Source organism: Castanea sativa, chromosome 10, assembly GCF_040712315.1.
Source record: "Castanea sativa cultivar Marrone di Chiusa Pesio chromosome 10, ASM4071231v1".
NCBI lineage: Eukaryota > Viridiplantae > Streptophyta > Magnoliopsida > Fagales > Fagaceae > Castanea > Castanea sativa.
The window spans coordinates 29,281,237-29,353,325 of record NC_134022.1 but is presented as its reverse complement, the minus strand read 5'-3'; the positions used below and the strand labels follow the sequence as shown (position 1 = coordinate 29,353,325).

Here is a 72,089-nt window from a genome sequence, read left to right as displayed (position 1 = left end):
TTCCAAATTATTTTTTTAATAGTTTTATCAGCCAAAGGCTATTTATTACACAAGAAAAGAATGTGGAATTACCGTAGTGTAGGACAAAGCGCTGATGATAATCATTGTGAAACATTTTAAATAGGAATCTGCAATATACGCAACAATAACTGCTGATACGGATGATATGCCCTTCTGAAGATTTACGATTGTTGCAGCTGTTTGCAAATTGATCCTGAAATTCTTCTTATCCCCGAGGATATTGAGGCAATCAATAAACATCTCCACCACTGCCAAGTTGATCATGCTAACGCTCACAATCAGTCCTGAAGTTCATTGAAGAAAACAGTATTTTTTTTATTTAAAAAAAAAAAGAAAAAAAAAAGAAGAATACAAATCTATTCTCTGTCAACTCCAACATTAATGAAACTTTTACTTTATTTTCGGAAATTATTACCAAAGATGAATAGCACAGCCTTTGAGAAGAAGATATAATCGTGATACCATTTCCCGACTTTGCCGTAGATCCTTGATAACCATTCACCACACATTACCATTATGGGTGGGAATCAGACACTACAAACAACTGGACCTATAGCACAAAAACCAACCAAAAAAAATCTAATTACCGAAAATTAATTTTTGGTAATCAAAAGTTTTTTTTAATAGAAAAAAGTTTTTTTTATTGAATTAAAATTGTAATTAAAACAAAAGATAAAAAAAAAACATAAAAAAAACAAAATACAAACAACAATATAGCCCAGCAAATTCAAAATAAAACACAAACCCACCTAAAAAAAAATTCAAAATCAAACATATACAACATGCTCACATCTAAAATTTAAAAAAAAAAAAAAAAAAAAAAAATAGCAACTCCACCCCAACACATTCAGCCGCCATAGACCAACCTGCAAAAAAAAAAAATCATCAAATAGATTTTGAATTGTTCACTACTTTCTTGGTTCTATTAACATAGATATTATCACACTTGAGATTTCTAAACCTATCAATAATAAAAAGCCAAAGAATTCACAAAAATTAATCAAAAATCTCAGAGATCACCCACGAAGCAAAGTTGACGGCAGACAAGGAATATACCAAAACTATTATCAAAAAAGGAATAGACCAAAACAATCATTAAATTTTTTTTTTTTTAAATTACTTGCAACTATACAACCAATGGCATCAAACACAATATGACTCTTTCTTCAATCACAAATCCCATAACAGTAGCACCATTTACAAATTTGAACAAAATTAACTAGTTACAACACCATCTTCAAATCCAAAACCCACTAATATTAACACCACCACAAATAAAATAGGGGAAATAAAATCAAATAAGAGAGAAAGAGAAATGAATAAATCCATGCGTGTAGTGAAAGAGGAGTGAAAGATGGAAAAAAAAGAAACAGAAAAGAAGAAATATGGAGGAGTAGAGATAAGGAAAAAAAAAAAAAAAAGTCTGAAGATAGAAGCTACGTGGAGACAAGGGATTGATAAAGGCGAGTGGGGGTCGGTGGGTTAGGTGGGTTTTGAATTTCAAATTTTGAATTTATATATATTCGAAGTCACTTTTCCAACCAAATAACGTACACTAAAAGGCTCTTGCATCTCAAAATGGCCACTGAAGGTGCATAATTCTCTTGCTTGATGACTTTATGTTAACAACAAGGTGATAAATTAAACATTATTGGGGTTAGCTTTTTGTTTGGCTCTCGAAAAAGTTAAGGCAAAACATAAATTGTTTCCAACATGAAATATAATACTTTATTTTTCTCCTGGCAATTACTACAAGTAGTAGAATATGGTGAAATACACTTTTTCTTATAAAATTTGTAGCAAATGGTGTTTGCTTGGTCTTCGAAGTATTTGTATGATGTTCTGTATCAATTTTGTTGACATAACTTTCTATCGATGAATTAATAGAGAAATTAAAAAATGAATTGAAGCTTAAGCAAGGGTTTGACCCAAAAGTAATTTTTTGATCAACTTTTTTGTTTTCTTATATTTAATAATATTAAGGATTAGTAGCCTCGTAATCATTAGAGTATCTGTAGCAGATGTTGCAAAAAAAAATGTCATTTTGCCACACCAAATGCCTACTTTATTATTTTACCACATTATTTTACAACATTCCATTTATCAGATGTTTTATCATTCAATTCTACACATTAAAATAATATATTATCTCCACCCTATTATCATCAACAACAGAAACAGCAACAACATCAACGTTGATCAACAACCGCAACAACATCAACAGCAACAACAACAACAACAAACCAACAGCATCAACAACAACAACTCCAACAAATTCCAAATCCAAAAACCTCAAAAAAAAAGAGGGGGAAAAAAATTCAACCAACCCGCCAACCCAAACTTAACCAACAAACCAAAATGCTGATCCAAAACACCGACCTAAACTCAACCAACAATCGGCCTAAAACCCCAGCCCAATCGACCCACAACCCACACAACGCCGATTCAAAACGCCGACCCAAAACCCACATTGAAACCCATCCCAAATCTCACACCGACAACCCGATTAGATAGATCTGAAGGTCGGCGATGAGGGCTGTGGATGTCAGTGGCGAGGGCTGGAGCATGAGGTGGCGAGCTGTGGAGAATGAGGCGGTGAGATTAGCGGTGAGGACTAGTGAGATTGGCGGCGAGGACTAGAAAGTGAGGCGACGAGATCGGCGGCAACTTTCTTAAGAGTGATATTGAGCAACTTTCTTGAGCAGGGAGGAGAGAGAAGAGATAGAGAGTGACAGAGAGAAGAAATGAGATAGAGAGTCGACAGAGAGAGAGATATCAGCAGAAGAGGAGAGAGAAAAACGTAATAAAATAATAATATCCAATTTTACCATTGTTGTCCGTACTGTGGCATTTTTGCAACGGTACTGTAGCAAGGTGGTATAATGATTGAGATTTAGAACAATTGATAAAGCTCCGTTTTTGTGTTTTGTGTGCCAAATGTGCCAAATATTTGGCATTTGGCACATCTGCTATAGATGCTCTTATTAGCCTTTAAGCACACGCTCACGCGCGTGCTCAGAGGCTCTTCTATTTTTTTAGAAAAAAAAATTAATAATTTTCATCTATTATAATTTGATATTACTACATTTTCCAATCACAAAATACCTAGAGGTGTGATGAAAAAATTATTTCACCCACAAACTCATAATACTCATCACACCTCTAAGTATTTTATGATGAGAAAATATAGTAATATCAAATTATAATAGATACAAATTATTAATTTTTTTTCCAAAAAAATAGAAGAGCCTCTGAGTACGTGCGTGAACGCATGCTTAGAGGCTAGTACTATTATTTAAGGGGTTTCCCCTGTTTGAATTCCTCATTTTTTTCAGTTCAAAAATGCCCTTATACCCCTATGTTTAAGTAGAGATAAAACTATAAGACAATCTGGTAAAAATGCAACTCTAACTCCCACTACAATATTACCTAAAAAATAGGACCACTTTCCTGTTAATTTTCAAATTAATTTATCCACTTATAAATTAGATTTTTAAAATTAAAAAAAATGTAAAATTAAAAAAAAAACACACAGTTTTTTTTTCTACAAAATAGGACCACTAAAAAAAAATGTTCATCTTCTGTTAATTTTCAAATTACTTTATTCATTTATAAATTAGATTTTCAAAATAAAAATTATATATATAATAAGAACACTTTTTTTTTTTTGCTACAAAATAGGACTACTAAAAAAAAGTCTCATTTACAAATTAAAATTTCAAAATAAAAATTATATATATAAAATAAAAACTTTTTTTTTTTTTGCTACAAAATAAGACCACTAAAAAAAAAGTCTCATTGCACAAGCGAAGCACGTGTGATGAGGCTAGTAAATATAAATGATATATTCATAACATTTTTACAATATTTTTACAACAAATCTTAAATGGTAGGTTGTTACTTGCAGTTATTGTTATTGTTATGGCAAAAATGTTGTAAAAATATTGTGGATGTAGCATCTCTCACCACTTATGATTTGTTGTGAAAATGTTGTAAAAATATTGTGGACGTAGCACCTCTCATATATATATATATATTTAAATATAGAAATGATATGCTCACAATATTTTTACAACATTTTTACAACAAATCTTATATGGTAGGTTTTTACTGGTTGTTATTGTTGAGGCAAAAAAGTAATCTTAGTGTTAAGTCCAAATTTGAACCAATAACAATTAACCACTTATGATTTGTTGTAAAAATGTTGTGGACGTAGCATCTTTCATTTGGATATAAATATATAATAATATACTAGCCTCAGAGCATGCGCTCATGCGCGTGCTCAAAGACTCTTCTATTGTTTGGGTAAGGGTTAAATTAAAGCATTTATTATAATTTGGGAGTACTACATTTTCCAATCACAAAAAAAAACCTAGAGGTGTGATAAATATTGTGCGTTAGCAGGTACTACTGGATATCAATTGACTCTTATATATATATATATATATATATATATATATTCAATCTAACATGGGAAGCCACGTACAAGCCTTAATGTATCCATCTAGTTGCCTATTGCCCCTTTAAAGCAGCTGGACTAGTTTTAGAAAATAATAAAAGGGTGATGGTTGATTCGGTCAACAATGGAGGCTAAGTGTGAATGCATATTAAACATAAGCACTCTTTTCCCTTTAACATGGTGAAAAAGTCCAAGCCTATCGCTCTCTTTGGTTCAATTTCGAAGTCTGTAGCTCTTCCTGACATATTGACCATCCTTATCTAATATAATACAATTATAGGAGCTCTTTTCTATTAGTATAATGATAGTCTAAGTTCATGACAATTGCTAGCTATTGATTATTCAAACTTCTTAGATTTAGAGCAAGACAACCATATCTGAAATTCTGATGCACAACCGTAGAGAATAAAAAAGACAGCTCAAACGTGTGTTGCGGTTGAAAACAAAAAGGAACCTTCTGATGTACATACACGTGTAGCTTAAAAAGTGAAAGGCTAGGATTATTGAGGCCCATATTTTACTTATGCCACCTTACTTGGGCCTTATATCCCATAGCATTTATCTTAGTTTTAATGTCTTAGGCCCAATCAATTTAATCCATTTAATTGTAGGCCTCCTTTTTAATTTACGTATAATAATTAAATAAGTAATAAAGTTAAGGGGTGTTACATCCTTCCCCACTTAAAAAAAATTTCGTCCTCAAAATTGTACATACCTTCGTTAACAAACAACTCTGGATAATTTGATTTCATCTCATCTTCTCGCTCCCAAGATGCCTCCTCCATTGTGTGATTCTTCCAAAGGACCTTAACTAATGAATTGGTTTTGGTGCGTACCACTTGATCCTTACGGTCAAGAATTTGGATTGGAACTTCCTCATAAGTCAAGTCGTCTTTGATCTTGAGTGGCTCATAGTTCAAAACATGTGAAGGATCCGAGATGTACTTCCTCAACATGGAAAGATGAAACACATTATGCACTCCTGCAAGTGTAGGTAGTAAGGCCAACTCATAGGCAACTTTACCAATGCATTTTAAGATCTCAAATGGACCAACAAATCCGGGACTCAACTTCCCTTTCTTCCCAAATCTCATCACACCCTTCATTGGGTCGACTTTCAAAAATACCATATCTCCAACTTCAAATTCCACTCCCCTTCTCGAGTTGTCATAATAACTTTTCTGTTGACTTTGTGTTGTTTGCAATTTTTTACAAATCAGATTAATCTTCTCAAATGTCATCTGAATGATTTCTGGTCCCAACAATTTTCTCTCACCAACCTCTTCCCAACACAATGAGGACCTGCATTTTCTACCATACAAAGCCTCATAAGGAGCCATCTCAATACTAGAGTGGTAGCTATTATTATTGGAAAACTCCACTAAAAACAAGTACTTTTCCCAACTTCCTTTGAAATCCAATACACAAGCCCTTAACATATCCTCCAAAGTACGAATAGTCCTTTCTAATAGTCCATCTGTTTGTGGGTGGAAGGCTGTACTAAAGCTAAGATTAGTACCCAAAGCTTTATGTAGGCTTTCCCAAAACTTTGAGGTGAATCTTGGGTCTCGATCAGACACAATTGATGCTGGAACTTCATGAAGACTCACAATCTCATCAATATATATATATATATATATGCTAGTTGATCAAGTGAGTAGGTCATCTTAATCGGAATAAAATGTGTTGTTTTTGTCATCCTATCCACAATTACCCAAATGGCCTCATGTACCTTAGGAGATCTTGGCAAACCAGTCACAAAATCCATGCATATATGCTCCCACTTCCATTCGGGAATGGGAAGTGGCTGCAACAATCCTGAAGGTTTCTGGTGTAGTGCCTTAATTTGTTGACAAGTTAAGCATTGCTCCACAGATTGAGCTATCTCTCTCTTCATGTTATTCCACCAATAAGTTTCTCGAATGTCACGATACATTTTAGTGCTACCAGGGTGCATTGAGGATGGGGTACGATAGGCTTATTCCATAATCTCCTTCTTTAATGCAAAATCATTTGGCACACAAAGTCTATTTCCAAACCTCAAAACACCATCATTAGACACATTAAATTCTAGTCTCTTCCCTTCTTGTACTTCTCCTATGATCTTTACAATTTGCGCATCATCAACCTGTGACCTCTTAATCTTCTCAATCAAAGTGGGTTGTATTGTCAAACTGGCCATAAAGACTTGGGAGTCACCCATGACAATTTCAATTCCCATCCTCTCCAAGTCATTAATAATCTCCTTTTGAGTAGTTAACAAGGCAGCTGAGAAACCAGAAGACTTCCGACTAAGTGCATCAGCTGCTACATTAGCCTTGCCTGGATGGTAATTGATCGAGCAATCATAATCTTTAATCAACTCAAGCCACCTTCGTTGTCTCATATTCAATTCTTTCTGAGCAAAGAAGTACTTCAAACTCTTATGATCTGTATAAATTTCACACCTTTCACCATACAAATAGTGTCTCCAAATCTTCAATGCAAACACCACTGCAGCCAACTCCAAATCATGAGTGGGATAATTTTGTTCATAACTCTTTAATTGGCGGGAAGCATAAGCTATGACTTTACCATGCTGCATCAACACACAACCAAAACCTTTTCTTGAAGCATCACTATAAATGCAAAGCCTCCCAAGTTGCTAGGGATGGTTAGTACTGGTGCAGTGACCAACCTTTGCTTAAGTTCATGAAAACTCTTTTCACATTCTTCTGTCCACAAAAACTTGGCATTCTTACGAGTTAGTTGAGTCAATGGGGCTGCAATATGAGAAAATCCCTCTACATAAATCCCTACCTCAGATATCACATGCCCTAGGAACACCACTTGATCAAGCCAAAATTCACACTTCTTAAACTTTGCATATAGCTTCTTCTCCCTCAAAATTTGAAAAACAATTCTCAAGTGCTCTTCATGTTCTTCCATGCTTTTGGAGAAGATTAGAATGTCATCAATAAAGACAATAACAAAGCAGTCTAAGTACTCATGAAACACCCTATTCATCAAGTCCATAAATGCAGCAGGAGCATTGGTCAAACCAAAAGGCATTACCAAGAATTCATAGTGCCCATACCTTGTCCTGAAAGCTGTCTTGGGTATGTCTTCAATCTTGATTTTCAACTGGTGATACCCAGAACGAAGGTCAATCTTAGAGAAGACTTGTGCCCCTTGCAATTAATCAAATAGGTCATCAATACGAGGGAGAGGGTATTTGTTTCTCACAGTAACCCGGTTTAACTCACGATAGTCAATACACAACCTCATAGTCCCATCCTTCTTTTTCACAAATAAAACTGGTTCACCCTAAGGAGATGCACTTGGTCTGATGAACCCCTTATCTAGAAGTTCTTGTAACTGTTCCTTGAGTTCCTTAAGTTCAGTGGGTGCCATCCAATATAGTGCTTTCGATATAGGAGAAGTTCCAGGGAGCAAATCAATGGAGAATTCAATCTCTCTATCTATAGGTATCCCTGGTAGGTCTTTAGGAAAGATATCAGGAAACTCCCTTACAACAGGGATGTCATCCAACTTCAATACCTCTTTCCTAGTGTCCACCACATGAGCTAGGTACCCTTGGTATCCTTTCCATAATAGACACTGAGCTCGAAGGGCTGATATCACCCTGGGTAAAGCATGCATCCTAGAGCCCTTAAACCGAAATTCGGGTTCTCCTAGAGGTCGAAACACCACCTCTTTTCTAAAACAATCTACACTAACATGATAAGCTGCCAACCAAACCATTCCCAAAATTACATCATAGTCATACATGTCCATCAAAATCAAGTCTGCTAACATTTCCCTATCCTCAATTTGAATGACATAAGACTTAAGCATAGAATTACACACTAAAGAATCACCCATAGGTGTGGCCACAGACAAGTCATAATCCATAAGTTCAGGTTCCTTATCACATAACTTAGCATATCGAGTGGAGATAAAAGAGTGTGTAGATCCAGAATCAAATAAAGTTTTAGCAAAGTTTGAGAATAATGGGAGGATAGCTGTAACCATAGTATCTGAAGCTTGAACATCCTGTGGTGTGAGTGAAAACACTATCCCTTGTGCCTTCCTCCTCTAATCATCCTTTCTAGGTCGTGCCATTGAGTTTTGTTGAGGAGATGTACAACTTCTAGCTAAGTGTCCTGTCTTCCCACAATTATAGCGAGCCTTTCCTTCAAAGAAACATGGCTTATCTCCATGAAACCTTCCACACGTAGGGCAAGCATTCGAACTTCTACCTTGAGCATTCTGAAGTAGATTCTTATTTTCTGGCTTATTTGATGATGAATTATTCCCAGACCTCCCAACAGATCCTTTCTTGTTCCAATGACCTTGAGCATTGCCTTGTCGAAAGCTTGTTTGTCTAGTGTTTCTAGGTGGGTTCTCATTCCTAACATTGTTCTTGAAATCTTCCTCCAGTCTCATAGCTCTCTTAACTGACTCTCCATAATTATCAACCCCTGATGCAATCAAATGGTGTCGAAGTCTCTCATTCAACCCCTTTTGAAATCTGCTTACTTTCTTTGCCTCAGTAAGGATTAAGTGGGGTCCAAAGTGAGATAACTCAATGAATTTAGCTACATATTGCTTAAAAGTCATACTTCCTTGCACCAAATCAGCAAATTCCCTCTCTTTTCGTTCCCGAACCACCTCAGGGAAGTAGTTATCATAGAAAACCCCTTTAAATTTCTCCCAAGTGATGGGGTTTCTCTCAATGTCCATTCCCTCCAAAATGGCTTTAGTGGATCTCCACCAATGCTCAGCTTCTCCAATCAATTTGAAAGTTGCAAACCGCACCTTCTGAGAGTCAGTGCAATCTAAAGCTTCTAACAATTTCGCCATTTGCAAGAACCAGCTTTCAGCTTCTGTAAGATTTGGCTTCCCATCAAAGGAAGGGGGATTCTGCTTCATAAAAGTTTCAAAACTGCAACCAGCCCTTTCCTCTACTCTACCTGCACCTCTACTAGCAACATAGGTCAACCTGTCCAACATCGTGCGGCAGCTTCATCCAAAGGATCAATGTGTGCCACCCTAGGACATTCATTATCTCTCACGTTTTGAGTGACTTCAGCCTCAGTACCAACCCTTGCTTTGGTTGACCTTCACAAATTAACAATAGGTTCCTCACTATTGGAATTAGCTACTCTCTTCTTTTTGGGTGGCATGATACCTAGTTAACAAAGAAATCAAGAAATATAGATGGTGCAACAATTATTACTACTAAACATAAGAAGTAACATTGCCAAAATTATTTTAAAAAATCTCATCAACATAACCTAGATACCAAATGCTCTGACAAAAAATCAAGATCATAACCTAGTTTTCAAGTGTCTACAGAATCATATCCTAATTTTCAAGTCTACAGAATCAGAACCTAGTTTTCAAGTGTCTACAGAATCAAATCCTAAGCTTTGATACCACAATTGTAACGCCCCAAAAATCATAAGCAATAAAATTCTATTTAATCTGAAAAATCCATAAAAACATTAAATAAAAGAATCCAGCAACCTAAAAATTTCATCACAAATGTCAGAGCTCTAATCCACCAAAAATTAAAACATCCTCAAAAAAAATTCTCCAGTACAATGTTTAATACCATAAAAATAAAAATAAAATCTTCAGTTCCACAAAATAATTTGTAATTGTTGACTTCCAAGAATCTCTACTCCAATAATTCCTCTAATGTATCTGTAAGGGGAAATAAAGGGGGGGGGGGGGGTGAGATAACTCAATAAGTGGAATTCACTAACATTGGGGTGTGGGAACAACCTTTCAAGAAAATAATTCTTTATATTGTGAGCCATCATAGTATATATATATATATATATATATCAATACCATCACAAACACAATTTTCTAGGCTTTGCTCGTAGTCAATGTTTACGCCCCGTTGACAGGGTTGTGTTGTCCCCTTTTATGGGACTAGAACCTCATTTTCATCTTTCTTAAGGATGGCTCCTTTAGAACCTAAAGGTGCACTCCCTTGCTAAGGAGCTTCCTTTTTGGATCCTCAATAGCATACTCCCTTGCTAAGGAGCTATCAAATGTGCACTATCCCTTTTCTGGGACCGTCCCTTGCTAAGGACTAGCTGCAATATGATTGTCCCTTGCTAAGGACCAATACAATACTGAGCTATTTAATCATGACTTGCCATAGGTTTTCAAAACATATTCAAGATGCTCTCATAAATAATCCATTAAGATGCTCACATAAAAATATCTCATTCATAATTCTCAAAAATATAAGAATATATTCACATATACAATTTAAATAAATTTAGGTTGTCCTACAAGTTTTTCATAAAACGAATCACAAATGAGCACATCAAGCAATTGTAAAATATCCATTTATATATATAGAATAACAACATATTTCTTTGATATAAAATAGTTTAATTAATCAACGTTGTTTGGGAAAACCCCCAAAATTAGCAAACACCACTTATCTCTTAGTTGCAAATATAAATGAAATCAACCTCCCTTGAATCACAACAATTCAGTAGAATTAGAACCTAGCAACACCAAAAATAGGTTCATCAATACACAATTTCCCACTTAAAAATCTATTTTTTCGCTTAAACGGTTTTATCCTAGACAATACTGATATATCCAAAATCCTCCATTTTTTCACTTAACTATCCATTTCACTTTCAGCTTTGATCAGATTTTTGGACTTAAAAAAAATTATTACTGCCTAATCAGATTTTTCCATTAATGTAATCATAGGTATTCATGAAACTTCAATAGGGCTGAATAATAAATATCTGACCAACCTGAACGTAACAGCCATATTATTTATTCATATCCATTCACTCTAACATTACATCTATCCAATTTAATATTGGAAGCCACGTATAGCCTCAATTTATCCATCTAGTTGCTTAGCATTCCCACTTGATGCTGCTAGATATCAATTGACTCTAATATTATATTATCTTATATTATATTTATATATATATATATATATATATATATATTTATATATATATATATATATATATATATATTCAATCTAACATGGGAAGCCACATACAAGCCTTAATGTATCCATCTAGTTGCCTATTGCCCCTTTAAAGCTGCTGTACTAGTTTTAGAAAATAATAAAAGGGTGATAATTGATTCGGTCAACAATGGAGGCTAAGTGTGAATGCATATTAAACATAAGCACCCTTTTCCCTTTAACATGGTGACAAAGTTCAAGCCTATCACTCTCTTTGGTTCAATTTCAAAGTCTGCTACTCTTCCTGACATATTGACCATCCTTATCTAATATAATACAATTATAGGAGCTCTTTTCTATAAGTATAATGATAGTCTAAGTTCATGACAATTGCTAGCTATTGATTATTCAAACTTCTTAGATTTAGAGCAAGACAACCATACCTGAAATTCTGATGCACACCCGTAGAGAAGAAAAGAGACAGCTCAAACGTGTGTTGTGGCTGAAAACAAAAAGGAACCTTCTAATGTACATACACATGTAGCTTAAAAAGTGAAAGGCTAGGGTTATTGAGACCCATATTTTACTTATGCCACCTCACTTGGGTCTTATATCCCATAGCATTTATCTTAGTTTTAATGTCTTAGGCCCAAGCAATTCAATCTATTTAATTGTAAGCCTCCTTTTTAATTTACGTATAATAATTAAATAAGTAATAAAATTATGGGGTGTTACACTCCTGAACGCCACTATAGGCTTAGTTTTTTATAGTGAGAGATTCAAAGTACTATAGGCTTAGTTTTTTATAGTGAGAGATTCAAAGTACCTTAGGAATGAATGATAGAATTCTTAAAAAAGCACACGTTTGGTTAGTGAAATGAAACATAAGTGAATAGGATAGCCTTTAATGACTAATGCGAAGAAATGATTTTTTTTTTTTTTGAAAAATGTTAGGGTCCATTTGGTACGTGTATTTAAACAATAGTTTTCAGTTTTTTTAAAAATACTTGTGGGTGAAAAAGTGTGTGAAAATATGTGTAATGTTATTTAAAAACTGAAAATATATGTTTAAGTTGATATACCAAACAGGCCTTTAGAATTACAAACTATTTACAATATTTTTTTATAAAGTGCAGATATGATAAGTAATTATTTATAAATAAAAAAGTGATTTAGTGGCGTGTCAAGATCAAAACCAGTAAAAGTTACTTACATCAACAATTTAATTTGTAGTTTCTAAAGAAAAAAATTTAATTTGTAAAAATGTTATAAAATAATAAATCTAGGGATACTGATAGGTGATACCATTACCCGGAATTATATTTTTTCCGCAACAATAGGAAAGTGGGAAGCCAGTAAAAAATTTTGATTAGTCAACTAATCATCCGTTGAGCACGTGTTTGGAAAAACAAATTCCTTGTGAAGTATGAACCCAGCTTGTCGCTTTTCACATATCTACAAAAAACCTCATGATGATTGATGAGAAAGGGAAATATCTCACGTAGCACTGTAGCAGTAAAGAACAGCCATATTGTTTGATATGTTCCAAGGAAAAGTTTTTTTTTTTTTTTTTTAATGGGATGGCCTGCAAACTTTGGCCTGTCTTATGACATTTCTCCCCCACATATAAACCCCCCTACTTTGGGATAAAAAAAATTGAGAAAAAGGAAACAAAGCAAGGTGTAGTGGTTGGTCCATTTAAAATCCGACTTAAAACTCAAAATTTTATGCGTGACATGTTTTTCACTTTTCAAGTCTTTTTTAGAAAATACTTGTTACTTAATTGGGTATTTTCCACTCACAAAATGTTTAGACATTTAAGGGGAGGCATTTGAGTTGTGAAATTAGCATCATATTATTGTATATATTTCTAACTAGGATCAGCTAGCCTTATCGGTGGCTAGGCAACTTAGGCAATTGCCTAAGCTTGGGACAATTAAAATGTTAAAAATTTACTGGATAGGATATCAAGTTTACTGACTTGTAAGTATTTCGGCTAGTATTGGTGTTTTTTAAAAATTGAAAAATATATGTTAAAAAATATGTTATTTAAGTTAATACATTTGGTTAATGTACCTGGTCTAATATTTAGACTTATAACAATATTTGATTTTAAATTATATATTGATAAACACTATTAAATATGCTAAAATAAATGTGGAAACGGAAACATAAAATAGAGCAATAAAAGAACAAACAAGGGGTTACATGGTTTAACTTTACGACCCACATTCACGTATAAAACCTTTAAAAACTATGTCTTTGATATATGAGTGTAGTACAAATTATGTGTTACAATGAACCCAACATGAGTATATATAGTAGCTAGGCTAAACTCAAGATTAACCATATAGTAACGATAGTTAATAGATTTGTTATACAAGTGTAAGATTTGGCTTGCACACAAAATAGGTTAGGCTTGGGCCTATATTATTAGACTAATATATCTCTAACACCTCCCTTCAAACTCAAAATGAAAGTTTCATGGAGACTTGTATTTGGATAAGCGTGAGAAGATCCCATGAAGAGATGCCTCAAAGAATGCCTTGAAGAAACCACAAAGATGGCCATGAAGATGCCTTGAATAAGGCATGAAAATGCCTTGAGAATGATCGTGTAAAAGACTGGATGGATTGGGCGTTATAAAGGAAGAGGATGTTTGAAGATTGTCGGAAGAATGCAACAAAGGCCTGAGAAGGGATGCATCATGACCAAGAAAGGCTACTATGGCTGGAAACTGGCTACACTGATGGCAAAGAAAACGTTGTGATGAAGCATGGATTACAAGTTTTGTGCATATGAGGGACCCAAAAAGAATGAAAAATGGACAAATTAAGCAATTTTTTTTTTTTTTTTTGAGAAGGAAAAATTAAGCAATATAGGAGCTTCAAATGAAGAAATGGACCCCGAAATCAATTTTTTCACGAACAACTAAGCAAGATAAGCACTACTAAAATCTTTGGCTGTTAAGGTTAAAACTATTGTAGATAATATTTCTTTTATTTGTAAATATATTTTTAATTATAGATGACCACTAGAGAATATGAATTTGGGAAAAAAAAAACAGAGAGAGAGAGATCTCAAAATTAATTGAATCTAAAAAATAATTTCTTGATAATTTTTTTACTAACTGTAAGTGCACAATTTGTACCCGGACCCAAATGAGTAATGGGCTCAAGCCCAAAGAGCCTTATACAATGAAATTTGTAGAGTATGAGTTTGAAATCTAGGTTAGGGATATTGGAAAGTTGATAAACAGACTAGAATGCCGCAATCTATGCAAGTAATAGATGAATATGACAAAAAACTCTCCTCGGACGTAAGCCGAGGGCAATTTGTATAATCTTTCTTTCTCTAAACAAAAGGTTACAATTTTTGTTTTGTTTTTCAAAAAGAGGTCCTCCCCCTTCTTTCCTCTCTCGTCCTCTTATATCCTTCTTCTTTTTCCCTATTTCATCCACGTGTAACACAAATTTTCCTCCTAGATACTTGTCCCATCCACCACCTTCTTAAAGTCTTCAAATAATAGCTGGAAGGCTGAATACTACTGTTCAGATTTCATTTTTCCATTAATGCGGCTAAGGAGGTAGATGCATGGCCTTTAATGCGGTGGTAGCAGCTTTTTCCTCAGATATTTCTCACACGTTCCTGCTTCTAACGGGTGCTCGGATCACGCCTTTACCCAACAGATCTTCCAAAATTCTGTCTTTAAACCCTTTAGCAAGTCCCTGGCCTTTACTGGGCCTGTCCGAGGAGATACTTCTCCTCGGACAACTCCTCAGACCATTATAGTGCGGACTAACCTGTGGGCCTAGAAGACTCTGATTGAACAGACTTATACCAACTAACCAGGCCTAAGGCCCAAACGTGCATTTAAGCATTTTTTACCCCCCACAATAGCCCCTCAAAACTTCATTTTTCCCTCCCATCCGAGAAGAGAAATAGAGTTTTGAACCAACAGCGCACCCTCCACACACTTTGCAAACCGCCACACGTGTAGGGGTCCTTTCGTTCCTTTAAAACCACCTCTGACGCTTCGAAACCCGAAACACTCGCATTAATCACTGCAAGTTACGTTTTGTCCCCCACGTTCAACGGTGAGATACGCATCCAACGGTCTAGGTTCGTTCTAAAAAATTGGGCGGGATAATTCTGATTCGAGGCCGCCTCCTACACGCCAAACCGCCTAGGAATCCGTATCTCCATCCATTCTTTCAGAAATCAATCAAATCTAAGAGTTAATCACTATCTTTCCTCTCAAGAAGCTCATGAAGAATCGCCTAATTATTTCCCGTAAGTTTTCAACTTCCTTTACTCATTTCTTCTCGGCTTCTGTCCTCGGCCACCATCTAGACCCCTCCCCTTCTCTAAACTTTCGTTCTCACTCCCACCAAATGGGTAGATTTAAGCGTTTAGTAGATACTGATGCCAGTATGGAGGGTTTTCGGGCCAAATATCAAATTTCCCAAGACGTAGGCTTAAGATATTGCCCAGTAGAAGCCATAGGTAACGCTAGGAGAGAGGGAGAAGTTATCATCCCCATCATCACCTTCCTAGAAGGTGGGATGACCCTTCCCATGAAAAACATAACCAGCGAATACCTACGTAACCATAGGTTATGCCCAGATCAGTGCACCCCCAATGTATTCAGAGTCTTAGGCTGTGTCGACGCTTTAAATGAACAAATGAGTCTGAACCTCATATGACACGACGTCGTTTACATGTACGAGTGTCATAAACTTAAAAGTGTAGGATACTACCTTAAATCCAGGTCTAGCATTGTTAGGCTCATATCCTATCTTCCCAAGTCCAACAAAGGCATGAAAGACGACTATCTCATCGCCTCAGGAAACTGGTCTGACGGTCCTCACTGCCTAGTCGAATGGGGAGACCCAGGTGTGACTCCATAGGAGTTAGATTCCCTAACCCGTGACTTAGTCCCATTATCTTTCCCCTTTTTTTTGTTACATTGCATATTATTACACCTTTCTTTGATATTTATTGCTGACTTAACCATGTTCATCTCCTCGGATGTTTTTCACAGATAAACAACACGCACGGCCGCGCCTAAGTCTTTGTAGCGTCGCAGACCTCAATCGCGTTCTCCGATCCGAAGTCTTTGTTAGCGAAGACCTACAAGTGAGAGCAGCCCACCTGATATTAGGATACAATCCTTTATCATATGACTTCCAAGAGATTGACAACGTAATCACCGCAGGAGAAAAAAACGACGTAGAAGGATAGACGTTTCACGACGAGGCTTCCTTTCTGACCACAAATTCCTAGACGACCCCTCCATCATCCTATACTCTCATCCCATCGTAGAAATTCCTCTCTCGCCACATTCCCAAACAACAATCGTCCGAGAAGAACCTGCGTCCTCGCAATAATTGTTGGACAAGGAGATTGACCAGTTTCACCTTGAAGAAGTTAAGAGGGCTCGAGAGGATCAACTCGTCATCCTCTCGGACGAAGAGCACGCGCCCGCAGAAATTTTGGGCATAAAAGGTTTGATAATTGCACAGCCCGACTCTAGCTTCGAAAAAGACGATATGTCCACTCTTAGGAAGCTGATGTCGAAGAGGGGCTCCAAAGCCTCTAAAAAGGACGCGGGTGAGTCCCAGATCCCTCCCCCTCTGCCACTGCCCCCTCCTCCCTCCGACCTTAAGGTTCCTATTCCAGAGCCTAAGAAGAAGAAGAAAAACGAGACCGAGGAGGCCGAAATGGAGAGGCAGAAGAAACTAAAACAACAACAACAACAACTGAAAATAAGCAAAGGTAAGGGACATGCCTTTTCAGTAGAGAGTGGGAAGAACTGTGACTTGGCCTGGGTACGCCGTACACCGGCCAACTGGTCTCCCGAACTGAAGCTGGATGGGGCCCCAATCTCTTGCCAATCCAGCATTAGGGCATTCCAGCAAGGGCACACTCATCACCTGGCTGAGGCTTTGGAACGGCCTCTTCTTCTGCCAAAGTACATGGACGCCCTGGACAAGATGAATCAACCACACCTTTTTCTCTCGCTCAAAAGGGACTTGACTTTGGTGAGTGTCTCGTGTTTACCCCCACCTTACTACTTTCATTTACACTTTAACGAAAAAATCATTCTTATGTACTTTAAATTTGCTTTAACAATAATGCATTTATTTTAATACTTTAACGCAGGCCATTCAAAAAGTCTTTGCTGCCGAAAAGTGGGTGGAAGACTCTCTGAAGAAAGTTGCAGCTGAACTTGAGGTCAGGCAGGAGACCGAAAAGTCCCGAGGCCAAGCTCTTGCGGAGAACGAGAACCTAACCAAGCAGCTAGCAGAGCAGAGGAGGGAGAGGGACGGTGTCGAGGCCAGCCTAAAAACGATAAGAACCCAGGTGGAGGGGCAACGCAAGCTTCTGCGTCAAAAGGACGAGGACTTGTCCAAAGCCCAACAAGAAAACTCTGACCTGAAGAAGGAGCTTGCTAGAATGAGGGAAGAGACTCGTACCTTCAAGGACAGCATGGAGGCCGCGAAGTGCTTACAAAGAGGGGGAGGAGGTGATAGAAAATCAACTGACAGAGGAGTTCGCCGAGCTATGCCAGGAGTACTGCCAGCAAGTGTGGGCGGAAGCTCTAAATGTGGCAGGGATTCCCACAACTTCTGAGTTGAGGAAGCCTGATAACATTTGGCTTCCTCAGGACATCCAAGTGCTCGAAGAGCTTCCTCCTGTTGCACCTACCCCTGAGACAGCGCCTTTGACGCACCCATCCATGATTCCAGAGCCCATTCCAACTCTTAAAGAACCTGCGGGTTCTGACAAAGAGAAGGAATAAGGCGATGGAGCCGAGCAGCCCACGAGCCAGAATGCCAAGCCCAATGTTCCTCCACCAGTGGCCAAAGACAAAGGGAAACAAGTCCAGACCTCATTCGAAGCCGAGCTAAAACAAAAAGAGGAGGACAGCAAAGCAAAAGGGGCTGCGAGCACATCCAAGCAGGACCCCCCTACCAAGGCTTAAGGCTTAGGCTAGTTAGGACTCCTTCCCCTTTTCTTATATAGTAATTTTTGTATTAAGGCTTTTGTTTCGGGTGTATATCTTAACAAAATTAATGAGAAACTTGAATGGTTTGATCTTCATCTGACTTCCAACCTTCAGTACAAAAATACTAATTCGCTTCTCTTTAGCGCAAAATTAAATGAATGGAACAATTAACTCCACCTCCTAATACATAGTAAAGTCTTTACAACATTTCGACTAGCCGTAACTTCAAACAAAAGTACATACACTTAGCGTATACTTGTAAATCATGCCTCAAGACCATAATATATGTAATACAGCAATACACAATCTAAAATTTAATTTAGGATTTAGTTTGGGGCATAAAGCAATCTGTTAAACTTACTGTGGCTCATCAACGCATCAACACTCATGTGATATGGTTTCTGCTAATTTTCCCAAAGTAGAGGGTCCGAGGACTCGACATAACTAAGGTTCTGTTTAACAATCAATAGGATATCAATTTCCACAAGGTATGTGATCCGAGGACCATGCATGACCAAGTTTCTGTTTGACACTTAGCAATAGCAAACTGAAATGTTAATTTTTCCAAAGTAGAAGGTCTGAGGACCCGACATAACTAAGGTTCTGTTTAACAATCAATAAGATATCAATTTCCATGAGGTATGTGGTCCGAGGACCATGCATGACTAAGTTTCTGTTTGACACTTAGTAATAGCGAACTGAAATTTTAATTTTTCCAAAGTAGAAGGTCCGAGGACCCGACATAACTAAGGTTCTATTTAACAATCAATAAGATATCAATTTTCACAAGGTATGTGGTCCGAGGACCATGCATGACCAAGTTTCTATTTGATATTTAGAAATAGTGAATTGAAATGTTAATTTCCCCAAAGTAGAAGGTCCAAGGACCCGACATAACTAAGGTTCTGTTTAACAATCAATAAGATATCAATTTCTACGAGGTATGTGGTCCAAGGACCATGCATGACCAAGTTTCTGTTTGATATTTTAGAAATAACTAAATCGAACTGTATAATGATAATTTGAACAACGAACGACAAAAATGCTTTTTATTAATAATAATACCTTTGTAGGTTGTTTACATTCCAAGGGCGTTATACAATTTTTTCATCTAGATCAGCTAAGCGGTATAACCCTATGCCCGCTACAGAAATGATCTGATATGGTCCTTTCCAATTTGGTGCTAGCTTTCCCCACGCTGGATTTTTGGCCGTACCCATGACTTTCCTCAACACCAAATCCCCAGGCGCTAGTGGCCTCAACTTCACATGAGCATCATATCCTCGTTTGAGTTTCTGCTGATAATAAGCCATTTGGACCATGGCGGCCTCTCGCCGTTCCTCAACCAGATCCAGGCTTCTTTCCAAGAGGCCATCGTTATTTCCTGAACTGAAAGAACTCGTCCTTAATGTGGGAAACCCAGATTCCAAAGCTATCACCGCCTCAGCCCCGTAAGTCATGGAGAAGGGTGTTTCTCCAGTGGATCTTCGCGGCGTAGTCCGATATGTCCACAAAACGTGTGGCAAATCCTCTACTCATCTACCCTTTACGTCATCCAGCCTTTTCTTAAGTCCACTAACTATAACTTTGTTAACGGCCTCGGCCTGCCCATTTCCTTGAGGATAAGCAGGAGTGGAGTATCTATTTGTGATGCCCAAGTCATTACAATATTTTCTGAAAGCTTTACTATCAAATTGCACGCCATTATCTGAAATAAGTGTGTGAGGTACCCCAAATCTAGTGATAATGTTCTTCTAGATAAATTTCTTGGAGTCCACATCCCTAATATTTGATAAAGGCTCAGCTTCGACCCACTTGGTGAAGTAATCAGTTCCCACGAGTAGCCACCTTTTGTTTCCCACAGCCCTCGGAAAAGGTCCAACTATATCTAGTCCCCATTGAGCGAATGGCCAAGGACTAGACAAAGGATTAAGGACACCACCAGGCTGATGAATATTGGGAGCAAACCTCTAGCATTGGTCACATTTTATTGCGTAGTCCTGAGCCTCTCTCTACATATTGGGCCACCAATATCCCTGAGTTAGAGCTCTATGGGCTAAGGATCTCCCCTTAGTATGGCTTCCACAAATTCCCTCGTGCAATTCTTCCAAAAGTGCCTCCATCTCTTCTGGATGTACACATAGCAGGTATGGTCCAGAAAATGAGCGTTTATACAACTTCTAATCCTCGGACAACCAGAATTGAGGCGCCTCTCAACGAATTTTATCTGCTTCAGACTTCTCCTCGGGCAGAACATCGCTTTTTAGAAAAGAAACCACGGGGTCCATCCAGCTAAGTCCGGGCCTTATCAGATGGATATGGACGACACCTGTGGTAGTTAAAGTTGGTTTCAACAAGTCTTCAACAAGGATAATCCTAGGCAAACACTGAGCCGAGGACATCGCCAAAGTGGCCAACGAGTCCGCATGCGTGTTTCCACTTCTAGAAACATGCGAAAGGATGAAAGAATCAAACTCGGATTGTAAACATTTGACCTGGGTCAGGTACTTTTGCATTCTTGGATCCCTAGCCTCCATGGTCCCCGTCACTTGGCCCACAACTAATTGAGAATCCGAGAACATATGAACTGCCTTTTCCCCCATTCTTCATACCATATCCATACCGACCAAGACAGCTTCGTACTCAGCCTCGTTATTAGTGGCCGAGAACTCTAATCTCAATGATTTCTCAAAGGTAATTAATTCCCTCAGGGGATACCAAAACAAGTCTAACGCCAAATCCCCTTTGGTTTGTTGCCCCATCAACATACGCTTTCCAAATCGGAGGCCCTTTACCTGTGATCACGCCAACTAATTTTTCATCCATGTGCGATTCCTTCGCAATTTCTTCTAATGATGGTTCAGCGAACTCTGCCACCAAATCAGCGAGAACCTGGCCCTTCACCGAGGTGCGCGACATATATTTGATATCAAAAGCTCCCAGAATAGTTCCCCACTTAGCTACCCTCCCCGAGTAGTCAGTACTTCGCAATACCGACTTGAGAGGTAGTTAAGTCGAAACCACGACGGTGTGGGATTGAAAGTAGTGAGGAAGCTTTTGTGTAGCATGGACTACGGCAAGAATTGCCTTCTCCAAAGGTAAATAACGCACTCATCTTCATTCAAAGATTTGCTGACATAATAAATCGGCCTTTGTACTCCACCGTCATCCCTTATTAGAACTAGATTGATTGCATGGATAGTTACAGCTAGGTATGCAAACAGGATTTCATCGACCTTCGGTCAAGACATGATGGGTGGCCGGGAAAGGTATTCCTTAAGTTGCTGAAAAGCTAAAGCGCACTCCTCGGACCATTGGAATCTTTTCCATTTATTTAACAATTGGAAAAAAGGTCTACACCTATGAGCGGACCGAGAGATAAATCTGCTGAGAGCAGCAGTCATCCCAGTCAATTTCTGAACTTCCTTCAGATTCTGAGGTGGTTGCAAGCCCTGAATGGCTCTGACTTGTGCCGGATTTACCTCTATTCCTCTATAAGTCACCATGTAGCCCAGGAACTTTCCGGAGCCCACCCTAAAAGAACACTTTGAGGCATTAAGGCGCAGCTTGTACTTCCTAAGTGTTTGAAAGGTGTCGTCCAAATCTTTCACATGCATAAATACTGTCTTACTCTTCACTACCATATCATCCACATATACCTCAATGGTCTTCCCAAGTTGAGATTCGAACATCCTAGTCATCATCTTTTGGTAAGTAGCCCCTGCATTTTTCAAACCGAATAGCATCACTTTATAGTGATAATTCCCCATAGGAGTAATGAAGGCAGTCTTCTCCTGATCACCCAACACCAATGGTATTTGGTGATAACCCTGGAAGGCATCCAAAAAACTCATCCGAGGATGCCCAACCATAGCATCCACTAGCTGATCGATGCGAGGCATCGGGAACGAGTCTTTTGGGCAGGCTTTGTTCAGGTCTGTGAAGTCCACACATACTCTCCACTTTCCACTCTTCTTTTTTACTACGACAGTGTGCGCCAACCATTCTGGGTAGAAAACTTCTTTAATAGCCCCAGCCTTTTTGAGATTGAGCACCTCTTCCTTGACGGCCTCGGCATGCTCTTTCGAAGAACGCCGAGGTGGTTGCCTCCTGGGAACAACGGCTGGGTTGACGTTCAAATGATGGAAAATGAAACTTGGGTTAACCCCCGAAGCCTCATAGGGATCCCATGCAAAAACATCGGTATTGTTTTTCAAAAACATCACCAATTCCATCTTCTCTTGGTATGGTAGCCGTATCCCAACTTGAAAGAACCTTTCGGGGTCATCATCTATAAGAAATCTTTCCAAATCTTCACGCGTGGCCACTTCTGTTGTCACCGCACCGAGCACATCCAGAGTTGTTAATTGCTATAAGTCTTCCACGACCGAGATCGAGGATTGTGACTTAGCTTGATGCAGCACTGCGGCCGATATACATTGCCTTACTACTGATTGGCTACCAAGAATTTCTTCAATCAATCCACACAAGGGAAATTTCACTTTAACATGTAAAGTCGAGGAGACAGCACCCAAAGCATGCAGCCAAGGCCTGGCGACAATGGCCGTGTATGGAGAATATGCGTTAATCACAATGAAATCTACATCGACCGTTTCCGAGCCCGACTGTATGGGCAATCGAATTTGTCCCTTTGGCATGACAGTCTTCCCTTCAAAGTTTATCAACGGCGAATCATAGGGAGTGAGATCCTCCAGCCCTAACTTAAGCCCCTTGAATAAGTCAGGGTACATAATATCTGCACCGCTACCCTGATTGACCATCACCCTCTTGACGTTATAATTACCTATCCTCAATGTGACCACTAGGGCATCGTCGTGTGGTTGAATAGTCCTAACCTTATCTTCATCAGAGAATCCCAAAATAGGCGTACTCCTTTTGATCCTCTTCGGCCTTGAGCCAGACTCCTCGGCCTGAGAATGTGACACCGCCATCACCCTTATGGGACAGGAACCGGTCCTGCCAGGTGCAGCGAAGATGACATTAATCGTTCCCAAGGGTGGCCGAGATGAGTTCTTCTGATTATTTGAACCCGAATGATTTCTTTGTCCGTTGGGTTGATACAGGTGCTGCTTCAATTTTTCCTCGCTAACAAGCTGCTCTAAATGGTTCCAAAGGGTCCGAAAATTCTCGGTAGTATGACCCACATCCTGATGATACTGGCAAAAGAGGTTCTGATTCCGTTTCGTAGGGTCCCCCGCCATCTTACTGGGCCACTTGAAGTAGGGTTCCTTATGGACTTTCTCCAGTAGTTGGTGCACTGGTTCTCAGAATACGGTATTAACTACTTGAGGATTGGCTGAACCAGATTGCCTAGAGAAATCTCTCCTCGGCTTATTGTTATGGTACCTGTCTGACCTGAAATCCCTTCTTTCCTAGGGGATAACCTTCGCCTTACCCTTACCTTGTTGTTGATCTTCCTCAACCCTTTTGTACTCGTCGATGCGATCCATGAGGCGACGTACACTTCGCACGGGCTTTTTGGTCAAAGATTTCCTTAAATCGTGATTAGTTGGGAGGCCCACTTTGAAAGTGTTAATCGCCACTTCGTCAAAATCTCCGTCGATTTCATTAAACATTTCCCAGTATCTGTCAGAATACGCTTTCAAAGTCTCACCCTCCCTCATGGCCATGGATAACAATGAGTCCAAAGGCCGAGGGACTCTGCTGCATGTAATGAATTGAGACATGAATGCCCTAATGAATTCCATGAAAGAATCGACAGACCCTGACTTTAGTCCGTTAAACCATCTTATAGCAACAGGTCCCAGGCTAGAAGGAAAAACTTTGCACATCAAGGTTTCGTTCTGAGAATGTACCGCCATCCTCTTATTAAAATGGCTCACGTGTTCGACTGGGTCTGTCCTGCCATTATAGATGGTGAAGGTGGGCTGAATGAACCATCTTGGGAGCCTTCCCTTCTCGATCTTGCGTGAGAAAGGTGACTTGGAGAGTTGGTGCAACGCTCGGCTCAAAGCATCGTTCCCCAAGCCCCTGGAAGGAAACTTCTTATGCTTACTACTTAGAAGGTCATCCTTCTCGTAAGAGAAGGTTTCGCTAAGGGGAGTCCTAGACCTTAGACTGTAACTGCTTCCCCGAGACCCCCTAGAGGAAGGATTGGATGGAGGTGAAGCCCGCCTTCGTCTGACACGGCGTAGATTTTTCTTGAGGTGGTCAATCTCCCTCTACATGGCCTTAGCATCATCCTCATGGGTGGCCCTGCTTCCACCACACGAATGGCTAGCATCAGGGTATACTATATGCATGCTTTCCTCTCGATCCCTCCAACGCTCAAGACGCTCAAAATGATCTTCGCGTTGGGACCCCTAAGACTCTGCATGATGCGAACCTAAGCTTGCCATGATGTTCCAATTCCTTCAACACTAGATTTCCCACAGTCGGCGCCAATTGTAAGTGCACAATTTGTACCCGGACCCAAACGAGTAATGGACTCAGGCCCAAAGAGCCTTACACAATGAAATTTGTAGAGTATGGGTTTGAAACCTAGGTTAGGGATATTGAAAAGTTGATAAACAGGCTAGAATGTCGCAATCTATGCAAGTAATAAATGAATATGACAAAAAACTCTCCTCGGACGTAAGCCGAGGGCAATTTGTATAGCCTTTCTTTCTCTAAACAAAAGGTTACAATTTTTGTTTTGTTTTTCAAAAAGAGGTCCTCCCCCTTCTTTCCTCTCTCGTCCTCTTATATCCTTATTCTTTTTCCCTGTTTCATCCACGTGTAATACAAATTTTCCTCCTAGATACTTGTCCCATCCACCACCTTCTTAAAGTCTTCAAATAATAGCTGGAAGGCTGAATACTACTGTTCAGAGGTCATTTCTCCATTAATGCGGCCAGGGAGGTAGATGCAGGGCCTTTAATACGGTGGTAGCAGCTTTTTCCTCAGATATTTCTCACACGTTCCTGCTTCTAACGGGTGCTTGAATCACGCCTTTACCCAACAGATCTTCCAGAATTCTGTATTTAAACCCTTTAGCAAGTCCCCTGGCCTTTATTGGGCCTGTCCAAGGAGATACTCCTCCTCGGACAACTCGTTGGACCATTATAGTGCGGACTGACCTGTGGGCCTAGAAGACTCTGATTGAACAGACTTATAACAACTAACCAGGCCCAAGGCCCAAACATGCATTTAAGCATTTTTACTTTTTTTTTTTTTTAGAAGGACAAATTAAGCAATATAGGAGCTTCAAATGAAGAAATGGACCCCAAAATCAATTTTTTCACGAACAACTAAGCAAGATAAGCACTACTAAAATCTTTGGCTGCTAAGGTTAAAACTATTGTAGATAATATTTCTTTTATTTGTAAATATATTTTTAATTATAGATGACCACTAGAGAATATGAATTTGGGGAAAAAAAAAAACAGAGAGAGAGAGAGAGAGAGAGATCTCAAAATTAATTGAATCTAAAAAATAATTTCTTGATAATTTTTTTACTAACAATAAATAAAATATAACAAAAAATTAAGTGAAAACCTAACAAATGAATAATAAATAAACTCATAAAAAAGAGTTAGATGTAATTACAATGAAAAGGTAACAATGAAAATATTCATGTTGATGTGTTAAAACATGTCATATAATAATTCTACAGGAAGAAGATCAAAAAAATTTAGAGGAAAATCTGAAAATGAAAACATTCATGATAACATATCTAATTATCAGTGACGGAACTAAGTTAGGGCTGAGGGGGGCCATGCCCCCCCCCCCCCTCCCCCAAATTTTTTTTTTAATTTCTTAGTATATATATACATAGAAAATTGAAAATTTTCCCAAAATATATATTATTGGCCCCTGTCCTCTATCCAAATTTACAAATTGACCAACCCTTTTACTTGTTGTCCCAAGAATAACAAGAAAAACCTTTGGACCTAACCAAAAATACCCACAAAACATATCACATTTCCAGTATAAACAAACCCAATTGTCCCAAAAATAACAAGAATAACCTTTAAACAAACCAAAATAATCAACAAATTAAGCAACAATCCAATCTAAACAAAAAAGACACACAAAACAACCACAAATCTAAAATCACAAAACACAAATCGAGTTTTTTTATTGAAATTCAATTTTCTAAAGAATTTCAAAATAGGGGCATATCCCTAAATAGTTTTAGATAGGGGGCGTTTTGCAAAAAGGGGTAAAACTTCATTTTGGCCCTCTTTTGTTAATATTAAATACATGCTAGCTTAGATTTTCATGGGAAATTTTTTTTTATACCTTGGCCCCCCTTAGGTTTAAACCTTGGTTCCGTCCCAACTAATTATATTCTTACAAATATTTATAATTCTAGTAAATGTGAAATTATTGAAACTAATTTAACTATTTAAGAGATTAGAATAAAATTTGAATATAAAAACTTAATTATTAATTTTGTATATCAAAAATTAAAAAATAATGAATTTTACTTAAATATAACATAGAAAACTAAATACGGAGTAAATAGTATTTAACTAGAATTTTAATATAAAAAATGCTTAATTTAAAACTCACTCTAAGTAAAGTCTAACTATTTCAGTATTTTTTTTTTTTTTTGAGAAAGTATTTCAGCATTTTGTAACAACAATAATGAATATGAGTATATATTTATTTTAAAATACACCACCAAAAATTAGTAACTATAATGGCAACTATAAATTCTTAAATAGTGACGAGACTAGATTGCAGATTGGCTAGGTATAGAGAACCCAGATATGGAAGGCTATATAGTAACTTTTTTTTGTCCCCACTAGCTACATAGTAAAGTTGAAGCCACCAAAGGGTGTGGTCTAGTGGTCTTGGGTAATGAGCAAAATGCGCTGAATGTGTGGTTCAAGATTCAAGTTCGATTTTCGAATATGGACTCACTTAGGTTACCGTCCTTAGCAGCTCAAGATTCATTAGTGTCTCTCATGAGGCTAGGAAGCTATGATTCACTGCTGGGACGGAGCTGTAGTTGGACTTGGGGCAATCCCCCCCCCCCCCAATTTTTTTTTAAAATGCTAGTATATATAATGTATTAAATTTAGCAATTTATTTCAATAAATTTGCATTTTGCCCTCTATTGATCTTTTTAAAATCTATAAAAAAAAATTATTGACTTAAAATTTGAAATAAATTTAACAAGCTCAAAAATATTAACCCAAGAGCAAACTTAAGCTTAAACAACATCCCAAACACAAAATAAAAAAGGTCTAAGCCGATTCTAACAACTAGCCTAGGAGAACACCCACATACACACCTTACATTACAATTTACACAAACAAGACAAGACACCCAAAAAAATAAAAGGAAAAAAGAAATAGAAATAAGAGAAAGGATTTAAGCAGCAGCAAGACACTAAAAAAAAAAAAAAACAAAACAAAACCCTAACTTTCTAAGTGAGACTTGGGAGTGGGAAGGGCTAGGCAACGGTAGCACAACAAGCCCAGGCACGACACAACAGAGCTATCAAAAGCAAGAAATAGATCAACACCACGCCACCATCAGTCCACTGCCCCCAAATTTGGTTTAATATCTAATCTCTCTTCTTCTTCTTTTTTATTATGGGAATATGAATATCTTATCTCTCTCTCATGTCTGAATCTCTAGTGCAAAAAATTGCTAAATTTTTGTTGGTTGATAATCTGAGTTGTGAAAGAAATATAGAAAAAAGAGGCAAAGAGATGAGAGAACTCTCTACAATCTACACTTATCGAAAATATGAGAGAGAGGGAGAGAGCGAGGGGGGGGGGGGTAGAGTTCTCTCTTTAACAGAGTTAAAGTAAAAAAAAATTAAAAAATAAAAAAAAAAAGATGTATACAAAAAGTTTTATCGGAAATTGAAAATTGTTTACAGTTTTTTCAATTTTCGATAAAATGTTTCCAAAAATATATGGCTTAATGTGTACTCTTAGGACATACATTAACCGGACCTTTTAAAAAAATAGTTGTGACTAACACAGCACATGTGTCATGCATTGCATTTGACAGTGTTAAATTTTGTCTGTATTCTCTTTTTCTTTTTTTCTTTTTTTCTTTTTTTGGAGTTGATTGTATACGCTGCTTTCTTGTTAGTGTGTTTTAATTAGTTGTTGAGGCTTGTCTACCATGTGTAATGAGTGCTTGTTAATGCATTTTAATGTATTAAAAAACAAAGATTTTGTGTATTTGTTTTTGTTGATGGTTTGTTAATGCTAAATAAATGTTTATTTGGACTTTAAAAAAATTGTTTATATTTTTGCCCTCTAGCTCTAAGTCATGGCTCCGTCCTTGATTCATTGTGGTCCTACATCCAGCAGGGCCTTGGACCTAGCGGATAAAGTTATACTATTATCACGCTCAAGTAGGATTATTACGTTGGTTGCCCCATTATCCTTTTTTGTTCATCAAAAAAAAAAAAAAATTATATATATATATATATATGTATGTATGTATAGTAAAGTTGAAGAAATCAAAAATTGCATCATTCAAAACAATACCTTCCAAGAACAACAGCTAAATCACTACCGACGGTTCCACCAGCTTCCAAGTTCTGATTTCTGTGAATTTGTAGCCAGAAGAATTGAGTTCAGGTAGCTCAAAAGCAGGGCCGGCCCTAGGCCAAGGCCACTTAGGCCATAGCCTGGGGCTCCCTACTAAAGGAAGACCCCAAATTTGGGGGTAAAATTTGATATATTCAAAAAAAAAAATTTTGGAGATATAGGAAAAAAAAAAAAATAGTTTTATAATATTCCTCTATTTTTAAGAAGTCCCAAAGTATTAAGTAATGCTAAAGATAATACAATTTTAAATACATGGGTCTTACAAATAGAGTAATGTTATAGTTTTACAAACTATTTTACAACATTTTTACAAACTGTTATTGTGACCAAATTTTTACAGGTTCTCATCTGGGCCTACCGATAACATCACTTTTTTATTAATTTATAATCATTCACCGCATCGTCAGTTTGTAAAAGTTTTTGTAGAAGAATAAGTATCTCTAGCATTTTCCCTTACAAATATGTGTCACTAATCGTAAGAAATAATTCTAATAGGAAAATGCTAGAAATATTATTAATTTTACTTGAAAATTTTACAAATTGATGTGACAATAAATATGATATGTAGACATCAATAACCTATTAAATGAATTTTTGAATTATTTTTTTGTGATTAATGATACAACTTTGTAAGCCTCGTGTTGTAAAATTTATAATATCCCTAATATCATTCATTCAAATACTTGTTTATTATCTTCTTGAAGTATCACTAATCGCATTCATTTCTACATCATTTGAAAGTTTTTTTTAGTAAAATTTGATATAGCTTTAGCATTTTTCCACCAAAAAAAAAAGCATATTACAAAATAGAAGGAATAGATTTTTGTTATAAAAAAATTATGATATTAAATACTAGTTAAATATTATTTAAGTAACAATAAAAATGTCTCATTTAAATATATCGCCTTAGACCTCCAAATTTGTTAAACTGCCCTTACTCAAAAGTAGCTGTAAATGTAACAATGTGAGATTTACAGACCTTATGGTTTTTCTAGGGCTGTAAATGTAACAATAGGCACAAAGCAAAGGAAGTCAAGCCATTGAAGAAAAGAAAGGACTTTCCTTTCAAATAGGGGTGTACGTGGTTCAGTTCAGTCGGTTTTTTAGAGGTTTTTTGCACCACGCCTCTAGGGTGCGGTTTCACTATATGCTTGACCGCACCTCACTTTTGGAAGGTAAGAACTAGTCTACACAAGGTGCGGTTACTCTTAGCCACTTTTGGAAGGTAAGAACCGGTCTACACAAGGTGCGGTTACTCTTAGCAGCTCGATGCGGTTCATTCGGTTATGCACTGTTTATGCACATGGATTCACTATGCAAGAGTACAAAGTGCACTGTTCATGTACTATTTACGAGTCTCATAATACTATTCACATATTTAAAAATTATTTTACTACACTATTTACAGTCTCTCTTAACACACGTTGACCTTAATATATATATATATATATAGCGTGAATGTGTAAAGTTGCCGTGTTTTTCTGGTTTGTTCAATTTTTATTGTTTACCGACTTTCTTCTTCTTCTTTTTTTTTTTTTTCTTTTTTTGTAATATCACCAGGTTAACTCTATTTATATACATATAAAATAATAGTAATATATTGATTTCTTATAAATCAAAATAAAATATTATATTGGAACCAACTCCAACTAAAAATAAAAATATTATAAAAAAAGAAGTACTACATATACAACATTTTGCATAATATTTTCCTAACAAATTATAAGTGGTAAATTGTTATTGGTTCTAATTTAAACTTACCTATGAAATTACTTTTTTACTCACTAATAATATCTCGTAACAACTTATTATTTTATGATTTGTTTTAAAAATATTGTAACTTTCTCTTGTGAAAATGTTATGAAATTTTGTTGTCATCATAATATATTCACAACTACTGAAGTGTCAATTTTTTACAAGTCAAAATAAAATATAATAAAATTATAGAAGTATTATGAAAATGTTGTATCATTACATTGTGTTTCTAGAAATGTTTTATGCTTTAGTCAACTTTATTGAGCCAAAATTCACTATTTCACATGCAGCTTTCTTGGGTTGACTTTTTGTATTTTTTCATCTTTACGCACAATTTTAAGAGAAAACACATAGTTTTACACACACACACACACACACAAAAACTTATGATAAAAACACTTTTTATCTTTTATGTTTGGGGTAGTTTACAATTCCTCCTTAAACTTTAAAATCAAGAAACTTTTCTATTAATATTTTGGAAAAGAGTAAATATGCCATATTATTATTATCTTAATTAAACCCTAATGAAAGTTTATGATTCTTAAAATATTCTATTGTGTAATGTCTAAAATACTCCCACTAAATTTTAACATCCCAAAAATTTTCTTCACATATTTTGAATTTTAAATGGTAATAATGCTTAAAAAATTGGAATTGTGATATAAGGTGTTTTATTTATTACCTAGAGAACATTTGTTTTCTAGATTTAAATCTTCAAAACTTATAATTTATCTAATAGAAAATTCGATGATACATCCCTTTTGTTTTGTTTTGTTTTTTTTTTTTTTTTTTTTTTTTCCTTTTCTTGCCTAAAATGGGTGTCCATTAAATACTAAGTAAGCTAAACATTGCACCTAGACTCATGTAAAATGATAAAGAATAAAGTATGAATGACAAAATTTTCATTATATATGGTTGAAAGAATTTGATAAAGAGTTTCAATTCTAGCTTATGACATCACTCATTACGAAAATTTAAATATTGTGACAATATCTTAGCAAAAATGAATTGCTTATTGTTGGAAGATAATGATGATATCCGTTATCATTCTTAGAAATTTTTAGTGAGTGGATATTGTCTTTCGCAAATAAATACTAAGAAACTATTATAGTGAAATAGATATTTATACGTTAAATAGCTACCATAACTTTATGTGTGATTAAATATCAAAATTCTAATACGAATAAGATTAATTTTGTATGACATACATTTTTTATGCATATAGTTTCATATTTCTTCAAATAAAAAATTTATTTTTATTTTTCTCACTCAAGAGGTAGCACGCTAACTAGTTTGTGTGTGTGTATATATATATATATATATATATATATATATATATATATATATATATATATATATATATTATATCTTATACCACATATATTATGGATCCAATTAATGTCTTTCAAACTCACACAGTGACTCAAACGGTAACCAACTAACCATCAACCAACTACTTTTTTGTTTTTGGGAAAACTCCAGTGGCAAGACCAAGACTTAAGAGACAAGACCTGATTGAGATTTGAGACTACTCCAATTTCAACAATCCTCCTAACACACGTTGACCTTAATATATATATATAGACTTAAGAGACAAGACCTGATTGTATTATTGTATGTTCTTAGGACACACGTTAGTAAAATCCATATATTATATCTTATACAATATATAATATATAATATACTCAGCGCCCTATAGCTAGAAAAATGAGCAACTACAGCTTGGGCAATCTAGTTATTTATTTATTTTAGGTAATCAATATATATATATATATAAACAAAGGCCTCATACGGGAGTGTATGAGGTCTTGTCAAGCGACGCTCTAACTTTGCATTTAGCATTTTTTTTTACCTTTTTCATTAAGTTTTTCTATATTAATATGTACTGTGATGGTCCCAAGCATTTTCACTTTTCAGTTTTCTATTAAAAAATGAGAATAAACAATTTGATTGATTCACTAATATTTCATACTTTTTTTTCTTTTTTGACGAAGTTTCATACTTTTCTCACAGCCCATAATTTTGAGAAAAGTTTGTGTTCTAGAAATTTTCTTAGCACAATCCTTCAGACGGTCCCATTATTTTTTCAAAGAAGACCTTTCTTTTGAAGAAATTGATTAATGCAATCCTTCTATGTACAACTCTCTCTTCCTCCCTTTCCCTCCCTTTCATTTTCCTCCCTTCTTTTTTTTTCATCTCCCTTACAACCAAACACGATATTAGTTTCCAAATTCAGCTAATAAAATAAAAGTTTTTTGAGAATATTAATAAAAAGAGTCTAATTTGGTAAGAATGGAGTGTAAAATTCATGTTTTACACCATCCAAAAAAAAATGTTACATCAATTTTTTACTTAAAACTCAATACATCATACCATAATTAATAACATCTTAATAAACTCCAAATTTGGGTTTTAAACCACATCCTTATAGAATGTAATCATTAATAAAAATATGTAAAAAAACATGTTTAATTACCATTTTAGTCTTTAACACTTGTACTATGTATCAAAATGGTTTTTAACATCTTAAACATGTCAATTTTGTTTCTAGACTTTTGGTATTGTGTCAAAATAATTCTTATTATTAAGCGGTACATGAAAAGAATTAATGCATCTAACATTAATATCAAAATAATATTTTTATGCCTTCTAAGCTATCCTTTGAATTATCACGTGTCCTTAATTAGAAAATAAAATAAAATATTTGAAAATTTATTAATTGCATCTCCATAAGTAAATGAGATGTCATTTTCTTAGCAGAAATTGAAAATTTCTTTTCTTTTCTTTTCCTTTGCTTTCTCGGCAACCAAATGGGATTTAAGTCTTGACTTTTTAGTTAAAGTACTCATGAACATCATCTAAAAAACATACTATTTACCTAATTTTAAAATGAAAATCCAAATGTCAATTTTTTACATTATCATTTTTTTAAGAAGTTAAAGTTATTACCAATTATATTATAATAAACTAACATGGTAATGAATATAATTAGTGTCATGTCAACAAGGTAATAAATCAATTTCCTAATTATTTTTCTATTTTGTGTTTAAAAATTGATACATTCATTTAATAAAAGTAGTATGTAACCCTATACGTATGCACATGTATATTTAAAAACAATCACAATTATATATATATATATATATATATATATATATGATTTAGACTCTAATTGGATCTAGACTATTCGGTTTTTGTATATGAAATAATTCATTTGCTACAAAAATTAAAATATTAGATGGGATACATGGCGCAAAATTGAACTCCAATTAAAATTCAATTTAGAATCTAATTGAATTTAGACTCTTTAATTTTTACACCTAATAATTCACTTGACACACAAATTTAAAAATTAGATGAGACACGTGGCGCAAAATTATACTCTAATTTAAAATTTAATTAATTTTTCTATCAATTTTGGCTATAGATATATATACTAGTTGTTAACTCGTGCAATGCACAAGATAGTTGGTTAAATAACAATTACAAATAATCATACATTGCCCACAAAATATGTTCTTTGATGTAGGGTGTTTTACATAACACATAAAGATCACACCTTGGTTTCTTTATGTCGATGAAAAAATTATTGCCAACATTCCAATAGCTCATACACAAATTTGGGCATAATATGAATTCACATAATACTCAATTGCAAATCAATTTATAGTCTACCACCAATATAAATCATATAAAGCATGTTGTCTTGCACACTTGTTTGTAGTAATAACTGGATCACTCAAAAACAACTTTATAGAAGTCAATTGAGACTACACACAAGCAACTAATGCAAGAACAGAAATTGAGAAAAGATATTGCAAAATTAATTATAAATTTAAAAAAAAACAAAAAACAAAAATGTTGCCAAGTCCACTAATTTTTTTTTTTTTTAACGCCAATTTATCCTAGAGCAAAGAAACTCATTTGTTCCTTTTTTTTTTTTTTTTTTTTTTTTGATAAGTAAAGAAGTTCATTTGTTCATGACAAAGGAAGATTAAAAAAAAAAAAAACCACTATATAAGATAAACAATGGCCCAAAACATAATTGTCAAATTACCAATAAGACATTAAAACAAACCCAGTTCACAAGTCGATGAAATGTAACATAATATCTATGTACCTGAAGCTAAGGCTCTGATACTAAACCTATTGAGCATTTTGACATGTTTATGTCTCTTTGAATTGGGAAAGTTGATGATCTAACCATGTACAAAGGTTTTTCAATGACTTATAAAACTTTAAGTCCATGAAGAAGTCAATAGCAAAACAATTATGCACGTATAGCGCTATATTGCAAGCTGTCAACAATTTTGAGGACCCTGCAAATGGAAAAAGAACAGTTACAGCACTTTAAAATCTTCAAACTAACAAATTTGCTATTCCTACTTTGCTGATTTGTTCTACTCCTAAAATGCACTTTTTTTTTAGGATAAACGATAAAATTTATTGATAAAATGAATATTTAAATGTGTAAACAATCTCATGACAGCATTAGCAAGACCATGCATTTGCTGCCTATGCCACATAAACACATGGGGCACTATGCCACTATCTCTTATAAGAAGCAACTCATAAACACAATATTCAAAACTTCGAAATGAAACAGCTAACAAATAGTCTAAGTATCTCTGCTTATCTACTCTTGATGGCCCCCAATTTTGATTATGCTCGCTTCTTGAAAACTGTTGAGGAGATCATTTGCAGCAACATATATTTGTGTCAGATGCATCTAATTTCCTTTAGATACATCTTAAGTACATGCAAATAATAGTAGTTTGAAAGAGTGTCTATTTGAAAGAAATCAAACAAAATGCCTATATATTTCCGTTTTCAACTATCTCTATAAACAATTAAAACAAAATTTCATAAACTCTTTGTATACATCTTAAGTAAGACATACAATCAATTTCAAAAACACCAAATGTTGGGTTGAAAGTAATACACAATTATTCGAAGCGGTGCTATTAGGCTCATCCAAGCCACTCTCAATGGAAAAAATTTTAAATACAGTAAGGTTCATTTAAATAGAGACAATGCAATAATGTATTAATAGCTATTTCTATGAGCAAGAAAAAAAAAATTTGAAGCAATTGCTTGAAATCATTTAAGTACATGCCATCAATGAAGCTGCTTGAAATCATTTTAAGTACATACCATCAATGAAGCTACAAATAATTACCAGCCTGTTGGGTTATAAACTGTTTTCAGACTTCTCAACCTAGTCTAAAACAAAGACATTAAAAATGGATATCATAGAACATCCAAGTGTTGCAACCAAACAGATATGTGTTCGAAAGTATGTTTCCTGACCAGATTTTAACTCAAGCATTTAGTCAAACACATAATAGCCACTTTTGTGTGGACCAAACTAATTCAAATTCTTAAATCAAAAGATTCAAAACCAATCTGATCAGTGACCACAATACCAAAACTTAAATCATATTTCCAAATTTAAAAGAGTGGAAAGAATCAAAACTAAAAGCTATAAAACAAAATTGGTATATATATATTCTGCCTAGATCTATGGTTTCTCAATGACATATAATCAATGTATCTAAATAAAGCTATATAATCAATATCGCTATAGGCAAACAACAAATTTATTGGAAGACATATAATCAATATCTCTTTAGGGAAGCAACACTTTCTAGCGTAAAGAAAATCAATAATTTTTGCCAACAAATTCAAAGTAAAATCTTCGAAGGCAGCATCGATATTTTCCCCACGTTATATGTTCAACATGTTCTACACATTCACTAAGAAATTTAAACAAACACAAAGACAGCAATACCAATGAACCAAGACAAAACCTTCAAACCCACATTACTTTCTGGTTGATCACATACAGATACTTTCATAATAAAAAACAATTAACTATACAAAGAAAACTGATCTTGAAAGGAGACTTGTGTCCGTATTTGTGTTTTTCATGGGGGAGCAAAGGCGAGTGACAGTGAAGGGTTGAGGGAAACAACGAAAATGAGAGGGAGTTGCATTTCAATGAGAGAGTTGGAGGAAGGAGATGGGAGCTGAGTCTGCGTTTGAAGGAGAAAGACTGAGTTTGATCTGGCTGAGTTTGTGTTTGAAAAAGAAAAGAGAGTTTATCGGGTTTTGCTTTTGGGGAGAGAGAGTTTGATTGGGCTGAGTTTTAGTTTAGTTTAGTTTTTTTTTTTTTTTTTTAAATAATAATAATAATGTGGCAAGCTCTAGAGAGGTCAACAAAAAGTCAAAACCTTCAGTTTTATATATATACACGAGTTAGCGACTAAATATGAATTAGAAGATTATTATAATCACACACAAAATCTTCTCTTTTTCTCCCCAATTTTCATATATTGTCAACTCTGTCTAAGGCTAGAACTCAATATAATTTCATTTAGTTTTGTGTTACGTAGGATTAAATGTGTTTTGTTTCCCATGTTGAAGCTCCTTTGTTCCTGTTAATGTGTATTTCTAAGTTCTAACAGTTACATTATTGTATTTCCTATATATCTCTCTACCTCTATCCCATAACATGTACCACAAACTATAAGATACAAGAGAAAGAAATATAATTCATTGACCAAACATCCATTCAGCAAAAAAGAAAGACCAAACAAACACCTAAGGCATTTACAACAGAATGTGACTTGTGAATGATCTAAGACAACCTAAGGCTTTACAAACATAGTCCTAGTACAGTACTAACTACATTAATATTTGCTAACAACTACTGATTGATTATTACAGTTTGACAATGAGTATTTCAACACTAAATACAGTAGCAACACTTGATTGATGCAGCCATAAAGCAACAGTAGCTCGTCATTCTCTACAATTTAGAACATGCAAATCATGAGTGGAACACACTGTGAAGGTCAGAATTAAAAGCCTAAACGTATATTAAAAACAATTAGACCTATTAGTGGTAATTTGAACTCTAGTAGAATAACCTACTAATAATTTCATGAAATTGATTCCTGGAAGACATATTCTAAACCTAAAAATAATTTTATCAAAAAGAAAAATAAAATAGGGAGCACAAAAAAAATATCCAATTGAAATTAGAAGGAAAAGTTTCGTGTACCTAGCATATGTTCATGTTGTCTTTACCACACTGGCTCCTGCATTTGCACATCCTTGAACTCACTCTAACTTGAAACACCTAAGCATTCCCAACCAAAAAAAAAATTTACAAAATATTCAGTGAAATTGTTAACAAAATATATTCAGTATAATAGACGTCAAAGCAAATTTCCTACCAAAAGCTCATTATTGCATCATGTTTCAACTCATTCAAAGTTCAGTGCTAACTTAAATTCTTTAACTAATAACTCCCTTTCTAGAATGATTAATAATAATTTAAGCCAATTACTCTCTGTTAGAAGTAGAATATTGTTTCATAATCTATGTATGTTTGCCAAATTGCTATTGAACTTGTATGTTTAAAGACCCACAACATTAACATTGTTCATAACATTATTTTATTATTTGTAGCACAGGTTCTTGGTTCGTGATAAGCAATGTGGGCATGTAAGATATACATTGGTGCATGGAAATCTACAAAATCACCTACACAAAAAAAAAAAAAAAAAGGAGAGTTAAATTAATGATTGTGTAATAATCATAGTACAGTTTAGATAGAGATGAATTCTAAATGCAAGTTTAGTCTCCTCCTTTTTTGGGTCTATAAAATGTACAAAATCATAGATGCATTGCAAACAAACACCAACTGATTTGATCAATCCATGATCAAATTAGAATGGAGTATATACGTTCATATTATGCTATTCTTTTTTATTTATTAAACAAATTAACAACTTTCCTAATACCTGAACAACATGGACTTTTAAAAAGGAAAGAAGTGAGAGCCCAACCACAACAAATTAATATCTTTCCTGATATTTAGTTATCTAAAAGTTGGCAATATCCTGCAAAGGTTTGCATTTTGAATTTCTCAACTCCAAATATTTTCCTTGTTCATGACCTTTATGTATTTTTTTGTATATAATACAACAATCATACTCATTACTTAAAATTAGAATCTTTTTAATGCACCTATCAAAATGAATACTCATGGCAGTCTCAATTTTCAATCAATCTTATATTCCCATAATAAGGCTACATTGAACAAAGCAGAAATCTAACAAAGAGGCAAATGAATTGCAATATGCACATCAATTTTCTTCAATTGGACAAAGACATAGGAAATGAAAAGATGAAAAAAAAAATTACATCAACAAAGAGAGATGTAAGCAAGAATCTACCCAAAAAACCCTATCTCCATAACTGAAATTTTGCAACCAACATTGGGAAAGAATTATAGTTGGATTCAAAATTGGAATCACATATATTACAGCACTTGCAACTCATGTTGATATAAGAGTCTTACGATGCTTGGAATATCCTATGACAGCTTAAAATTGAATGAAAAAGATGGCATAAAGAAACTAAAACATATCTTCTAACAATGACAAAACCATAACCTAAATAAAGAAAACTTTAAAATCTCACAATCTGAAATAAAATAGAAAATTAACTAAATAAGAAAAGGGTATGAAGAAATGAACTTGATGCATAATTTTAAAGCATTTTTTTTTAATGTTAGAACTAAATGATTTCAAATTTAAGGGGCAAACGAAAAGAAAAAGAAAAATCTTACAAAAGTATACCAAACAGGGGAAAATATTCTAACCCAAAAAAAATTATTGACAAAACAGATCCCCAGAAATTGGAAAAATAAAAATGGGAAATCAGGGTACCTTTAACCTTGATTCAATTAATTTTTTGGCATAAGACCCAATGTCTGGTACAAAAACACGGTATACTGCAATTGGAGAAAAAGATGAAAAAGAATGGAAATAAGAAATTAGAAATTAATTAGGAAGATGGAATCTTAACAACAGTGAATAATATAGAAGTAATAAGGCATAAACAATGTAAGAATGGAACCTTTGTTGTTGCAGAGAAGGAACAGCACAAAAGCAGGAGAAGAAACTATAAAGTATATAGCATGAAGGAAGGAAAAAAAGAAAGAAACTATACAACAGGAAAAACTAAACTGAACCATAAATTTAAAGCTATCTTCACATTAAGACAGAGTTTTGATTGAAATTAACAAAACCTACTACGGGCTCCAAACCCATCAATCTAAAAGAGAAAACACTCCCAAACAAAACCCTAAATCATATTTAACAGGAAAACTTATAAAACAAAATTAGTAAACTTACTGGTAATAGTGTCTGAGAAAGACTGGTCTCGGACAGTGGTAGAGTCCCTCATATTTTTCTCTCCATCTCTGCCATAATAAAAATAATCACAAAGTGGGCTAATTTCTGAGCTTTTCTCTACAGCCAACGGCAACAACTAAAAATGGAAAAAAAATTGCAGACCATAAACTCAAACTCAATACCCAAACGGAAAAACATAGAAAAATTAACCCCGAAATTTTTAAATATACGTAGAAGATTAAATTGAAGTATGCCTCAACTTGATATACAAACCTTGTAGATATCAACGGCTCGGCATCTAACAACTCCTCACCATTAAAGTTGACGGTGGCCTTGAACCTAAAACAAAAACAAAAAAATATATATATTGTATACCTCTATTTCTTGAAAACCAAAAAAAAAAAGAAAAGAAAGAAATATCTGGAATATAGAAAACATAAAACAAATTGGAAAGTAAAATGAAAATAAAAAAACAAATTGTATTTGGTTTACGGCTGGTTCTAGGGCTTTTATGCTTTGAAGTTGTGTCTCCATAATCGAACACAACAATAAAAAAACAGAAAAGAAGAGATTAAAAAAAACAGATCACTACAATTGAAGGGGAAAGCGAAAGAAGTCATCTTTACCGACAGTGGGTTTGCTGGCTGACGGTAGCGGCAGGCTCTGTAGGGGAAAAAGGGTCATTACTGGAGTCTTTTGGCTAAATATTGCAAAAAATAGAGTTTTTTGTTGTTATAGGCACTGTTGCAAGTTATTTAGGAGAATGAGGAGAGAGAGTGAATTTCGGCAGCAATGTTTCCGAAATTCTAACAAAAGTAGGAGAGAGAAAAAGAAAAAGTAAGAGAGAGAAATTTTTGAATTTCGGCAACAATGTTACCGAAATTCCTTCTGCCTAGCCCCTGCCCGAGTGAGTGAGTGAGTGTGTGCCCAATGCGAGTGCCCGAAGCAAAAAAAAAAAAAAAAAAAAAATTGGCAATGGTATTACCAAAATAGGGGGAAAAGAGAGAAAAAAAAATTGGCAATGGTATTGCCGAAATAAGGGGGAAAAGAGAAAAAAATTTGGCAATGGTATTGTCGAAATAGGGGGGAAAAGAGAGAAAAAAAAAAATTTGACAATGGTATTGCCGAAATAGGGGGGAAAGAGAAAAAAAATTGGCAATCGTATTGCCAAAATAGGGGGGAAAGAGAGAGAGAGAGAGAGAGAGAGAGAGAAAAAAAAGGATTTGGCAATGGTATTGCCGAAATAGGGGGAAAAAGAGAAAAAAAAATTGGCAATCGTATTGTCGAAATAGGGGGGGAAAAGAAAAAAAAATTGGCAATAGTATTGCCGAAATAGGGGGAAAAAGAAAAAAAAAAATTGTGGCAATGGTATTGCCGAAATAGGGGGGAAATTGTGGCAATGCCATTGCCGAAAATGGAAAAAAAAACAAAAAAAAGTAAAAAAAGGAAAACCAAATGTGGCAATGGAATTGCCAAAATAGAGGGAAAAACCATCTAAAACAAACTCAAGTACACTGAGTGTTTGATTCTTATTCTAAAAAAGTACATAGATTCTAAAAAAATACATAAATTCTAAAAAGTACATGAAAGAAAGTTATAGAAGAAAAAAAATGATTGATGTGTACTGTAAATAAAAAAAATAAAAAAATAAAACAGAGATTTTTGCAGAGATTCTTTGCAGTGGCATTGCCGAAATAGAAGGAAAAAAAAAAGTACGTCCACAACATTTTTATTTATACAATATTTTTACAACAAATCATAGGTGGTTAATTGTTGCTGGTTCAAATTTGAACCTAACGCTAAGATACTTTTTGCCCCAACAATAATAACTACTAACAACTTGCCACTTATAATTTGTTGCGAAAATATTGTCAAAATAAAAAATATATATAGTAAACATATTCTTATCTTTCAGTAATTTTTTTGACCTGGTTTATGTATATGTCATGTTCTTTCATTTCATATTGTAAAAGTACTTGTGAGGAGTCAATCAACCATCTTCAGAGATTCTTATTCTTTTTACTTTTTATGTCCCCCTTCAAAGATTCTTATCCTTTTACTTTTTATGGCCTCCCCGTGACAGGTGATTTTTTGTCTTTTTATTTCACCTCTTTCTAATAAAAGGCAAGTGTCTTGCTGAAGTTTCCTCACAAACTTACACTTCTACTTTTCATCTCTTCAAATTGTTCAGTTTTGCTTCAACATACACAACTAAGGATCGTAAGTTTTGGGTTAATGTAAGTTTTTTTGCTTTTTGCTTTAGCAATTATGATTGTTGTTGTTGTTGTTGTTTTTATTCAAATTTTAGATTAATGAATTTTTTGTGGTTAGGACTACAAACATTTTTAGTATTGTTGTTATTTTGTGTTTATTTATTATTATCTAATTGTGTTTTTTTTTTTGTTTTGCAAGTATCACTCTTTCAGTTGGTATCACAATTGTGGTAAGCATCTCAACTTTCTAATTAAATTTACGTATATGTTTTGTTAATTTTGAAATTATTTAATATTATTTATTGTTATTATTAGTATATGACCACAAAAATTGTAATAAACTGTATTATTGTGATCTTTTTATAATCAATTTTACTTTGTTATTATCAGTTATTACATCTATTACTTGGAAAAAATATATTGCATAATATGTTTGTTGATTTATAATAAAGATATGTATGTGTATTATTTTTATTTTTATTTTTATTTAGTACAATAAATCGTACATTTGTGTTTCTTTTTCTTTAAAGTTTTGTTGGTATAAAAATTAATTATAGGCTTTATATATGGTTATATTAATGTTATTATTTTTAATTATTGTTCTTTTGTTTTTAGAAGATATTTATGATTTTCTGATTATGTTTTTTTTTTTTTGTCTTTTTTTTCTTTTCTTGCAAGTATCACTCTATAATTCCTACATTCCTTCACTTCGTATCGCAATTGTAGTAAGCTTCTCAGTCCCCTAATTTAATTGGAAATTATGTGCTTAGTTTGTAATTTTTTATATAGATGGTTTGTAAAAAATGTACCTTCAGATATTGTAATTTTTTAATCTTAGTGTTTATATATTAAAGATACTGTGAAAACGCATCTTCAAATTGTAGCATTTAATGTAGGATATATTTGAAATGGAGCCTGGGTCATTCGATCATTCTCTGCTAACCCAATAACAATATCACATCTCTAATGATGCAATGGAAGGCAGTGTACGTTGCGAGATCAAAATTTATTAATAGCCTAATGATATCTACAATTATTCAATTTACATGAAAATAATTTCAACATTAGCAATATAACATTATACATTTAAAAAAAAAAAATTCAAGTTTCCACCTTACGAGTGCGACCCCAACGGTTTGCACCCCCCCTCCAACATTAGGCGAGCGTATCACCCCATATTTGCATCAATGTAGACTATACCGTGTTACCCGCCTACCACATATAGATATTGACTGGAGTATTATCACTTCTTGGTGGAGCGGTGGCAATTTGAAACCCATACATTTCACTTACCTAATTGTGAATTGTCAATCACTCTACAGGATATAGCAATCATTACAGGATTGCCTATTGATGGCAATGCAATGTGCGGGCCCACTAATATGGAATGGAGACCAGTTTGTCAGAATTTACTTGGAGTGACACCACCTGAAAATGCATTGACATATGCTGGCCTTAAAATAATATGGGTAAGGAATACATTCTCAAACCTACCAGAGGGTGCCAATGCTGTAACAACCCAACAGTATGCTAGGGCATACATGTTCTAGGTCTTAGCTTTACTATTTGGAAATAAGAGCCAAAAAAAATTGCATTGCTGCTTTCTCAAGCTATTGGAGGACTTTGGTGTAGCTGGGGAATATAGCTGGGGTAGTGCCACAATTGCTTTCCTTTATAAAGAGTTGTGTACTGCTTCTATTAAAAAAAGCACTGAGGTTGCAGGTCCTATTTTCATATTACAATTATGGGCATGGGAGCATCTTCCATATTTGACCCTAATTCTAATAATTCCAATAAATTTAAATGGTGACGACCCATACGGTTGCAGGTATAATATTTACTTTCTATTTCTATACAATATTGTATACTGTAGCGTTTATCCTTGATACTTCCAAACCCTAAAATCAGTGGCAATCATGTTTACTCACACACCAACACATGTTCTACATGCGTACCGTTCTAATCACGACACACATAATAAGGATCAGGTAATATATGTTGTCACAATGCATCAATGATTAATTTACTAGTTATATTATTGTCTTGATCGATTATAACATAGTTATTGTAATTGGAATTGCAGGTTGTTTGGACACCGTACAATAATTATTTGCATCTATGGTGTCTTGTAGAAAAACATATATGGCTTACAACAGCACCATTGCTATGCTTCCAAATTGTTGAGTATTACCATCCAAAAAGAGTCATGCGACAATTTGGATTGTTGCAAAGATGTCCAAAGTGGCCTACTGATAATTTTGATAAATCTGTGCATTGTGTAAAGTTGACAGGAAAGTCTGGTGTTGATTGGTGTACACATCATGCACATTACTACCGACTTTGGAACGAGCGAGCTCAAAATATAGTTGGCGATGACAATTTCCATGTAGGTGTGGACTACACAACATGGTACCACCAACATGGTCACTTATTCACGACACCAGAGGCGGCTGCCCATATGTACCAGGTTATTATTTTAGCATTTTCAATAATGCACTAATATTGATAACAAGTTATTATTTTAGCATTTTCAATAATGCACTAATATTGATAACAAATTATTATTTTAGCTTTTTCAATAATACTGCACTAATAAATTTTTTTTTTCTTTTTATGTGGCAACAAACGGAAATTAATAATATGTTAACTTCGGCTATTGCAAACCAAGGGAGGGCTGACCTAACTGCACAACAAGTCTTTTCAGCAATAGTCGAGGGCCTTACTCGAGTGAACTTATCGATGGAAGCAAATATTTCCTCTATCCCTACTGAGAGGGTGACACACTTTGGCGACGACAGAGGCACCAAGGAAGACAGCGCAGAAATGATGAAGCTGGACCATCCACGTCTACCCAAGCTAGGCCATCCACATCTGCCCATAATGAGCCTATCACCTTCAATGAGTATAATCCAATTAATGTCAACGAGTATTATTTGTCTTTATATCAACATATTGGATTATCCACTTCCATAGGATAAGGATTAGAGGGTTTGTTTAGCTATGACCACTATCTCCAGCCTAGTTCAACACCTCCCTCTTATCATCCATCGCCACCTCCATACTATTCTGGGCAATACAATTATGGCCAAGATAGCTAGTTTAGCTATGAACAACCTTCCCAACCATCCCCTCATGTTGGTGATTTCTGCACACCACCAAATACATGGGCATGTGCTCCGAACTCTGAGGAAGAGGCCTCTGTAACAGACTCTGAGGAAGATGTCTCAACTGAGGATAATGGGGAAGATGCAGAAGATGCAGAATATATGGAGTTGTCATCAGAAAATGAAAGTGATGAATGTGGTAATTATCAAACAAATTTTGATATTAGAACACAGCCAAGGCGCATGGGGAATAGTCCTGTGCAAGCACGAAGGTACCCTCAACGAGTAAATAGGCATCCTCCACGTTGTGGAACACAATAAAAACTTCATGTACCCCATCGTGAAAATCACTAATCAATATGGTCTGGCTGTTTATTAAAAATATATTAAAGTATTATTTATGCATCATTGTAGCAAAAAATATTATGCCTAGATAGTATGCATATCACGTTATACTACTAATCGTAGGACCTTTGCAAAAATAAGAAATGTGTACACATATTTGGTATTTGAAATTAGTGCCCAATTAATCTAATCATACATCTATTTAATATAATTTTCCAATCCACAGCCTCTCTTCCAAACCCTTGTAAAAGTGTCAAAGAAAAATAAAACTTTCACCATCTAATTTTCGTCCAGATTTACAGCAGCAACTTGTGAGTTAATTTCTGCCTTCAAAAAATGTGAATTTCAAAAAACTCAAAACGTAAAAGTTTTAGATATTTAAGTCACGGTTCCAGCCCATCTAGCCCTGAGTCAATTGGATTTTTGAGGGGAGAGATACGTCTAAAGTACTGATTAGTGCTCAAATATGATTTTTCCTCTTTAGATTGTGGCCCTTTGATTTCTTTCCTTATTTGAAGCTTTAAAACATGGTAAAGGACCCAAGCACTCCATAAAAGTATATATTTTAAGGTGTTATCGAACCCCTAAACTATAATACACAATACACACACACACACACACACAATAAATAAACATACACCCTAATCCAACTTATAGTGATAGAAAACATTGTAGCATATGGAATTAGTACCAACTTGTTCTATCAAATAATACAAACTAACAATATGATCTAACTCCTAAAAAAAAAAAACAGTCCAACCAATCCACTGAAGTAGATTGAATACTTATGTTGGGTCATTCAATTTGGCCACTAGTGGAGCCAGCCACAGTTCGAGTGGAGCATGTTCTTCTGTTATGGCCTTCTTACCTACAGAGGCTGCACAATGGCCTTCGTTGATGCTCTGTCCCTAAATCCATTTCATTTAGAAGCTGAGTTGATCTTGGTTGACCTTTTGCACGGCGCAACTTCACATTAGGATACAAGACTAGGAAATCAGGCTCATTCCAATGTACACTGTCTGGAACCATGCGAAATCTAGGTGCATAACAAGCAACTTGTTCTTCCAAACAGTAGCAGCGGTCGATATATCGCATTGCAGAGATGCCTTGATATTTACACACGGCAATGACATGTGAGCACGGAATCTTATAAACCTGCCATTTTTGACAACTACAAGTGCTCTCCCTCAAATTTACCTCATGACGATGATTACCCCTATATGCAGAGTTAGGGTTTATTGGTGTTCTGACTTCAAATAGACCATCTTCATGACTAAACACAGTAACTGAATGTTTTGGTGCCTTTATTTTCCCATTTATTGAATTTATTCTTTGCATAGGTTGTAATACGTTCACCGGCTGTAATCTCTACACGTGCCTTAGTATACCGATCGGCAAAGTAGGCTACACAATGGTAGTGTGTAAGCTCGACTAACGCAGTTATGGGCAGATTTCTAGCACTCTTTAGAACACTGTTGAAGCTTTCAGACAAATTTGTGGTCATTGCCCCAAAACGATGTCCACCATTGTGTGCTAATGTCCACTTTTGCACTGATAATTCCCTTCAATACTTATCACCATCTGCATTTAATTGAGTAATTCTATCCCTTGTTATTTGATACTTTCGTAGCTGATTCTCCATGCCTGGCCACATTACCATAGCCTTCAAGTTTTTATTCCCAATTCTTTGATTGAAATTGCTAGCCACATGGCGAAGGCAAAAACGATGATGCCAACATGTCGATTCACATATAACCCGTATCGCTGACATTATACCAGGGTGGCAATCAAATATGACACATAACTCATCTCAGTTAGTGACATTATTCTGAATACAACGCAAAAACCAATACCAGCTATCATCAGATTCCTCCTCCACAATGGCAAAGGCAAGTGGAAAAAGTCTATTGTCACCATCCCAAGTTGATGCAATCAATAACTTACCTTTGTACTTACCATATAGGAAAGTTCCATCTATACTAATCATTGGCCCAGAACACTCTCTCGAATATGGCACAGCATGGCATAGTAGCAGGTACCGTTCTCCAAATAACCCTGCTGCCCGATTTGAATCAGTCAAAGCTTTCAACCATTTTGGCAATAATTGGTAAGATTTGTCCCAATCACCAAATGCTCTACCAATTGCCTTTTGTTTCACCTCCCACACCTTAAAATAAGAAGGCCGATATTGGTACTTATTGTAAAGACTCTGTTGAAGCGAAGAAATCCTTATGTTTGGATCATCTTTGACAATATCCCTCAACTCTTTCTCAATAATATGGATGTCTAATTGCTCGTGATCTTGTGTGAGCGTGGACTCCGTACATGAGTGTGGACCATTGTATTTCCTAACCTCAAATAACCCATGCATAGCCTAGAAGCATGCTCAAAGACGTCAAGAACAATTTTTGCAACATACAGACCAACATGCTGGATCTGACTCTTTTACACTAAATGTTTGGTTCCTCTTGATGTGATATTGTTTAACAGCAACTTGTAGTTCATCCTTATCAGCAAAAAGCAATCCCACATAAAACTCTTGGGTAGGGTCCCAAGTACTCTGAATGGGCTATTCAAATGGTGGGGTTGGATCAATCATATTATCCCACGTGTTTTGTGAAAAGCTCAGTGATGAAGGTTGATAGAACGCCATTGCTGGACTGCTTTCATGATTAGGTTCATTGGGAAGCTCCTGTTCATCCACAACATCATCAACGACCTCGTCGTTATCAATGTGGTCATCACTATTTATGGCCCGCATCCTTTCTGATAATGTATGGACCGCATTTTTAGTAGTAGAAGCTATGCGGTGTGTATCATTAGGATCATTAGCAGCTCTCTGAGTGGCAGTTTGGTCATTTGGAGCTTCAAACTCTGGTGCAACATGCTCAATTGGGTTATCATAGTCAACATCATTGGTGTTCATTGTCCGATAAGGAGCATGTTGGTCCTCAGTTGCAACATGGGTATATGGAGCATGATAGTCAGCACCACCAATGTTGAATGGAGAACGAGCCACATCTTCAGAATAATGACCAGTATGAGTGGTATATGGATCATGAAAGTGCCCGCCATGTGAATAACTAAACGATGCACTCGGTCCTTCATTGGCATATCGAATGGGAAAAACATCTCGGTGGCTTCTTATGGGCTCCACACCCACGTACAACTCTACACCTACAAAACCATATTGGCAGCCTAACATATTGAATATTACATTGACACCATTATCATCTTCTACCAAAACTTGTTAATTCATAGGATGTGGATGACATTGAAAAGGAAATTTATACCAAAGAGTAAGTTTTGAATCTTCTCTGTTTATATGAAGCGTGAATGCTACTCTATCACATAGATCTTCAAATGTCACACCCCTACTTAATGGATGCATAGAAGGAGGTGGCCCTTCGTAAGAAACCCCATTTTCACCATGTTTAATTATTCCACCGGAATGGATGAGAAAAATGAACAACTTTTCTGCCATTCACACTAAAACATAAAAGTAGTATTAATATTCAATGTGCAATACAAGAAGGTAATCTATTAAAAATATTCATTATTTAAATAGCTAGAGTTGAGAGAATTCTATTAAAGAGGATTGGTTCAGTGATAATTTATTATTGTCCATCATAGTAGTTAAAATTATTTTGAATGATGTGTTATGGTTACGTAAATTACTAGTTATGTAGCTCTTCATTTTGGTTCTTCTAAAACAAGACAGATTATATTTCTCATGCATTATTACGATAATAGATCAATATTTCTAATATCGTATAATTTTCGTTATTATTATTATACCTAAAACTTAGATTTTTTATTTAGGGGCATATACTAACCCTTTTTTTTTTTTTTTGGTTTTCTTATAGCATACATGTAAATTTTAGGTTAACAAAGTAAGAATTTCTTTAAGGAAAATTTATGTCAATTTTGAAATATATTTTTGCTATATGAAATTTTAGGCAAGACCCATAATTTAAAACATATCATACAAATCAGTTCTTGTTGCAAAAAACATAATACAAAAACAAGATTTTCATGAACAAATAATTTAACAAAAACAAAATTTCCATGCTTAGCTATGCCCCTAAAACATATCAACATGAATATTATAAAAAGAAAAGTAACTACTTAAAGAGATGTAACTCACCTTGTACAATGATAAAGACGGATGGGTATTTGCAAGTGTTGTTCCTTATAGTTGTTTGTAGAATATATGGCACGCATGAATTGAAAATGGTTGATAGAATTATGAGGGGAATAAGAGTAGAGAAGAAGGCTGATAGAATTTTTAGGGGGAAAAGAGTGGAAAATAAGAAACGTGGAAACTAAAGTAATATTGGAGCTGTTTAAATAGGATGCAAGTTTCGTATAAGTTAAAATCTTAGATTTTAAACTGTACTAATAGAAATTGACCAAATACAACAAGGATCATATCTGCAAAAAATCTCAAAGTGTCTTTTTTTTTTTTTTAATTTTTACGGTGCACATCAATCATTTATAAATCTCTGCAAATCCTGCAAAGAATCTTTGCAAAATTCTCTGTTTTTTTGTTTACACCGTGCACATCAATCATTTTTTCTTCCATAAATTTCTCCCATGCATGGATAAGAATCTAAATAAGAATATCTATGTACTTTAAACTGTACTAATAAAAATTTACCAAATACAACATAGTCTGCAAAAAGACAAAAAGCCAAAAAGAATGACTTTGTGAGGAGACTTCAGAAAGGGCACTTGCCTTTTATTAGAAAGAGGTGAAATAAAAAGACAAAAAAACAGTCACTTGTCACGGGGAGGCCATAAAAAGTAAAAAGAATAAGAATATTTGAAAGGGCCATAAAAAGTAAAAAGAATAAGAATCTCAGAAGATAGCTTTATTGGGAAGGATGAATGAAATCTTTTTAGGTAGAAAATAAGAATGGGAGGAAGAGGTGAATGGATGGGTTGATTGACTTCTCACAGGTAATTTTACAATATGAAATGAAAGAACATGACTTATACACAAACTAGGTCAAAAAAACTACTGAAAGATAAGAATATGTTTACTATATATATTTTTTATTTGGACAATATTTTCGCAACAAATTATAAGTGGCAGGTTGTTACTAGTTGTTATTGTTGGGGCAAAAAAGTATCTTAGCATTAGGTTCAAATTTGAACCAGCAACAACTAACCACCTATGATTTATTATAAAAATATTGTAAAAATAAAAATGTTGTAGACGTACTTTTTTTTTTTCCTTCTATTTCGGCAATGCCACTGCAAAGAATCTCTGCAAAAATCTCAATTTTTTTTTTCTATTTATAGTACACATCAATCATTTTTTTCTTCTATAACTTTCTTTCATGTACTTTTTAGAATCTATGCACTTTTTTAGAATCTATAAATTTTGAAGAAACACCCCTTCTATTTTGACAATGCCATTGCCACAATTGGTTTTTCTTTTTCTTTTTTTACTTTTTTTTCCCATTTTTGGCAATACGATTGCCACAATTCTTTTTTTTTTTTTCTTTTTCCCCCTATTTCGGCAATATTGCCACAATTCTTTCTTCTTCTTTTTTTTCTCTTTTTCCCCCCTATTTCGGCAATACCATTGCCAAAAAAAAAAAATTTCCTCTTTTCCCCCCTATTTCGGCAATACCATTGCCAATTTTTTTTTTTTTATAACTTTTTCCCTCCATTTTTGGCAATAGGATTGCCACAAAACTTTTTTTTTTTTTTGCTTCGGGTACTCGCATTGGGCACGCACTCACTCACTCACTCACTCGAGCAGGGCTGGAGCAGAAGGAATTTCGATAACAGTGTTGCCGAAATTCTAAAATTTCTCTCTCTTACTTTTTCTTTTTCTCTCTCCTACTTTTGTTAGAATTTCGGCAACAATATTGCCGAAATTCACTCTCTCTCCTCATTCCTCTAAATAACTTGCAACAGTGCCTATAACAACAAAAAACTCTATTTTTTGCAATATTTAGTCAAAAGACTCACATTACTGAGAAAGAAAAAATTAAAGAGAAGTTGAAAATACGTATATATAGGCAAACATAAAGTGGTTACCCACTGAAACGGTGTGGGGCTTTTAAAAATAATTTGTTACAATTTCCTTTTTTCTTATAATTTATTTTTAGAAAGACTTATTTGCTGATTTGTTGCTCTCTTTTTTTCCCTTGTAACTACTGTCCAAGCGAAAAGACATAATGTTTTGGTGTTTTTAGATGTAAATGTGTCAATCATTTATGTAGCCACGAGGCGCAATGAAATGCCGTTAACAAAAAGTCAAACGTTTCGACTATTAGTTATTATACTAGTGTTTAACCCGTGCAATACGCGGGATCCTTTTACTTGTTAGAAGACAATTAAAACTTGTATTGTTTTTTGACTTTTAAATATTTTCAAACACAAATTTACACTTAGCTCAATATACTTCACCTACTTTTTTTTGAAAAATGTCATCCAATAACGTAACATGACATCAATATATATATAAAAGTAGAGACCTCATGCAAGAGAGTATGAGGTTCTGCCATGTGGTGCTCTATTTGACAAGAATTTGTTCACATAAATTCTTTACTCAAGTGTCACATAAGAGATAAAGACTAATTCAAATTCAAATAATAACTCCCATGAAAAAAAATTCAAAAGGTAAGAAAATTATTTTCTTAGATTCATTGTATCAAGACATTTCTCAAGTGCCTCATTATTGATAAAGACGAATTAAAATTTAAAAGATAAAGACTCTTTATTTTCCTGAGTTCATTGTTTGAAGACTTTCCTCTCTCTCACAAAGCACAAAACTTTTCGTGTTTTCACTCACCCCTTTTCACCTCTTGGACTTCTACTACTTTATGTACACCTACCTATAGTCTTTCATCTTCATGCCATAGGTTAGGTGCTTTTATATTTTGTTTTAGACCTCACAATTAATATAAAAGCAAAGACCTTACGTGAGAGAGTATGAGGTTCTGCCATGTGATGCTCTCTTTGACAAAGAATTTGTTCACATAAATTCTTTACTCAAGTGCCACATAATTAAAATTCAAATAATAACTCCCATGAAAAAAAATTCAAAAGGTAAGAAAATTATTTTCTTAGATTTATTGTATCAAGACATTTCTCAAGTGCCACATTATAGATAAGGATTAATTAAAATTTAAAAGATAAAGACTCTTTATTTTCCTGAGTTAATTGTTTCAAGACTTTCCTCTCTCTCACAAAGTACAAAACTTTTCGTGTTTTCACTCACCCATTTTCACCTCTTGCACTTCTACTACTTTATATACACCTACCTATAGTCTTTCATCTTCATGCCATAGGTTAGGTGCTTTTTGATTTTGTTTTAGACCTCACAATTTATATAAAAGCAGAGACCTCATGTGAGAGAGTATGAGGTTCTGCCATGTGGTACTCTCTTTGACAAAGAATTTGTTCACATAAATTCTTTACTCAAGAGCCACATAAGAGAAAAAGACTAATTAAAATTCAAAATAATAACTCCCATGAAAAAAATATTCAAAAGGTAAGAAAATTATTTTCTTAGATTCATTGTATCAAGACATTTCTCAAGTGCCACATTATAGATAAGGACTAATTAAAATTTAAAAGATAAAGACTCTTTATTTTCCCGAGTTCATTGTTTCAAGACTTTCCTCTCTCTCACAAAGTACAAAACTTTTCGTGTTTTCACTCACCCCTTTTCACCTCTTGCACTTCTACTACTTTATATACACCTACCTATAGTCTTTCATCTTCATGCCATCGGTTAGGTGCTTTTTGATTTTGTTTTAGACCTCACAATTTCTTGGTTTCTCTGTCATTTTTTTTACTACTATTTAGTGTGGTATTGGTATGAGCCTCAACCATAAAAGTAAAAAACAATGATTATTATGGAGTTTTCTTTGTTGTGAATCAAGATTATCTCAACTTTAGTTGCAACCCTAAGTTTAGTTGCAGCTATTCAGGAATAGTGTGAAATGGTGTACAAATCACAATCATATTGTTAGTTCTCTCCATCAAAGCTACAATTAGGTAGTTCTTCACATAATTTATATGTACTTTCTCGTGTATCTTTCACGTATAATACTTATCCACCTATATTTTTTTGATTACGTTTGTTAGTGTTGTAAGTTATAATTGTTGTGGTTTATTAAGATTAGTTTCAGATGATTTAATTTGTTGTTATGGTTTTGATGTACGATTGTAAGTTAATTAGCATGCTCTACTTCTCTATATAAAGACAAAGCTCATGTGTAAAATTAATAATACAAGATTAGTTCTCCCATTTTTAACTTATACTTTTCTTGAATTTTAGAATTCTCTTTGTTTTTTGTTTTTTTTTAAAGAATATAAAAAGACATATTAGAGGCGATTAAATATTGATAAATGAAAGTGTATTTAGCCAATTTTTCTTTATTTGATTACGTTCTCTATATGTTGCTATACAAATAATTTTGTTTCATTTAGATTACGAACAAAGTGTTTGAGATTGGGGTCTTGGGATTTGGTGGTGAGAATGAAGTGGTTGAGGAAGTGTTCAGTTTTAGAAATAAAGTTTACCATTTATCTAGATGTTATTTTATTATTTTAAATATTAAATTTATAATATGGTGTAAACTCCTAGAAATTTCTAATAACTATGTAATTACAATATATATATATATATATATATATATATATATATATATATATATATATATATATATATATATATATATATTAGTAAAGAAAATCCACTCAATAGTAGGAAACTACTTTTAGGATAAGAAAAATTAAAATTATAAAATATGAATTAAGAAAATTAAGTTTCAAAGCATTCAACAATATTATGGGAAACATCATTAATACTATATAACAAAATGATTACTACATATGGGTCTTAAAAAAATAAAAATTATTTTCAAATGAAATTACCAAGTATCCGAGCATCGCGCGGGAAATTATCTAGTTATTTATAAATTGCAAATCTAAAGCCAACCAATATATTGATTATCAAATCCTTTCTATAAAATAGATATATATGTGACATGTCAATTCCTATTGGATTATATACCAACCCAAACCCAATAAAATGTCACATTTATTCATGACCAATCTGTGGTTAGATCCTATCAAAAAAAAAATCTCTAGTTAGAAAACATTTAGCAAAAGAATTAAAAATAAAACCTACGGTCAACTAAAATTTAGCCAAAAAAAAAAAATTAAGATGTTTGATGAAATTTCTGAACCAGATGTTGTGTCTTGGACTGAGAAAGGATGGGAACTGCATGTGATGGTTTGGAAATTTTGGAGTTGATTAAAGTTTTGCAATCTGGGGATTTGGAGATGAATGAGTATACAATGATCAATGTTTTGTCTGCCATTGCAAGCCCAAGGCTGTTAATTTCCGGTAGGCAAGTCCAAGAACTTGGTCAAAAGGTGGGGTTTTTTAAAGTGATTTGTGTTAGCAATGCATTGATGTCCATGTACGGGAAGTGTGGTGGAATGTATGATGCTAGACATGTTTTTGATGATATGCTTCATCGAGTTTCTGTTTCTTGGAATTCTCTGACTGCTGGGTATTCTGAGAATGGATCTAAAGCCAGGCTCTTGGAAGTGTTTTCTCAAATGCGTGATATTTCACTACAGCCAAATGAATATGCTCTGGCTAGCATTATTGAAGTTGTTTCTAACTTGAATTCTGTAATTCAGGCAATGCAAATTCATTTGCATATGATTAAATGTGGCTTTATGTTCAATGATTCTATGGTGTCTTGCTTGATAAAAATATATGGGAAATGCCATGGGATAGATGAAGCAAAAGAGATATTGCCATGCTGATGCATTTGTCCTCAAAGCTTGTGGTGCAATGACATATTTGGTACAGGGAAGAGTAGTTCACTCACTGTGTCTTAAATTTGGAGTTGATCAGGATGCATTTGTGGAAAGTACTGTTATTGACATGTACCGTAAGTGCGGAAGCATTGGTGATGCACAGAAGGCTTATTGGATTACATCTACAGACGATTTGGCTGCTTGGAATGCCATGATAATGGGATATGCTCAACATGGTTGTTTTCATGAAGTTTCTGAGGTTTTTGAGAAAGTGTGTAAATCTGGAATAAAATCAGATGAGATAACTTTTCTTGGAGTTCTTACTTCATGCTGTCATGCAGGGCTGGTGAGAAGCAAATTATTACTTAAACTCTAAGTTTGAACTTCATGGAGTTATCCCACATTTAGAACACTATGCCTGTATGGTTGTGTCAAGATTCTACAGAGAAAGATAGAAAGGATCATGACAGAAGCAAGGGTCAAGTGAAGAAGAAGATTCCCAAGTCTGCTGCTTAATCCCAAGTCTGCTGCTTAAACGACAACTTTGTCCACTGTGTCAGTTTTATATTTATACTACATGTAGCTTTGCATTTCTTGTGTTAGTTTTAGTGAGCACGTGGATTACATGTGTGTGGTAGTTAGTTTTATTAATCAAGTTTAGAGGGAAATCTGGTAGTTAGTTAGTGATTAGTTAGTCTGTTTCCCCTGTTTTTCCTTTCCTTGTATATATATACATTCAGCCTCTGTAATCATTTTTTAATGCAACATACACGGAAATTCTCCAAGTCCAGAAACTGATTTCTCTGTTTTCCTAATATGGTATCAGAGCAGTTTTTAGCTTCCGCTTAAATTTCTCAATTCCTTTTCTTCCCAAAAGTTAGGGTTTTTCTTCTCATTTAGAATCTCGAAGCTTCATCAATGGCTTCCTCCAATCAAGCTTCTGCAATCATCACAATTGATGAATCTCATCAATTTTTCCTTCATCATGCTGAAAATCCTGGTGCGATATTAGTCTCACAATCACTGATTGGAGGTGAGAACTATCCTACATGGGCGAAATCAATGGAGAGAGCCCTTAGGATCAAGAACAAGTTCTGGTTGATTGATGGATCGGTTTCTTTGACTTCAGCCATGGAGAAAAATCCTTCCTTGGTTCAAAGCTGGTCACGGTGCAATGAACTTGTGGTTTCTTGGATTGTTAATTGTGTCTCTCCCAGAATAGCCACGAGCATGGTGTATCACAAGACTGCTAAGGAAGTCTGGAAGAAGCTCCAGAACATGTTTTCTCAGGGTAATGGACCTAGGGTTTATCAATTACAAAAGGATGTTGCAAGCTTTTCTCAAGGTGAGCTATCTGTGACTGAATACTTCACCAATCTTTCAATTTTATGGGATGAATTACAGAACTATGAACCTCTTCCTACATGTTCTTGTGAGAAGTGTATGTGTCATATAAATGAGAAGATCTCAAATATTCATCACAGAGAAGTTGTTATGCAATTTTTGATGGGTCTCAATGACTCTTTCTCTCACATTCGAGGACAAATTTTGTTGATGGATCCTATTCCATCTGTTGAGAAAGTCTTCTCTTTGCTGATTCAAGATGAGAAGCAAAGATTAGCTGGGCATGGCAGCAACCATGGTCCTTTTGTGGAGTCCACAGCACTTGCAGCTAAGGCCATGAATCTTGATTCCAAGACCTTCAAGAAAACTAAGGAAAAGCCTACTTGCAGCCACTGTGGATTACGTGGTCACACCCTAGAGAAGTGCTATAAACTCCATGGCTACCCTCCTAGCTACAAGACCAAGCCAAAGGCTAATCAGGTTTCATCTTTTGATGCTGATCAAGAGTCTGTTGTTGTTACCACTCAACAAGCATTTCCTTTTACAATGGAGCAATGTCAGAAATTGCTTGCCATGATTGGAGGGAATGATGCTCAGGCCAATATTGTTGCCATGGCAAATAATGTTGCTTTCAATCAAGCTTCATGTTCTTAGTCCACACCCCTAGCAGGTAATCTCAAGCACTCCATATTTTCTGCTAAGCTTGTGAATAGAACTGCCTTTGGTGTTGATACTTGGGTCATGGATACAGGAGCAAGTGATCATATTGTCTGTTCTATTTCTCTTTTTCAATCTTATACTACTGTTTCACATTGTGTTGTTGAGTTGCCAAATGGTGAATCAGCACATGTCACTTACATTGGCATTGTTAAACTTTCTAATTCTCTTATTCTTGAACATGTTCTTTGTGTTCCTTCTTTCTCATTCAATCTCTTGTCTGTCAGCCAAATTACTCAAAGATTGCCTTTGTGTCTTGTGTTTTTGTCTCAATATTGTTTCATTCAGGACCTTTCATGTTGGAAGACGATTGGAGTGGGTGAAGTCCATAATGGTTTGTATCTACTACAGAAGAGAACTTCTAGGACTACACCTTCTCTGTCAGATCATCTTTCCAATTACAAGTCCTTCAAGTCAGCTTTTTCTTCTTCTGTTTCTTCTAAAGACATGTCAATCTTGTGGCATTTTAGGTTAGGCCATCCATCCTTGAGTAGAATGTCTATTTTACAGAATGTTCTACCTTCTTTTTCATCCAAGTGTACTAATGTTTGTACCATTTGTCCTTTGGCAAAGCAAAAGGGATTGTCTTTTCCTTCTCAAAATAATCAGTGTAATAAGCCTTTTTCATTAATACATGTGGATGTTTGGGGTCCATATTCTGTTTGCACTCATGATGGCTTTAAGTTTTTCCTTACAATTGTTGATGATGCTACTAGGTCTACTTGGGTGTACCTCATGAAAGCTAAGTCAGATGTTAAACATCTTTTAATCTCATTTTATAACATGATTTACACCTAATTTGACACTGGTATTAAAGTGATCAGGTCAGACAATGCTTTTGAATTCTCTTTACCTGATTTTTATAATGCTCATGGCATTGTGCATCAAAAGACTTGTGCCTATACACCACAGCAAAATTCTGTGGTGGAAAGGAAACACCAACATCTTTTGAATGTTGCAAGGTCTCTTAAGCTCCAATCTAATCTCCCTTCTACTTATTGGGTTGATTGCATCCTCACTGCCACATACCTCATTAATAGGCTGCCTGTTCCTTTGTTACAAAACAAGTCCCCTTTTGAACTTCTTTTCCATAAACCACCTTCATTTGATCACCTTAGAGTTTTTGGATGTTTGTGTTTTATCGCTACTCCTCCTGTTCATAGGTTGAAATTTGATTCTAGATCACTTCCTTGTGTCTTCCTTGGTTATCCTTTCAATGTGAAAGGTTACAAAGTCCTTAATTTGCATACAAGGAAGATCACTATCTCTAGAGATGTTATATTTCATGAATCAATTTTTCCTTTCTCTCCTTCTTATAAGTCTTTGTTATCTAAGACACCTCCATTGTCAATTCCTTTACCTGCTTCTTGTAATCCTGTTTTTGATGGTTCTTCTAGTCCTAGTTTTGTTTTTGCAGACACACCTTTGAATCCAAGAACTCCCTCATCTAGTCCCTCCACCATTTTGGTTGGTTCTTTGCCAATTCCCTTGCCTACTGATCTTGATCAGTCCACTTCCTTGTCAGTTGATCTTCCTGCTGTGTTGCCTACTCAGCCCTCTTCCATGTCTAGTGATCAACCTCTTGTATTGCCTGATCAGCCCCCTTCCTTGTCTACTTCTGATCAACATGTTACCCTTAGAAAATCTACTAGGGTCAGTCATAAACCAGCTTATCTAGATGCTTACAAATGTCATCAAGTGTCTTCCCATTGTCATTCAAATTCCTCTAGTACTGCCCATCCTTTGTCTTCCTACTTGTCTTCTCACAGGTTATCCTCTAAACACTTGCACTTCTGCAATATGATTTCCTCCATTGAGGAACCTAAGTTCTATCACCAGGCAGTCACTGATCCCAAGTGGAGAGAAGCTATGGCTGCTGAGATTTCTGCCCTTGAAGCTAACCATACTTGGGTTCTCACTCATTTGCCTTTTCATAAGAAAACTATTGGGTGTAAATGGGTGTATAAGGTGAAATATAAGTCTGATGAAAGTGTGGAGAGATATAAGGCCAGGTTGGTTGCCAAAGGCTTCACTCAAAAGGAAGGCCTTGATTTTTTGGAGACTTTTTCTCCTGTTGCAAAGTTGGTTTCTGTCAAATGCCTCCTTGCAGTAGCTGCTGTGCAAGGCTGGTTTTTATGTTAGCTTGATGTAAACAATGCATTCCTTCATGGTGATTTGAAGGAAGAGGTATATATGGACCTTCCCCCAGGCTTCCACAGCAAGGGGGGGCTTGTATGCAAACTTGTCAAGTCCTTGTATGGTTTGAAACAAGCTTCCAGACAGTGGTTTGCTAAGTTTTCCACTGCTCTACTCATGCTGGGTTTTACTCAATCTAGAGCAGACTACTCTTTGTTTACTAAGAAGACTTCTACCTCATTCATTGCTCTTTTAGTATATGTTGACGATATTTTACTTGCTAGTGACAACAAGCAGGCAGTGGATGAATTAAAGGTTCTTCTTGATCAACAGTTTAAATTGAAGGACTTGGGTGACTTAAAGTTCTTTTTGGGTCTTGAAGTAGAAAGGGCTACAAATGGCATTAGCTTGTGTCAAAGGAAGTACATCCTAGATCTATTGAAAGAGGCTGGCATGATGGGGTGTAAACCAGCCAAGATTCCAATGGATCCTAATGTCAATCTCAGTAAGTATGAAGGTAAAGCCTTACAAGATCCTAGTTCCTATAGGAGGCTTATAGGAAGGCTTCTATACTTAACCATAACCAGACCAGATATAACCTTTGTTGTGAATCGTTTGAGTCAATTCATGGCATATCCTAGAGAACCACACTTACATGCAGCCAATAAAGTCTTGCAATACCTCAAGGCAACACCAGGTCAGGGTCTATTCTTTGCAAGCAAGTCAGACCTGCACTTGAAAGCCTTCACTGATGCAGATTGGGCTTCTTGTCCTGACACTAGAAGGTCTGTGACAGGGTTTTGTGTCTTTCTTGGTGAGTCTCTAGTCTCTTGGAAGTCCAAAAAGCAACAAACAGTCTCAAGATCATTAGCAGAATCAGAATATCGAGCCATGGCAGTAGCTGTTTGTGAGGTCATTTGGCTTTTGTATTTGCTTAGTGATCTTCAAGTCAAGCACCCTCAAGCAGCACTTTTGTTTTATGACAGTCAAGCCGCCCTTCACATAGCTGCAAACCCGGTTTTCCATGAACGAATGAAGCATATTGAGATAGATTGTCATCTAGTGAGGGATAAGGTTTTGGAAGGGTATATCAGAATGTTACATGTTAAAACTAATTCCCAAATTGCAGATTTGTTGACAAAGGCCTTAAATGCTCATCAATTCTCATTTCTTGTGTCCAAGTTGAATATGGTCAACATTTATGCCCCTATTCCACTTGAGGGGAGGTGTCAAGATTCTGCAGAGAAAGATAGAAAGGATCATGACAGAAGCAAGGGTCAAGTGAAGAAGGAGATTCTCAAGTCTGCTGCTTAATCCCAAGTCTGCTGCTTAAACGACAACTTTGTCCACTGTGTTAGTTTTATATTTATACTACATGTAGCTTTGCATTTCTTGTGTTAGTTTTAGTGAGCATGTGGATTACATGTGTGTGGTAGTTAGTTTTATTAATCAAGTTTAGAGGGAAATCTGGTAGTTAGTTAGTGATTAGTTAGTCTGTTTCCCCTGTTTTTCCTTTCCTTGTATATGTATACATTCAGCCTTTGTAATCATTTTTTAATGCAACATACACAGAAATTCTCCAAGTCCAGAAACTGATTTTCTCTGTTTTCCTAATAGGCTGACCTGCTCAGTCGAGTTGGACTCCTAGAAGATGCAAAGAGGACAATTGATCAAATTCCTATTCACCCTGATGCTCATATATGGCAAATTCTTCTATCAGCCTGCAACATCCATGGAAATGTTGTTCTGGGGAATGTTGCTGCCAGAAAACTTCTTGAGCTGCCACCTGAAAATGAATCTGCTTATCTTCTTCTGTCAAATCTCTATGCTTCTGCTGGTATGTGGAGTGATGTTGGAAAATTGAGGAAACAAATGATGGAAAAAGTAGTTCACAAATAACCTGGTTCTAGTTGGATTCAAGTTGGAGGATCCGTACATTACTTTTTTTCTGGCAACATGTCACATCCTGAGAGTAAAGAAATATATATGGAGCTAATAAAGTTGTATGATCAGATGTTAGTGTCACCAAAACTGGATCAAAACGATGCTTTCCTGATGAAAATATGAATTAGAAGCAGAGAATTTTTTTCTAATTTTTTGCAGCAATTAACTCTTCAGGGTGTTTGTGTTTCCAGAACTAATCAAGTATCATTACCTGTTGTCTAAAATCAGTTTTCATATGAAATCCATTCAACATATGTATTACAGATGACTTCAGAAAATTTATATGACTAGTGGTCAGAGGCGCAAGTCTGAAAAGGCCATAAAGTATGGCTTTGCAACTATTTATTCCAAGTTAACTAACATGACTCTGAGAGAGAATTCTCCATAAACTGCCATTAGCCAAAATTATGACTGCACAGGTGTGCATTGCTCGCTAAAAGCTCTGTTGTTAATCTACAGTGGCAGTATTTCTAGTCACAACTGAAAGCAATGATTTGATTCTACTTTCCAACACGGATACTGTTAACAAGTGTGGCCTTCTTTTGACTGAAATCTACAACATTAGAAAGAAAAAAAGTGAGATATTACATGTAAATCAGCATTAATGGTGCTTTTATGGCTGTTCAAAGTGATTTTTGACATCGGAATGTGGTCATAACAAAGTTTTAGAAGTTGGCTGCTACACAGTCCCCCATGGAGAGTGTCTGCTTCTGTCCTTGACTTCATCTGATCTCTTTTAAGCTGTGGCATTCTGCTTATAATATTTTTGCCAAGGATAGATAAATCTTTGATCAAACAAGAAAAAATGCTTGACTGATGAGTTTGGAGTCCAGGTGAAAGTAAGCTGGTATATAGTGTTAGAATAATGGTTAATTGATTAAAATTTGAGAATCTCCTATCAGATTAAGCTTTTGGGTAAGTAGTAGTTTATCATATAGCTCTATTGGATTCATTATCTTTTGAGATTGTTTATGGTTTTTATGGTAGAAAGTGGCCAGTGGGTGAATGAGGAATCCATGGTGGATGAGGATGTGGCAGAAGATACATAATAATTAGATTTAGGACTTCATATGATTAGGATATTAGTTTTGTTTTATGTTTACAGTCTCATATTTTATGGCATAAAGATATATCAAGGACAAGCTTGGCTCGTGACATCTTTCTACAACATGTAACTTATACATTTTCAAATGACTTAGTAATGAATATTTATAGGCATTGGAATTGGTTGTCGTATTAATGATAGGCAGCATTCATCTATTTAAAATCAGTTCAAATTTTCAAGAAGCAGGATGTAATATCTTGACTTGAGTAAGCTGGAGGTGATATCAAGGGAACTGACACCTAATTTCTTGAGGACGCTACATGTCATATGGTGGTTCTACACAGGGTTTTCTATAAATTTGATCTCATGTTGTTTCAGGTCTATGCATTTTGGTTTGTGGTTGTCTTTAATCATATCTTTGTGCTTTCTATTGTCCCCTTTTTGACTGATAAATACTTTAGAGTTGCTTACATAATCTTTGCCAGTCATGGAATTATGCATCTCCATTTCAATGCTAATATTACCATGAATAATGTAATGTTCAACTTCATGGGAAAAGTAAAATCTATCAGAATGGAAACACTCCATTTGCAAAAGAAAATGGGATAAAGGAAGTAGTAGAAGGAAAATAAGTAATTATATTAATAAGATAATGATCATTGATCATACGGTGTCTAACATGGATCAGTACTTTCAATTGTTTCAATTCTTCCTCATATAAGTTTTCCTGCAGGAGTGTTGGTGATCTCAAGAGGCTCTAGAGAGCACAGAGACTATTGAGTGGAAAGCATTTGCTAATATTCTTGACTTTATCGGCCCCCTTTTTGGAAGAGGCCTTCTTCCTCTCAGATTTTTGTTGATTATATTAGTGGGAACATTGCTGATCTTGTTACTCATTGTAATGCAAGGCAAGTTCACCCTCTTCCTTCAAGCTGTTGCTCATATTTTATTTACTCTTTGGATCTTATTCTTGGTTTGTATTCTAATTTTAATTTGCGTATCCCTGCAGTTTTGTGTCCTAACTTTTCAAAAAATTACCGTGTTGTTATGTCCTACCCATACTCATGTCTGTGTTTCCTAGTCCTTCGTTTAGAACTATGTGCCAACATGTTTGACTTGCTTGGACGAGTTGGAAACCTAGAAGATGCTAAGAGGACAATCAAACAAATGCTCATTCACCCTGATGATCATATATGGCAGATTTTTCTATCAACCTGCAACATCCATGAAAGTGTTGTTCTAGGGAATGTTGCTGCCAGAAAACTTCTTGAGCTACAGCCCGAAAATTAATCTGCTTATCTTCTTCTATTAATCTATATGCTTCTGCCATTGCAGTCTATAACAAGAGCATCTTGGCCCAATATATGATTTTGGGGATAATTAGACACTTCTTTAAATAAAGCCAATTCTCAAAAAAATAAAAAATAAAAAATAAAATAAAATAAGAAGCTAATAAGGGGGTGTTTGGCAGCATAATTTTAATATATTTCAACACATCTTAAACAATATTACACACATTTTCACACACATTTTCACTCACACGTATATCAAAAACACTGAAACTACCTAATTCAAACTATTCTTCAAAACACCCCCTAAGTAATATAAGATGAAAATAACCAAAAAAATGGAGTACTAATAGATAAGATTTCCAACCTATTTATTAAATTGAATTACAATGTACAAACATTTTAAAAATGTTGTCGCTTAATTTTTAAACCGTGGAACTTAGTTCCTAGGCTCATCATCATAGATTACCTCCTCTGCTTCAGTGGATGCGTGGGACCGCAAAGGGAGATTCTCCATAGATTCAGCATAGTGTACATCCGGGGAAGATTGCATACCAACCATTTCAACATTTGCTAAGCGGGAGTAGAGGTGGCGAGTGGAGGCCATGACAATGGACACCTTTCTCCATAAGAAAGAGGGCTTCCTAATCGGCAGGGGTTTAGTATTCTCTTCAACACCATCTCGTTGGGGTATGTTTAAAATAGAGTGAGATCGATGGGGATGAGAGGAAAGGAGAGGAGAAGGTTGGACAGAATAATCGTCAAAGTCCTCATCTAAAGGTGTGTTTCGAGCAGAGGAAGAAGCCGGCGACATTTCATCTTTCATCTCTCCTCCCCCCATTGAAACATTAGGGGCTAATTCTGCTTCCTTTGATAAATCTCTTATGTTGGCATACTTGGAGTTGGATATTGAAGCGTACACATAAAAGCAAAGGAACACAGAGCTTAGTATTGCTAAAGTCAGAAAATACCTATCCAGATGACTGTCGTTTATGGTGTCCTTGAACCAGCTTCTTACTAGTTGAACACAAGCTATGCTGAAGAAATTTCCGAAACTTAATATACATCCAGTCAACAATTGCCCAGAATTCCACATCGATTCAGTGACGTGCTTAATGAAAAATTCCTGGAGCCCTTCTTCGACAAGTCCCTCCGCTAGTCCCAACAAAATAAATTGTGGAAGTAACCAGAAGATACTCATGGAGATAGGGTCAGATGGGTTGGCAGGATTAAGTCTCTTAATTTCTTTCAATCTGTGGACCTCCACCTGCCAAGCTGCAATGCAACACAATATAGAACAAATCATCCCAACACCAATTCTCACCAGTGTGACATTGGGATTTCTTGCTTTCTCTGACCAAAACAGACGCGGGATTATGAAGCGTAGAAAGGAATTGAGTACAAAGAAAGCAACTAGAGGAGCCCTGTGGTTTTTAGTAATCGTAATTTTCAAGTTGCTCCTTTGTTCAATAAAGAAAGTATTTCCGGTAGCCTGGACCAAACTATAGGCTAAAAAGGTTGTCCACAAAGGTATCAATGTCAAAAAGCACTTCACTTGGGTCACTTGTTCGACTGAGCAAAGATTCTCCTCTTCCTGCCGACTGCTTGAGGTATTTTCTACAGTCACAGTAGCTTTGTCTAACCACCTGCATCAGCATAATTACCCCATGAATTCCCCACATCATATGCATGGATTCTATGGAACACCACATCAGTTTAAAAAACATAATTTTAGTTAAAATTGTAAAATTGTGTTTTGAAAACACATATGAAGTGTGTTTGGCTTCAAATTAAAAAACTAACTTATTTTACTATTCAGCTTATTTTTGCTACTATTCATGAGCTTTACTACACTTTTTGGTACTATTCATAGATCTAACTGTACTATTTCAGTTAAGTTTTATCTTTAACTATAATACTTTTAGCAAAAAGTTTTCAATTCCAACAAAATAAGCGGATTTCAAACAGACCTGTAATGTGTGTAACACGGAAAGAAAGAGACCAACCTGAACCAAAAAACTTTTGGCAAAAAAAGTATTTGACTATTTCTGACTTCGAACAACTTTAGATTTGATGCAGATTTCCAAGATAACCGAGTTGGTGTACAAGGGTAGGGGAGATAACGTTTGGATATAGCTGCCTTGAAGACTTTGAAAATAACATGGGAGTTCCTTCTGTGTCTTTTGGGACAGTAAACTTTGAAGCCGCAGCAAAACAATAAAAGAGATACTCCCATCACCACACCGGAAGCTAAGAGGGTTCCTTCCCATTTTAGATTTGAAAGGAAAAAGACAGCAATGGCAGATCCAGAAATCGAGGCAATACACCACCAAACATTTGTACGACCCTCTATTTGGGCTTCACTTTCGTTGAAATTTTCATTTTCTCCCTCAATCAACTGTTTAGATAGAAATTCTTTTAGGATTGAACCTAGGCCATATTTACCTAGTGCTAGAGCCAACGCTGCAACATAAATAGGTCCATATTGGATACGGTTTCTTCGAGTAGAACGCCATAACAACATCAATCCCTGCAACAAGAAAGGCAAATTGATATTTAGGGATTGTTTGGATAGAACTTATTGCTGAAAACGAAAAATTGAAAACTGAAAATATTGTAGCAAAATAATTTTTAAATGTGTTAATAGTACTGCGGACCCATTTTTAATAAAAAAATTATTTAAAAAGTACATGAACAGTGCGCACACAGTACGTGCACAGTGCGCACTTTGTCCCTGCAGCAGCAAAAACGAAAAAAAAAAAAAAAAAAAAAAGGAGAAAACGCAAGCAATGAAAACGCTGACACAATAAGTTGGATCCAAATGCATTATTAGAGCAACCACATCAATTCGTTTAAAATTTTTCGTCTATTTTACACTAAAAACCTACTTTTTCTATTATACATTACCACATTTCCAAAACACCCACATCAGTTCATTTATTTTACACATCTATTCTAATTAAATAATATTATATATTGTTTTATTATTATTATTATTTATTAATCCTCACTCTCACTGTTTCCTCTCCATTTTTCCTTTTTCAGCTCTCTCAAAGTCTCACCCATTCCTTTCCTTCCTTCACTCTCTCCCTTACAGCTGCCTCACCCAGCCTACCGTCGCTGTCGATCCAACTCGCCGCCTCAGCCCTCCACTGATTCGGTCTCCCTCTTTCCTTCGTCCCTCCCTCTCTCCTCCACCACCGACCCTTCACCTCCCACCCCCAACCGACAACCCTTCGCCTCCCACCCCCAACCGACGACAGCAATGGAAGATCCAGCGGCAACAATGGAAGACCCAACGGCAGCAGATCGGGTGGCAGATCCAACTCCATTGGGCATTTCACGCGAGTTTTCAGTTGAGTATGGTTTGGGTTGGGTTTTCCGATAAGTTTGGACTGTTTTTGGGTTGGGTTTACCGGTGAGTTTTGATTTATTTTGAGTTGGGTTTTCAGTGGGTTTGTCTTGATTTTGAGTTAGATTTTCTAATTGCTTTTTTCGTTGATTTTGGGTTAATTTTCTGTTGATTTTGGGTTAATTCTCTGTGCTGTGGTGTTTGGTGGTGGCGCTGGGTTTGGTGGTTATTCTGGCGCGCTGGATTGTTGTAATAGTTGGGAAAGAGGAGGAGTTTGACAGAGAGAGAAAAAAAAGAATAAAAAAATCGTTTAAACGTGAACAGTAGCTGTGTATATTTACACGGTTACTGTTCATTTTCACAGCCGGGTGTATATTTTGCGTCATTTTACACCCACTGATGTGGGTGTTTTTTTTATCAAATTGTGTAAAAAGAGCTATTTTTTGCATTTTAGAAGACTTTCCATGGACTGATGGGAATGCTCTTAGATTTTTGTGAAACTTCTTAAATTATCGTTAATATATTTTGACACATGAAAAATGTCTATCATCATGGTGCTCCACATTTAAGGTCTGATAGAACAACCTTAGTCACTACATTTTCTCTCTCTCGCTCTCTCTCTCTCTCCTAAGATGCATCAGACATGTAATACATCTCTCATATGAGATTGACACCTTGTTTGTGAGGTTTACCCTTATGTGAGAAATGAGCCTTAGTATCTGTTTGGTTTCAGCGTTTGCATCTACTCGTTTCACGTTGGCGCGTTTCCTTCTTTTTTTGGCAAGACAAATTTCAATTTTACGGCTACTGTTCAGGAACAGTAGCCGTAATATTTGACTTTTCTGCGTGAACAGTGCACCGGTGCACTGTTCACGGGACCCACAAATATCAATTTTTAGCAACTTTTTCATTAAAAATGGGTCCCATGGTACTATTCACACATTTAAAAATTATTTTGCTACAGTGTTTTCAGTTTTCAACAATAAGTTCTATCCAAACGGACCCTTAGAACATTCATATAAGTGAATGTATAAATAGAAAAAGTGCCCAATTTTACAAATTTAACTCCAAAATTCTTTCACAATTAAGCTAAAATTATGCAAAATTACATAGTTGCTAAGCTAGTAACCGTGTAAATATACAAGTTTACTTTAGTTTTCTATTCCAAAATTTTAATGTTTTTTTCTCACCTCTCCACTCTCATCAGATTTTCTCTCTCCCTCTTGTTTACTCTCACATATCCCGCTGCAACCCAACACCATCTATATCCAAACACAAATTTCGTCCACCCACCACTACCAAAACTTGTTACAACAATGGAAATCAACCCAAAATACAACCGAAAATCAAACTTGATCAACCTAAAATAACCCAAAATCAAAATCAAACCCAAACCCAAACCCAGTGAAGAAAGAGAGCTTAGGGTTGAGGGGGGAGAGAAGATAATTAAACCTTTGATGTTAAACGAGAGAGAGAGAGAGAGAGATTTAAGATGACAAATAGCATTAAAATGAATAAATATGAGTATTTAAATAAAATGGAAGGTAGAATAAATAATCTAATGTGAGTGTTTTGTAAAAGTGGTTGTATAAAATAGAAGAAAAAAAAAGGGTTTTTATGCTTAAATAAACAGAAAAATTTAGACAAACTGATGCGATTTTAAAGATATAACTTGAATACGTGTTACCATTCAATATATTGAGAGAGTCTATAGACATAAAAAATTTCACACCTAACTGATGTGTTAGCTTATTAGTAGTAGGTAAGAAAGTGATGTCAAATGTTGGTCCCAGTAAAAGTTAATAAAAATTTGTCAACTCAACTGTTGTAGAAAAATGTTGTAAACTTTTGTGTTTGTCGCATTGTCCAAAGGTGCTACAAGAGCCTGTAACACAAAAATTGAAAGTCCTTATAGTGACCATTATCCTTGTTTGGCTATAATGGTGTGCCATTTTGCGTAGTACTATGCATTATGGTTACATGTTTCTGCATAGCGTTATTTTTCTGCACAATTATTTGTTTCTGCAGAAACTGTTTTGTTTTTCTGCATATTTGTTGCTTCTGCAGTATAGGTCCAGTGATGTTGTAATAGTTGTCCGACTCCTCTGCTTGTTTTATAGGTTTCTATGTATTGTTTTTGAATTCTGCAGAAGTTGTTTTCTGCATAATTCTGCATTATTGTTCTGCTGTTAGCAGAGGGTTAAATACCCTTGTTTGTCTATGTAATGTTCCGATATAATGGTGTGGTCTATGCAGAGATAGTTTGTTTTCCTGCATAATTGTTTTGCTGTTAGCAGAGGGTCAAAGGTTCAGGTTCCCTGTTTTGTTTGCAGGGTTCTTACTTACTCTTTGCATATTTTATCAAATAAATTTTTTATCTTTTATCTCAAAAAAAAAAAAAAAAATTGGAACAGTAAAAGAATCGGGAAAGGGTCCAGTTCCTAGATTTTCCCAGCTCTTGACCGGTTTTGACCAATTTTTTAGCGATTATTCTAGTTTTTACAAGACCGGTTCAATCGATTAGGAGCGCTTCCATATTCCCGGCAAATACACAAACCCATTGTGACCAATGGTAACCCACGCTAACTCATAGAAATCACTCATACCACACAATGACCCAAATTGCAACCTCCATACACAGTCACCACCATTAATCGAGACTTACAGCTCCATCAACACCAGTTTGGGAGTTTCTTTATCAAGAAGTTGAAAGAACACGGTTGAAGGAAAAACATAGTTCGCATAGCTTTTGCAATAATTAAAATGAAGGATTTGAATTTTTTTAATTAAAAGACATGTTGCTTAGTCACTACGGCAAGTGGTGTTGTTACGTATACTTGTGTTGTGAGTTTGTTTTGGGTTGTACTATAAGGCTGCAAGTTGTAGTTTTATTTTGTCCCATCACGCGTTTTGCTTGTGCCTCACTAATACATGTCTCAAGTGTATTGGCCTAGGTGGTGAATGGAGTCTGTTAAGTTTGTTGCTACCATGAAACAGCTAATGAACAATGTTATTTTGCAGTCAAGATTAGTTTAGTTTCTCTGATTTTGGCTAATATAATATATGCATTGTAATCTAGTTTAATCAATGAGAAAAATTAACAAATTCTCATCAATTCTCTCTCATTTCATATGGTATCAGATCACTATTGTTCAATTTCATTTCAAATTTTCAATGACATTTACTTTTTTTTATCTACTTCTTACTACTGATCATCATGTGTTCTGCTTGTGCCTCACTAATACATGTCTCACGTGTATTGGCCAAGGTGGTGAATGGAGTCTGTTAAGTTTGTTGCTACTATGCAACAACTAATGAACAATGTTATTCAGCAGTTAAGATTAGTTTAGTTTCTCTAATTTTGGCTAATATAACAGATGCATTATAATCTAGTTTAATCAATGGGAAACATTAACAAATTCTCGTCAATTCTCTCTCTCATTTCATATGGTGTCAGATCACTATTGATCAGTTTCATTTCAAATTTTCAATGGTATTTACTTTTTTTTCATCTACTTCTTACTAATCATCAGTTACAATCAAGAAATATGATCCCTCATATCCATTCTACATGGTTTAGGTCAATGCAAATGGCATTGACAGACAAGAAAAATATCGGATTTAATTTTAGATGGTTCAATGTCACAATCACCTACTGATCTAGCGCCTTTGTTCAATACAAGGACAAGGTGTCATAGTGTGGTCCTATCATGGATCTTGAATTCATTGTCTAAGCAAGAAGGAGCCAAATTTTTTTCCTTGAGGACCAACTTGTGATATTATTATTAAGTCTTGTCTTTGTGTTGGCTTAATGTCGTGCCAATTTGCATGTGATTCAATTCAACACATTGTATATTATTGGTGTTTTCTTTTTTGTAACCGGGTAGAAGGTTTAGAACTTAAAGTGCTGTTGTTGAGAAGAGAATTTCACTTGAGTGAAATTATGTGTTGCACCCACAAGATGGACACCTGTTTGTTGATTTGAAATTCTACAGGGATCATTCCACTCGTTGTTCCAACCTTTACCCATCATATATATACATCATTTCCCACAAAATTAACCCTAGAATTCCCATCTAGCATTGAGAGAAAACCTACCCATTTGTGAGAGCCAAATGCTTACCCATTCGCTCTTCTCTTTTCCTCTCAACATAGTCAAATCTATTAGAAGAGATCATTTCCATCACAATCTACACTATTCCTAAGTGTTGAAAGTTGATTGGATTGCTAGGAATCATTAGAGCACACCCATATTCATCCAAGAAGACTCGGAATATGAAATTGGAGCTCAATTGTAGATTCTACAACTAGATGAAGAAAGGACTTGAGGGCTCAAAGTATTAGAATAGCACTAAGCTTGGAGGGTTTTGTGTGCATCTTTTAATGCAACTATTCTTTCTAGTGGATCGTTTCAGAGTCAATGCCACGGAGAGGTTTTTTTGACCAATTTTTGAGTTTTTCTCTTTAATAACATATCTGATGATATCATGTAGTATTGTGCTCTTTATTTTGCTGCTATTGAGCTACTTTTATTGATTATCCATGCTTGCTATTGTTGTATTATTAATTGGCTAATCATGTAAACAATTGGGCTAAAAATTGGTAGATTAGCTTAAAATTGGAATTACCCGTAATTACAACTTGGGGTCTAAGTCATTACCATAATTAAAGTTTGGTAATCTCAGTAGGTATCAGATCATGGTACACATGATTTATGGATTTATTTCCTAAGTGTGATCGATGACCCTCAACTTGTCATGGATAAAGCTTTGTGCGATTCTTTGCCTGTATTGTGATGCTATTGAATCTATGTACGATTATTCTCATGCTTGTAATGATGTTTCATATGA

The 72,089-nt window shown here is 35.3% G+C and overlaps 4 protein-coding genes, 1 long non-coding RNA gene and 1 pseudogene across 14 annotated transcripts in view; 1 reads left to right on the top strand and 5 right to left on the bottom strand.

Annotated features, from left to right (window-relative positions):
* Positions 1 to 1,651, bottom strand: part of LOC142613735 (protein NRT1/ PTR FAMILY 5.4-like) — a 14,109-nt gene extending 12,458 nt beyond the window's left edge. For 2 of the 4 annotated variants that reach the window (XM_075786213.1, XM_075786216.1), the window contains exons 1-2: positions 437 to 1,420; positions 73 to 305 (exon numbers count right to left, since the gene is read on the bottom strand). In XM_075786213.1, the coding sequence (XP_075642328.1) occupies positions 73 to 305; positions 437 to 536 (333 nt within the window). In that variant the 5' untranslated portion in view covers positions 537 to 1,420. Of the gene's footprint in view, positions 1 to 72; positions 306 to 436; positions 1,421 to 1,575 lie in introns of those variants that run through there. The other 2 variants (XM_075786214.1, XM_075786215.1) reach the window with 2 other exon arrangements.
* Positions 1,652 to 34,777: 33,126 nt separating this feature from the next.
* LOC142614110 (uncharacterized) lies at positions 34,778 to 40,613 on the bottom strand. The gene is made up of 6 exons (XR_012840361.1): positions 40,573 to 40,613; positions 40,220 to 40,285; positions 39,947 to 40,082; positions 39,479 to 39,543; positions 37,804 to 37,881; positions 34,778 to 35,056 (listed from the first exon to the last, which is right to left on the bottom strand). It is a non-coding gene; the product is annotated as an uncharacterized LOC142614110 (long non-coding RNA).
* A 5,859-nt stretch (positions 40,614 to 46,472) lies between these two features.
* Positions 46,473 to 47,112, bottom strand: LOC142612358 (uncharacterized). Its single transcript, XM_075784458.1, has 2 exons — positions 46,959 to 47,112; positions 46,473 to 46,858 (listed from the first exon to the last, which is right to left on the bottom strand). Exons 1-2 carry the CDS (start codon positions 47,110 to 47,112, stop codon positions 46,473 to 46,475), a joined length of 540 nt encoding a protein of 179 aa, XP_075640573.1.
* Positions 47,113 to 47,418: 306 nt separating this feature from the next.
* On the bottom strand, positions 47,419 to 47,979 carry LOC142612357 (uncharacterized). The gene has a single exon (XM_075784457.1). The coding sequence runs from the start codon at positions 47,977 to 47,979 to the stop codon at positions 47,419 to 47,421; it is 561 nt and encodes a 186-aa protein (XP_075640572.1).
* Positions 47,980 to 50,543: 2,564 nt separating this feature from the next.
* LOC142612356 (pentatricopeptide repeat-containing protein At2g13600-like) lies at positions 50,544 to 61,676 on the top strand (annotated as a pseudogene).
* A 2,385-nt stretch (positions 61,677 to 64,061) lies between these two features.
* The window catches only part of LOC142613734 (protein NRT1/ PTR FAMILY 5.4-like), a 20,833-nt gene continuing 12,805 nt past the window's right edge, over positions 64,062 to 72,089 (bottom strand). For all 7 annotated transcript variants that reach the window (XM_075786208.1, XM_075786206.1, XM_075786209.1 and 4 more), the window contains 2 exons: positions 65,894 to 66,417; positions 64,062 to 65,533 (listed from right to left, as the gene is read on the bottom strand). In XM_075786208.1, coding sequence (XP_075642323.1) covers positions 64,327 to 65,533; positions 65,894 to 66,417 — 1,731 coding nt within the window. In that variant the 3' untranslated portion in view covers positions 64,062 to 64,326. The remainder of the gene's footprint in view (positions 65,534 to 65,893; positions 66,418 to 72,089) is intronic.

Excerpts from the sequence above, each read along its gene's own strand:
- LOC142612358 (XM_075784458.1), bottom strand. The coding sequence starts at position 47,112 with ATGACCACAAATTTGTCTGAAAGCTTCAACAGTGTTCTAAAGAGTGCT. Across the intron at positions 46,859-46,958 it reads AGAGATTACAGCCGGTGAAC|TCAGAACACCAATAAACCCT; the intron begins GTATTACAACCT and ends GTCTATTTGAAG.
- LOC142612357 (XM_075784457.1), bottom strand. The coding sequence starts at position 47,979 with ATGCATGGGTTATTTGAGGTTAGGAAATACAATGGTCCACACTCATGT.